The sequence below is a fragment of the Mercenaria mercenaria genome, chromosome 8, assembly GCF_021730395.1.
Source record: "Mercenaria mercenaria strain notata chromosome 8, MADL_Memer_1, whole genome shotgun sequence".
Taxonomy (NCBI): domain Eukaryota; kingdom Metazoa; phylum Mollusca; class Bivalvia; order Venerida; family Veneridae; genus Mercenaria; species Mercenaria mercenaria.
Window position 1 is genome coordinate 65,832,071 of NC_069368.1, and position 72,089 is coordinate 65,904,159.

Here is a 72,089-nt window from a genome sequence, read left to right on the forward strand (position 1 = left end):
TCTTAAATAAACTGAGCTGCAACCGACTTGCACATACATCTTTACCTACCATTAAATTTGTCAAATAACATACTTGTCAATGAATAACAAAATCAAAATGATCTTAAAATCATGTAAACATTAAATGAATCAATCTATTTTATTTAAAAAGGGCACTTAAATAAAATGTCAGAATTAACAAATATAAAAGCTTGGATCAGGTTGGTTTAAAACTTGCCAATTAACCAAGTTATGTAGACTGAACTGATACAATCCCAACTAAGTTTCCTGCTTTTTAAGTTGAGCCAGTTACCTCACCATCCGCTTACATATAACAATTTTACAGATACAAATATTGAAAAGAAAATAAATCCCATAACATATTTTTTCGCGAACAAAATTGCATTTCATCGTTCCAGTGATAGCCATTCATATGTGAAATGATTACCCTGAGGTGATAATCCATCATATCTCAACCTTAATCACCACTAGCCTTTTTCCTATGTTAATATACAATTTGATATTCATAAATATAATGCAAATGTTAAAAATACCAAATTTTCTGTTAAAAAAAACAACAATTATTTAAGTCTTAAAAACAATCTAATATAAATGAAACGGATTTAATCTAGTATGAAAGTCCCTCATTCTCTTTTTAAAGAATATATTTTACTTTGAATGTAAATGATACTGATTATCCGCTTTATTGCATTGAATGAACTATGTTAACACCAACATCTCAGAACACAAGACTAACATTAAAAATAACAATAAACTGTAATCAATTAACCGAAAAAAAAATACTTATATAAACTGTATCATACGATAATTTAGTTAAAACACACATTACAGCCTTTATACATATGATATCATTTCATTAATATTGTTTTATTGAACCAGATTACAGAAAATATCTAGGAAATCCTATTAATAAATTTCTTAAACATTTAAGCAAAACCGTTATTAACTATACTTGTCAACATATAGTTTGTTTTGACATGATATTTTAATAGACTTACTATTTGTTGCTGTTATTTTAGAATGCAGAAAGGAAATAAAGTCTGTTTTTTATATAATAAGTATTGATTGTTTCAACTATTAACTCTAAAATTATTTTTATTTTGTCGAACATAGAGATCATCTGAAACATTCATTAAACATTACTATGTACTTGTTTCATTTTAATTTAATGTTACTACCAATTAATTAAGAAAATTCATTTGATGTTTCATGACAACTGTAATAATAATGTTTTATTTTTCACTATTATTACTAAGTAGTCAATAAATTATGCAGACATTATTTACACACACTATACCCTGATAAAGGTAAACCATTGGGCTGTCTACATGAACATGGATTTGACTCTATATCTAAGCAGTCACACATTTGATAAATCGAGAATTTTGTTTAAGTTTCAACAAGACAGAATAATAGTGATATATTGATTCATAAATTACAATAATTACGTTTTGAAAAGTACACGCTTAGCCAAACTAACCAACAAAAAATGAAAAGATAACAGATATCTTAAATAGATCCTTAGACTTTTAACTCATAATCCTCAAATGATGTCAAAATGTCAACTATAATTTAAGTGGTAGAAAACTAAGATATGAAAAATATATGTCAACTTGATGAAATAGAATTAATAAATTACCATTAAATTAATAAACGATTTTTTTAGATCAAGAATCAGGTTCCATTCTTTCACAAAAAAAACTGCAGCAAAAGTCTTTACACACATTAACATGAACTTTTCCTCGAAACAAAACTGATTAGCGATATATATATTTATGCATCATAAGAAGTTAAAGTCCCGGAAAATCGTTTTTGTTCTTACAGTCTTGCAAAACTAAAACAAGTATATTTTAATACTGTTATCTTAAGCAAATCAAACTCTACAATATTACATGGCAACGGAAATTCCTAATGCAATGTGCGTTAGGAAGATATAGACTTGTATAAATGAACAGCCTGTGTTGAACCGGAAAATATGTGTGAAGTCAATTTTGTAGAAAAATCATTAATCTGTTTATAAATAATTCAATTATGATATTTATAAGTAAGCATGCTTGAGTTGCAGTAATGACATGAAAAAAAAGCTAATTACACTATGACGAAATAACCCGCTAAATGTCGTTTTACATAAAAACGTCACGCTCAGAATGCCTTCATACTTCTTAAAGCAACTGTAACGTTTGAAACATGAAGAATGTACTTCAAACTACCTCCTCTCTATCTCTATACAATGACAGTATTAACATTTCAAATTAATGACAAAAGGGAAGAATTTAAGTATAGTATTGTACATTTTCCAACATTCTGTCGTGACGATTATACATACATTTTGTTCCCTGAAATCAATTGATCTATGAATTAATGTGTGGAAATGTATGACTTAAACAGATTCCAGTAACACTCGTAAGTATACACACCTGTAAATTATTGAAAACTGTTGTTAAACGCCTTTAACGCCAAACAAACAAATCGAACTATCAACGTTTTTCTAAACACTGTCCTGCTTAAAATGTTTTAAAAAATTCAAAAACTTCGTTACTATAAGACTGTCTTTTTTTTTTGTGAGAACAAAAAATGTCCCAGTTATGGAAATTATCACGTTTAGTCTTCAACAAAGGTTTTATGACTTGACAAATAGCGCATTGAACCATGACGTAATACCGCATAAATGACGTATAATAAACGCACGTCTCAGAAGCCTTCAGGTAACCTTCTTAAAAGCAACTTAACTTTTGAAAACCGTGAAAATGTACTTTCAACGACCTCTCTATCTCTATACATGACAGTATGATACATTTCAAAGTTAATGACAATAAGGGATGAATTTAATGATAGTATTGTACATTTCCCAATCATTCCTTCGTGACGATTGATACATACTTTTTTGTCCTGACATCATATGATCTATAATTATGTGTGGACTATGTTTGTACTGAAACAGATCCAGTAACACTATTAGGTCTACAGCACGCTGTTATATTATTGAAATACTGTTGTGAACGGCCTTAAACGCCAAACAAACAATCGAACAATTCACAGTTTTTCTAACCACTGTCTGCTTAAAAGGTTTATAAAATTCATAAACTTCGTTTACTATAAGACATGTTCATTTGTTTTTGTGTGAACCAAAAAATGTTCACAGTTTGGAAATTATCACTTTTAAGTCTTTCACAAAGATTAAGTTTACAAGCATTTTATACGACCACGTAACAAGATACAAATGTGCTGCATGCTATTTTTAGACTTTCTAAATTGGGTGTTTGAATTCTTGAATCATGTCCATGGTCAAAAGACATATATTTCGGTTTTGGATATTAAACTCTCCATTGACTGAACAGAACCGTAAGCTGTTTTTTCTGTATGTTTACAAAGTGTATAATTGGTAAAACTTGGCATGTACATGTTATTATTCGACCGTAACGTCGTTCCATATGTATTCTATATAAATATTACTTAAGGCATTATTATCACATCATTATTAGACAGGGCATGGCATGGCGCGTAGAAGATTATGTTACTAAATGAGGTTTAAATTGCTCTATGTCGCTTTGACACTTTTAGTCCCATGCTTGGCAGTCTAAATGAAAAGCTATTAGTAATATATTAACTAGAAAATAAAAACCAAAACCATCTCAGACCATCGTATATGACTTAGCCTTCCATCTTCATCCATGCTAAGTATGAGTTTTGCCATTCCTTCTGAAAACAGCCTAAGCACGAACTTGTGATCGAAAATTGGGCGAAACGCTGCCATGCCTGTTTATACGCACTTACCTCCGCGCAGGATATCGTCAAACAAGCATCTGGCTAATATGAAAATAACACTTTGTTGAAGTTTGATAAATCCTGTATCAACTTAACGGTAACGCTGTTCAAGTGTGTAATGGAACCAGAAGTGCGAACGTTTGCGTAAAAACTGCTGTCACGCGCCTTTCATACACGATCCTTCGTAACAGTAATCAAATTACATATTTATGTTATGTTTCTTGTAACTCATATTGGAAAAACCCATGTCCGCCAATTTCGTAAAATTTTTCAAAATGTCGAGCACAAACTTATGCAAGTTTGCCTTAAGCCTAAACCATCATTATATTGACAATTACTTAAACATGTTTTGTACTGGTTCACACTTAGCAGTCACAATAAACGTTAACATTGCAAATATGCAAAACCCGAGTCGGCCGAACTAATTGGCGAACTAAAAGGACAGTTCGTACATTTTACAGCTTAATTTCTGTATTGGTTTCAATTTTTAACAGTACCTGTATTTATCATAATACAATGAAAGGTGATTTCATCAGAAATTGTATTTTGATAGTAATATTCTCTTTGATCGATGTCGCCAATACAACACCTATGGTACCGTAACGAATTGTAAACATAGTCTAGCATAAGATGATTACAATAAAAAATCGTTGAAATGCTTTGAATGTGTCAATTAAATCTTCATAAAATTCCAAGAATAGTTGCAAAACAAATAACTCTTAAAGCAGCTTCAAAGTAAAAATTAAAAGTTCGCATTTCAGTACTATGCTTCCGTAACGCTACTAATAAGAAAACTGACACCCAAATGTGAGACTGGAGTGGAACGTAAACACTGTACAAGATGGCTTCGAAACATAATCTGTCATAACGTAAGTTCATCTTTCTTTAGATAGAAGAAATAAAGAGTTTCTATATCTACCGTAACACCAAATTTTCCGTAACGTTATGTTCTCGTACAAATTAAAAAGCCTTGTTTAGCAATATAGTCAATCACATTTATAATACCATGGTGTTTTGTTCGTGATGTGCATAAAATGCTTTTTATTTTTTTTATTAAAAAACAGACATTTTGGAAGGGTTATGATGGTAAAAAGTATATTTGCAGATAATGGTGATACAAACTGAGATATACTATCCCTAATGGAAACAATGTGAAATAAAGTTTTCTGTTATTTACACAAAATCTCTATTGAAAAGTTCTGTTATAGTTCTAAATATTATGTATTTCTGACTTTTAAGATGCTATATAAAAAGTACTTTTCATATTTTCCGTAACAAATTGTCGGAAAAGTTTCTATGACAGTTATTTAGTAGTGACTTCCGACGCACTCATAAATGTGTCTATTAGAAATAATGATAAGCTGCGCGTCATGTCTTGGCTTAAACGACTTTCCAAATGCCTTCTTGTTCCCAGCAAATGCAGATGCATTTCCACTCTTGCATTGCTTCAACTGGGCAAATGATATACAAGACGAAAATTGCACATTGAATTCACATCGAGAATTTTTCAAATCCGTGACTTTGCAAGCATTGAAATTCACTGTCACCGTTGTTATGAAGACACTCTTGCCATACCTGGCCGTAACAGAATATAGTGAGTGTTCATTAATAGTTTTTCTTCTTTATAAAGACACCTGTCTCATTCTACTCAATGGAGTGTTCCTGTTGCATACAGGACTAAATATGTCGAGTTCAACCTCTATCTGTGTCATTTCGTTGTTTTGTATCATCAGTCTTGAAAAGAACATGATTTTTTAATCATTTTTTCCCCTATATGATCGACATAATAGGTAATGCAACGACAGGAAGAGCAAATCAAGTTTCGATCTCTCTGTCACTTTCCATGTCATTTAGCATTTCAACGCGGCTTGGAGCAAAAATTGACTGCAGGGATGTCTCTATCGCGAAACACGCTAAGTGAACCCTTACTTTCAATTTATTCACTGTGATTTTGTTTCTTCTGCATGAAGCGTTCTCTCGTTGATATTTGAGCAATGCTCCCTTATCACACAATTCCATACAGCTTTACAACATTGTCATTGTCAATCATCGATTTAAGTCAGTGTTTTGTAAAATATGAAGGTACGGAGACTCGGTCAAACAATCGAACGGTTGATAGACAGCTCTAATTACTTAGAAGACTTTTTTTTGATTCCGTTGCGAGGGTTTTTCTCCCGAAAAGAAAAGATTGTCCATAACCAAAACTCCGCTCTCAACGAAGAAAGTCAACTTGAAATTCTTCCTATTGCTCTTCCTCCAGACATGAACGAGCAAGTGGCGTTTTCTTCAAGTAACTATCTTTTGCCATGTTTCGAATGTTTGTGAAGGAAACTTAAGTACTGCTGATATAGACCTGTATTTGATTGGAAATATATCAAAAAAGCTAATAAAAATGACATCAATCGTCCAAACAATGAGAAAGTGTATCCTTGAATGCTACATATCTGCTATCGAAATATCAAAACGGGGCTCCATACACACAGCCCTCTCTGTTACAGTGTTCCCGTCCCGTTTTCCTGTTTGACACGATTGTCGTATATATATAAGGTATAGTCTAGTGTCGAAAAACGGGAAAACGGGACAGTAAATACTAAAGGAGAGGGTATGTGTATAGAGCCCCGTTTTTACAAAAAAGACTCACACGCCTACGTTCATACAGGAGTAACTGCTGTTTATTGGTCTTATAGTGGATTTCTTCGCATTATATGAACTTGTACTGTAACTGTTATACTTCAAGCATATAAACTGATCATTTGATCTCAGAACACACAGATGGACACATCTGGTATCTACTATAATATCAAATCATGTGAATTTAGTTATATCCTATACCGACTTGCTTTCATAGCAACCAATACTCATGATGGCAAAGTTCATCAATGAGAAAACTACATCTCTTAACGCTTCATCTTATCACAAGTGATGATCGTTTACTATGCATATCATTATGTTGTGAATCATTGAAGAATACTCTCTGATTTGCTTAGAAGATGAGGGATCAAAATTGAAAATACTTTGGGAACTACGTTGGCGGAACGGAGAATATTTACTACTCGTGGAAGAAGAAAAAGTGACTAAGAAACTACAAAGATTTACACCTGTCACATTTTCTTCTCAGATAGGATGAACCAGTGACATGGCTGCTACTGCTTTTCATAGTGAAAGCTAGATACTATTGTTTTTCTTTTCGGTCTCCATGTGAATAAGCTTGTGATACCCGAATCCGATAGTCAAACAAAAATACAAGTGTAACACAAAATTGTTTATGGAATGAGGGTGAAAAAAATGGACCCCTAAACATCACTTCAACAAGTACATCACACTATATTACTAGGTCAAAACATTTATTTGCCTATTCATTGCCCCACATTTAGCTGCAGAACATACTAAAAAGTAATACAACATTAGCTCAAAAAAACCTGTATCAATGGATCCTGAAACTGGTCATGTTATTCCCGCTAATCTATACTGAGAATGAGATAATCGACAAACCATTTTAAAACACTGGTGTTTAGAAGTTTGCCATATATCAGAAAGGCTGAGACAGTCACATCTTCAGTATAAACTGTTGACCAGTCTCTTTAACTTTAAGCTGTGGATTTGAAAATGGCAGGACCTAGAATGGGTGGTTTGCAAATATCAATGAATTATTTGAAATCTGGTGTAACTTTTTAGCACTTCCAGCAAATAAAATTGATGTAGTAGATTTTTATCAGAAGCTGATCATGCAATTGCCTACAGATAAGCCATTGGTTGTTTGCGTCGGCTTTAAGGAAGAAGAAACTGTTGAAAACACTGTCATTGTACTTAATTTGGATAAATTAAAGGCTAAACTCGAGGAAGCTGACACAAGAATCATTCTTTATGCTGTTCACTGTCGTAAACGATCAAATTATAGCACTGTTGTTGTTTTCGCCAACGATACTGACGTATTTGCTCTTACTATGCCACTTGCAGGAAATAAATGCAACGGTATGGATGATGGCTGGAACAGTGAAAAAACGAAAATACATTCAAGTCAACACAGAGTTAAAGAAATCCTCAATAACTGAAGAGCTGCGTAGAAATTTACTTGCTTTTCATGCACACACTGGCTGAGACACAACATCAAATTTCTGTTGAATCTCTAAATATTTGTATTTAAAGTGTTTACAGCCAGTGCAAAACTGATAGAAGGTCTTGGATATGGACAACTGTCTGATGAAGTAATGAAAAACTGTGAATATTTTATTTGCAAAATGTATGGCCAAGATGCTGTAAGTACTGACAGTGCTCAAAATGTTATGTTTGGCAGGTCTACAAGTCCTGAACACATACCCCAAACCAGTGATTGCTTGCTTATCAAGCCCTGGTATAGAACCAATCAGCTGATCTCAATGCAGACCTGCCTGCACCTTCCGACATGGGATGGAAGGTGGCAGATGACACACTTAAGCCAGTTCTTCTTACCCGTGATCCAATTCCTCAAGCTTGTATTGAGTTCATTGCTTGCTAGTGTACACCTGGATGTAGGACCCTCAGACGTTCATGTAAAAAGACTGGGCTCTTATGCACAGATATGAATTATGTATATGCGATAAAGTATTACCAGCTGTATGAACTCGAGTCAGTAAATTAACATGAAATAGAACTGTGATTTTAGCAAATATTTCAATCTATATCATTTTCAAAAAATTATATGATAAACAGTTTATGGATTTATCTTCTGTCCTGTAAATTGATTCCAAATATGTAATTAGTGTACTGTATTCAGCAAAAGCTTTGCAATTATAACCAAGGTGAATAATTTTTAACATAATCGTCTTTTTTGGCGAAATAATCAAGTTAGAGTGGGTTTTAAATGCTTTTTTCTCCTAACGGAACACACATTTGGATTAAAAATTATTTATCTTGGAAAAAAGTGTTGTTAATTTTATCTGTTACTATGTTACACATAACTTTGATAAAGAATCCCACTTATTTTTGGATAATTGTAATACTATTACATATTTATATAAGAAATATCTTAATTTGGTGACCATTTTGTTTTCCGCCATTTTGACCTACAAAAAATTATTTGTCAGATGGCCAACATATATTTTTTAATTCAACATACCCAAATTATACTAAAAAGGTATATGAGACCAAATACTAACAAAATGCCTGTACCATTCACATTTATTGAAATCTGGACTAGACTAATAGCCTTGTTTTGACTTCCCTTCCGCTAGCCAATAAAAGCCTTGCTGGCAACATTTTGTAAGTGAAAGTAGAAGTTTTAAAAATCTATATTTAGCCTGTGTTTTTCGTATTTACAATTGTTATGACGAACACATCGCGACTACGCCCTATGTGTTTTGAGAAAAATCAAATTTTACGGAACGGACTTGGTCACGTCAGGTGTCAGACAGCCGGTTAGCTTAGTCGATAGAGCACTTGCCCTGTAAGCGAGGGGTCCCGGGTTCGAGTATCGAACTGACTTCACATTTTTCTCATCCTGTGGCATTCGACCCTATTTTGATGGTTCAGCAAAATGCTTGTTGAAACGAATCGTCTGATTAGTTCAAATAGAAATAGATTTGCGAAAAAAATAGCAATTCCGGAAAGCCAAATATACAGAAAGATGAATGTGAATGGGTCATCATCAGATCTTCGTTTAGAATATCAAGTACTTTAGTCAGATTGCTGGCTACTGGACCAAAATGTTATGCGTATCAATTACAAAATCCTGATGAGACTGGGAAACAAACTCACTGTAAAATAAAAGGTATCCCTTTGAATTTTAATATCAAATGTAAATTGATTTTGAAACAATTTAGGGCATGATTATTGGTCCATCAAACCAAGTCCGTATGGATATTGTGTGTATATATATATATTGTAACGTATATTAAAATGTAATTTACACAAAAAGAGCAGTATTGTTTGCTATCATTTCATAATTTCCAATATCTAAAATGGAGGTCAATCATACGTCATTTCGTTCAAATGAGTCACATCCTGAAAATTGACTACACCCAATCCAAGATTACGACTTTATAGAGACAGAGAAGGGAATAAGCGGTCTAGAGTGCCATCCTCCACTACTCTTGTGTTCAGATTGCTGGGTCAGTGAACCATTAGTTAGCAATCAGTATCTATCATTCGAAGGTTCCCCTTGGCTACCAAAGTCGCCCTTTAACGTAGGTAGTCGACAAAAGTCCCCACCTGGAATGGATGAAATAATATATTTTCGGCAGAGCCCACGGCGGGCGTCATATCTACCTCCTCAGAATTCAGTCTCTAGGCCGATAGTGCTGGAAACAGTACCAATTTAAGTATGTCACCCAGCACTGAACACCAGTTGGTATATAAGTTATGTATAAATGTATGTGGAAACAAGTCTAGTACCGTGTATTAAATATGTAATTGTAATTTGAATTTGTGTGCCATTCTATAGCATATCTATACAATGCCCGTTTTGTTGCATGGTAGTTGATATTACATTCATACTAACTATTTTGTTACGTATTTGCATTGCATTCTGTTAATTTGTGGTTAGTTTATACTAATTTGTTTTAGCTCGATTGTGATGAAAGCTTCAAGCTTATTTGAACCACTCTCGAGTCCGCTTCCTGGAAAAACCAGTACTGGTGTCATATGAGAAGTCATGGTCGTGACCCCAGTGGGGCTCGAACCCACGAGCCCTGGATTGAGCGGCCGACTCCTTATCCACTAGACCACCGCTACCCTTAATTTGTGGTTGTAAATAATAGCTGCAGTTTATCATTTCCTTATCTATAATTTTTCATCATAATCTTCTCATATCTTTTTCATACTTTAACTTTAGAACTTTTAAGTAATTAATTTGAGAAATAATGACAGTAATAAGTTAGATATTGTAATCACATGACGTATGAACTAAGTAGCACATATATTTTGTATAAGTAGCACGTATTATTTATGGGAGCCCACGGAGGTATGGTGTACCAAAAGGAGCAGTTTTATGCCCTTATTTGTATTTGCTATACTTTTTACCTTCTTCCACCAGACGACATTTTACCTGGTGATATTAGAACACGGAAGTACTATACCCGAGGTTTGTTTGTCTGTACTCGCCTGGATGTGATTTTCCCAGCGTAGATACCTTTCTTCACATGGTTGTGTCTTAACCGCCAAAACGCTGATTTTTGTTGTCAACTGAGAGATCTCAGGGATACAAACACCCACGAACAATCAACATGGGGAGCCAAAAAGGAGTCAACGTTTTCGCGATTGAGCGGAACATTATTTTATTAAAGTTAAGTTTTTAGTGCTGCTTAAAGTTTTAAGAGAAAGTAACCATCTGTTTAATTAATAGGACTGAACATCATCTAGAAAACAGATACTGAGCTCAGATTTTTTTTCAGTTTTTTCCGTTCTTTTCTTCTTATCATTTTTTTTCTTCATTCTTCATTCATTGCAAACAATCATTTTCTGTAAATAAACTTGTGAATATTGTAATGAGCGTTAAGTTGTTCTGGTAGTTGCTGTCCCCGGTTCGTCCATCCTGTCACATTGGTGTCAGAAGTGGGATGGCCGACCAGACACAGTACCTATTCGAACATTATTAACATTCATCAAACTGCAGCAATAGTGTGTAAAGATTCCTCTTGTTTTGTTCTATTGTTGTTACACTTATAATAGTTTTATCCATTTTTCAGAGTGACGACTTACCTCAGACATAGAGAATATTAGGTTACTGTTTGATAAATTTAAATTCATTAGGCGAGTTGAAGAAAATATATTAGGCGAGGCTCTGCCGAGCCTTATATTTTTGGTAGAGCCTAATAAATTTAAATTTTTTTAGACAGTAATATAATATTCTATTTATCCTACCTGTTCAGAAAATTGGGAAAAAGTCGTTGGAAAGAGCAACAGCATGCAGACTTGACGTCATATAATATGACGTTTGCTAGTGTAATTCAGTTTGTGGAAAATTGAAAAAATGCAATAACTTTCTTGTTTCTGGATAAAAACTTTTGATTTTACCATTTATTTTCTTAGTTAGAACATTTCCAATACAATGATAACAGTTTTAATGAAAAATTCGGAAAAAAAAAGTTTTCAAAATTTCCGACTGAAGTGCTGTAAAAGTGAAAAATAGCAATAACTTCTTGTTTCAGGATAAAAACCTTCGATTTGACCACTCATTTTCTAAGTTGAGACATTTCCAATACAATGGTGATGATTTAAATGCAAAATTTTGATAAAGTAAGTGATTTCAAAAGTTCCCGCAAAAGTGATAGCTTGACACTGACTAGATAAAGCAAAGTTTATTAGGCAGGCCGATAATGTGCTTTATCTTATATGAGGGTAGGATAAAATACAAGACAGGTCCATAGCTTCAGTTAACCAGCTTATGTGTCACTCTATGATAAGGCCACCATATAACTGTGCTGAGAGTGACCGCCCTTGACAAGAAGAGTTATCCTACTCACTCTTACTTGTGCGTCGCCCTACTTCTCCCAGAGACCCTTTTATGTATTAGTGTACTGTATACACACTAGATACAATATTTTAATTCGTGTGTGTTAGCAAGGTTGTTTACTTGCGAATACTTTTAACCTACTCTTACGTTTAATTGCTATTCAGTTGTGTTATACGTACACTTTGACATTAATATAGAGCTCTTGTGTATTTTAGTTTATTTATTATACTAAAGCGTAAACACTAGTTAAACTGGGCGATTTCTTGGAAAGGTTATAATATTGTTGCAGCCTACTGTCACTCTACATTGTTTATTGTTGCCTATACAACCTTGATTGACCATGAGTACTGTTGTGCAACTTATGTGTTATTATTTTAGTGATAAAGTTTGTGTAGTATATACTTTGTCAGTATAGTATTTTGCTTTGACTTAAGTTTGAACTGTAGCGCCCTTTTTTAGAGTAGTGTGTACTAGTATTTCCTTACGATTGTTTAGTGTATCAGGTTGTTAATACTGTTGTTTTACTGTAGTGTCTAGTTGTATTGTATGGACATAGTGTTATTATATAATCATGACTATTGTAGGGGATGCAACGAAGGTAGAACAGGCTATGAAGAAGAAGAGTTGCGTAACTTTGTTATGAAAAGCAGGTTAGAGAAAGTGAGGAACGACACAGTAGATTAGAAGCGGAGAAATTAAGATTAAAATCAGAGAAAGAAAGAGTGGAAGCAGATAGAGAAAAAATAGAATCTGAGAAAGAAAAGTCAGAGTTTGAAGCTATGTAACAGAAGGAAAAGATAGAATATGAACGTAAGTTAGCACATGATAAATTAGAAATGGAAAAGAAGAAGTCATTGTTAGATAGGGAGTGAGAAAAATAGAAAGAGGAAGTAGAATGTAGAAAGTTAGAGACATGACATAAGTTCAAGAGATTCTAGGAAACAATGAGTAAGAAAAAATGTAAAGTTGTCCCCCTTCGATGAGAAATTTGATTCCATGTTATTATATAAGTGACAAAGTTTGTGTAGTATATACTTTGTCAGTGTAGTATTTTGATTTGACTCTATTTTACTTGTGTTTGAAACTTACACTGTTGCGCAGGATTGGGACAAAGGGATATGGTCCCTAACTTACGTTCCTTCTGAAAGTTACGGCGATAGAGGTCTTCGAAAGGCTACCGTTAGAAGATAGGAAGGACTATGATAAATCAAAAGCCGCCTTGTTACGTCAGTTTAAGTTCAATAACGATTACTGTAATAAAACGTTTAGAACTGAAAGAACCCATGAAAATGAGACATTTGTGATGTTTTAGCTAGAATCTAGAATCAGTAGATACTTAGACGGTTAGCTTAGGTTGAGTAAAATAGAGAAAAGTTACGACGGGTTGTTAGATGTATGTCATAGAGAATTGTATTATAATTTAAATAGCAAGAGGATGGTTAAAGCTAGGGATATAGCGGAATATGCAGAGTTATCATTTCCTTATCTATAATTTTTCATCGTTATCTTCTCATATTATTTTCATACTTTAACTTTAGAACTTTGATGTAATAATTTGAGAAGGACCGAGGAGGTCCGACGTATGTTGTGAATCGAGCCAATAAGGACCTAGGCAATAAACCATATGAAATCCCTAGTAATCGAAATGCAGGCACTGCTAATAGAGGTAGTGGTAATGGTGCGAATAGAGGTAGAGGTTATCAAGTCTTTGGTGTACTGAAATGTACTAATTGTGGTCGTATACGGCACAGTTCATATTACTGTAGAAGGTCTTAGTCTGGTAAAAATCTAGTTCAGCTGCAGAGGTAGAGCAGGAGCAGGTGAGTATAAAGTAAAATAGTGATAGTTAAAAAAACAGAGATAGATATAGAGATATACAGAATTAGGAGAAGAGATAGAGGAAGAAATAGAGAAAGAGGTAAGAGTTAGTCTAATTGGTCGAGAGTGGAAAAAGCATAATAGCACTCAGTGATATTGAGTAGTTAGGAATACTTGGTGTAAGTTAATGTCCTAAAACAGTCGGTACTTGTAACGATAGGGATATGATCGCAATGAGAGATGTACATGTGTAATAGTGAAACGGGACTTAGTATAAACAGATCAGTTTTCTGCGAAAACCCGTACATGAAAGTACAGGAAGTGAGTGAACACAGGTTAGATGTAAATATTGACTGCCCATATTTCAAGGGTATAGTTGACTGTAGATAATACTACAAATGATGATATAAGTTGTAATGTAGAGGGTGTCGTAGATCCTCAGTGTAGTAGCTTAGCGTCAGCAGTAGAAACTAGGGCACATGTCAAAGTTAAGAAGCAAGTTAAACTTAATGTTCCATCACAGATTCTACATATCTCCAGAAAGTAATATCTAGAAAAGCAACATAAAGATAACACTTAGATTTTTGTAGAAAGGAGGCTGAAGAAGGTACGATTAAGCAGTGTGGTGGTAAGTATTAAGTGAAGTTTTAGGTTAGAAATAAGATGTTGTATAGACAGTAAACCGCCCATAATGCAGAAAAAAAGTTGATTGTACTTAAATGTCCTAGGTGCTGAAAGTTGCGCATGATTCGTTTATTTAGGAGTTAAAAAAGCTAGTGATAAAGTATCAGGTGAACCGACTAGGAGTAATGGCAATGGCAGCGGTAAGTAATAGAAAGAGCATTGAAACTCGAAGGTGAACGATTTGTACGAGGGGGCGTAGCCCCCGAGTATAAATCGTTTACCCCAGAGTTTTTATGTTCTTTCTGTTTTGTATCATAGCCATCCATATATGGTAGTTCAGTAGGCGTTCCACATTGCCATATACAGCAGTTCAGTGAGTACTTAAAATCCTTGCTTTACAAATGTGTAAAGCCCAGGTAAAATAAACCAATGCGAGAGCAGAAAATCAATAAAATACACTTCGCTGTCTGCTGTTCCAGACACGCTGGCATACTTTCCTATCCATCAGTGTGGTAACTAGCGTGCGGGTATTTAATACTTGCACACTTTTAGTTACCGCACCCTGCACTCAGTGTATACGATTTACCAGCACCAAATTTGTTAAGAAAAATCAACGAGCTATGATACAAGGATATATTTTCAATCATGTAGTATTTGATAACGTACTATAGCTAAGGGAAGAGTTAGCAAAGTTCCTTTAGCAAAGATGCCAATGATTGATACTCTGTTTACGTGAGTTGCTGTCGACATTGTTTGCTCGATCAAACCTCTGATCAATAGGAAAAACAAATTCTTTGACTATGGTAGATTATGCTTTTAGATATCCGGAAGTAGAAGCACTACATAGTATTGAAACTGAAAGGGTAGCAGAGGTATTGGTAGATATGTATAATAGATAATTAGTTCTAGAGGAAATGCTTACCGACTGTGGGTCACAGTTTGCTTTAGACCTTATGGAGGAAGTTTATAGATTATTGTCACTTAGGCAGTTAACTACAACACCATATCACCCTATGTCTAACGGTTTGAAAAGTATGTGTAGTAAGAGACCTAGAGATTGGGATAGATATTTGAATGCTATGTTGTTTGTGTTTCGTTCCACAAGAGATATTTACTTTTTCTCTCCTTTCTGCTGTGTTATCGATTTTCACATAATAGAACTAAATCACACTCTGCACGTTTCTACCTAATTTAAAACAAAAAGAAAATGTGTAAGTCACCATAAAAGATTTGGCGTTTATAAAATTAGAACGAGATGGGGTGTGGCGTGCGTTTATAGAACGCAGGTTGGTAAGAAATACGTAATTAGTTTTTATTTCAAACAATGGTACATATTCTGCCAAAATCTTTGACAGTATTCTTTTTTTCTCCATAGCTTAGGGCAACAATAGCTAACAAGATAATCGAATGGCCCTAGGTTGCTCACCTGGGGAACGTATGGATTAAGCTCTGAATGAATTGTTTCTTTTTTTTTTTTTTTTTTTTTTTAAGGGAAGAAATAGGGAGGAATCATTCCGGCTGCTGAATACTTAACATTTTGCATATTGATCTTAAAAGCAATAATGTTTATCTACTCCATTTGGCCAATTACCAAACTAGTTCTTAACTCGCGTTTCTACAACAAACCAGTTGACATATTTATATAATGAATATTGTGAAGCAGTTGACTCTGGTAAAGAACTACGCGTTGTATTCTGTTCCAGAACACGCATGTACGGTACAGTAGAGGAATTAGGGACAACCAAAAGGCATGGTGTATATCGACCGGCCGAAAAAAAATACCGCGATCGCCTTTAAGACAGGTAGTAAGGTACAGGTAGAAAGGTACTTATATTGTTATCTATGAAACATAGTAAGTTGTTGTTACATTGGAAAGGCACTTTCGTAGTAGTAGACCAGAATACAGGATAGACGTAGATTGGAAAGTTGTATACAAAAATTTGTTTGTTTGTTTGTTTGCTTGTTTGTTTTGGGGTTAACGCCGTTATTCAACAGTATCTCAGTCATGTAACGGCGGGCAGTTAACCAAACCAGTATTCCTGGATTCTGTACCAGTACAAACCTGTTCTCCTCAAATAACTGCCAACTTCCCCATATGTATTATCAGTGGTAGAGGACGAATGACTTCAGTCACTATGTATTTTATCAAATCGTCACGGTGAAAATACGCCCCGCCTGGGGATCGAACTCACGACCCCGCGATCTGTAGACCGACGCTGTCCCTACTGAGCTAAGCGGGCGGTCACGCTGAAACAGTACTTTGGAGAAAATGGTGATAGTAACTCTATACTACCTGATAAAGGTGTATTAAGTAAGGTTGATATAGCTATTGTAGAGGAGGATCCATCAAAGAGATTATGATAGATTAGATTCGAATGAAAATAGTGATGCACTTTCAAGCTGAGTAGAAAAGCCGAGAAGACCGAAAAAAATGAAAGAAGTATCTTCATTCTTAGGTGTAGTCGAATTTTACAGGCAGTTTATCCCAAATTTTGCCCCCATTGCAGATTCGCTCAGAGATTTGACGAAAAAGGGTTAGCTAAATATTGAAAAGTGGGTTAGAAGTCAAGATAAGCCTTTCCAGACTTTAAAGACTAGCTTAATGGGTCCGCCTATTTCGAAATTGCCAGATTTTGACAAGACAGATGTTTCATATGTATGTTTGGGCTCTGTATAACTTTAGGTACGTGATCAACAGAAAATACCTGTAGCGTATGCTAGAACAAAATCACGTCCTTGAGTCAAAATTACTCAGTGATAGAGAAAGATTGTTAAGCGATAGTATGGGCAGTGGCTAAGTTGCACTTGTATATGTCCGTTAAGGACTTCGTCTTAGAAACAGATAATCAGCCGGTCACCTATTTGAACAAAAAGCTAAGTTAAGCAATTCCAGGTTAATGAAATTGGCCTTGGCATTGCAGCCGGATAGGACCAGTATCAAAGAATTTTTTGTAGGAAAATGTAGGCGCAGATTAGTTGAGTAGCGTGTACACATTGGCTTTATTATATTGTATACAAACAGTGACTATTTTTGTTCTATATAGTATAGTCATTTTGTTTTCACATAAGAAAATTATAAATCTTCTTTCGAAGGAGGGACGTGTGTCACAAACTGACATACGGGCCTTAATATATCTGTAGTATATTGCAGGAATTGCATCACCTTGTTTTATGATTTTTTGAGTTATTGAGGTAAATGTCAGATTTTACGCATAAATTACCTCTCGTGTTTTTTCAACATTTGATAATATAAATTTACATGTCAGTTTCATTCAGTTCGATTCAGTAATAAAGAAGTTGATATATTTTAATGGGCCTTGAATTGTCTATTTTACTTCCACGCCATAACAGTCTGAGTTCACGCCTATGTCGTAATATCCGTGCAAATTCCAATATTTGGCGGGGCGTAACTATTCAAATACACAAGACCAGATATGCTTAGCGCACCCCACATTACAGTTTGATGACACTACGTCACTCTTCTATTGTTTGTATGTATAAATTAACTTTTGCTCGATCAAGTTAAGAAGTATGTTAGTTTAATTTTCATATGATTTTTGAATCATGAATTTATCTAGTGAATTCTTGTTCATTCTACAGAATTATGTAAAATGTTTACTTTTCGGCAAGATATTAGTTATTCGATATGTTAGACTAATATTTTAAATGTTTCTGATTTTTGTAAATTATTTATTCCGAAAGAGGAGTCCAAGATGACCATTTATATAAGTTGTAAAATTTATATTGAAAGCTGTGTTATGTTATAATTAGCAAGTGATTGTCTAATAAATCGTATTTGGTACTTTTTTCGTTGTAAATTATGTAACGCCGGTATACATGTGTATTTGGTACTTTTTTCGTTGTAAATTATGTAACGCCGGTATACATGTATGGGTTTCCTAGTATAGTACCTTATATTTAATTCTTAAGTGCAATTCAAAATTATTGTCTTGCCAGTGTATAGCATACTATAAAATGTCCGTTTGTTACATGGTAGTCGACAGTACAGAGTTATCTTTCATACTAGCTATTGTGTTATGTTTAATGTAATAGTGCGTTAAATCATTTTAAAGCTTTGCTGACATTTGTAATCGACTGAGAAAGAAGATATGTCAAAATGGGGTCAACTTCTTCGTGCTTTGATGAGACAATTTATTAAATAATGAGCCAAACCTTTGGGTTTTTTTGTTTGTTTTTTTTTTCCTTCTATTTAGTTTTTTTATTTGTTCATTGTAAATATTCATTTTTTCTGTAAATAAATTTGTAAATATTAGAATGAGTACTAATGTGCTGGTATAGTTTCTGTCCCCGGTTCGACTATCCTTTTACATATGGCAACAACGATATGTCATTGGCAACTTTTGCCCATGATTGTTCAGTCCTTGGAGTCAGTTAAAAATGGAAAACCTCAAAATCTTTTTTCCAAGCCTGAAATATACTTTTTACTATTGAAAGATCGGGGCGTATTATGTGAACACTCATTGCGGGCGGGCGGCGGGCTAGCCTTCGGTCGGCGTCTGAAAGAATGTCCGCCCTATTAGTCAAACAGTTATCCTCCGATCTTCATCAAACTTGGTGACAATGTTTGTGGGTAAAATATCTCGGCCAAGTTTTATAACCAGCAAAATACCCTTAGGAACTCTTAAGTTATGGCCCTTGAATTACTCAAAATCTGCAAATTTAACCTTGTCTGCTCTATATGTCAAGAAATTTTATCAAACTTGCTGACAATCTTTATGTGGATAATATCTCGGCCAAGTTCGATAACCAGCGAAATCCCTCCAGGCACTCTTGGATTATTGCCCTTGAATTACTCTGAAAAAAGGCGAATTAAGTCTTGTCCGCTCTTTAAGTCGAGCAATTTTCAACCGATCTTCATCAAAGTTGCTGACAATGTTAGTGGGCATCATATCTCGGCCAAGTTTTATAACTAGCGTAATCGCCTCAGGTACTCTTGGATTATGGCCCTCCAATTAATAAAAAAACGGCGAATTTAGCATTGTCTGCTCTCTAAGTTGAGCAATCCGATGCTTTTATATGATATTTTCATAAATGTATGTATTTTGAATCTTTATTATCCTGTAGAGAACGTGCATATATCTTATATATTGTGTATTCTTAAAATCTCGAACAGTACGGGCCTTAATATAAACCACTTTTTGATTCTCTCGAATTTTCTTATTTGTCAGTCCAAAATTCATGTTTTGGCATTGTCATTTCCTCCTCGTAGAGGACATACAATAAATAATAAAATCTGTAAAAAGTTAACCTTGATTTAAAATTACAAGTGTCTTTTTTATTGTTGTGTTCTTATCATAAATATTGTGCTTTTTTAATATCGCACAAAGCGAATGTTCTTTCTTAAAATACCAAACATTATGTTCTGATAATCTTTACCATAAAAGCCCAGTAAATCTTCAATACTCGTAGTGTATATGAATAAAAGTAACCATTGAATTACCAAATACTTTTTCATTTGTCTGTCGTTAAAGGATGTGCATCTCGTAAGGAGCATGCATAAAAATAACTTTTCTTTAATAAATATCATACGCTTTTTCATATATCTGTTCTTACAGTATACTGTTGATATAAAAAATGTGTATTTAAGTAAAATTTAGCATTATTTCAATTGTTTGGCCTTATTGTTAATAGTTTACATTTTCAGTGTCTAGTTCCCTAGTGAAGCATGTCCGTTGAAGTAAACAATCTCAATTAAGGTCCATCGCATCACTTCCTATGTTTTTGTTTTCTTATAAATTGTAGTGCACATCATCAATACCTAAAAGAGCAATTGCATTAATGCAACGTAGTAATTATTTTAAATACTCATATAATGTTATCTGTTTATATCTGTTTGCCTCTAGTATGTATATCGTGCATCTTCAATACTTCGCAGAGCGCGTGCATTAAAATAGGTATTCCTTTTAAATGCCTCACTTTATTCTTTTGCTTATCCTGATAATATATATATATATATATTGAAGATTTTCAATACTTTGTAGATCACTTGCTTTAAAGCCACAATGAAGGTCTGGAATAACATATTATATTTAAAAAAATCCACACAGATGTCGGTAAATACAAATCTTCAAAGCTAAAATGATTACTGCAAAAAATAGTTTGAATAAAAGTATGAATAAAGACATTTTAATGTCAATTTATTTAACCAGTTGTTTCTTGCCCCTGCAATATTCTTTTAATCCTTTATAACTTTGTCCTATTTCTTATATTTCATTTTCTTCAAAATCATGTAGAGCGTTCATTAAAATAAGCATTATTTCTTTTTAGTTATTCACTGATTTCAGTCATTATCATAGTTTTAAACATTTTCAATAGTACACAGAATAATGAGTTTTAAGAATGCTTCGCATCATTATTATATATATAGTTAGCATCTGAAATTATATGTAAATTAGACAAATTGCAGTATTCTAAATGTTGTTACTTCTGTTAAAAACAATTTCCCCGATGATATTTTCATCCAGGTTTCACCAGTCGGCTCTAGGTTTGGCGGATAGGCGAGTAAAGGGCAGTAGGTCAATCAGCTGATCATGACCTGATGACCGACATATAGATCTATGTCACATATGAATCAAGTGACGAACTTACTGTATGCAAGCATCACTAGCAATAATTTCAGCTTAATGCTTCTCTACATGAAAACTAGGCAGCCCAAAACTAAGCCGAAACAGAGTTGTTTTGATACATGTATACTGTATCAACACCAAATGAGCTTAAGCATGAACACAATAATTTGGGCAACCCTATTTTAAGAACAGTCGAACCAACTATATAAAAACTTTACCCCCAGGAATTTGCTGATACTCATTTTCAGATGGGTCAGTTGAGGAAACCGAGAAAACCGAGAAAAAGTGCCTTGCCAAAGGACACGCCACTATGGGAGTAGACAGGAATTGAACCTGGTGGCCTCACTTCCATAAGAATTCAAAGTGTATTAACCATCTCGACCAATGCGTGACATCATGCCACATGTATGCATAATTCACTTGGGCTCCCGCATGAAATAATTCCGCATTTCACCTCTTTGTATTATTTTGATATAGTTGAACGATGTTCTGCCATCATTTCTTAATATTAAACATGTTACATGGATCCAGTTGATTGTCAGTTTAATGAATATTCTCAAGCTTTGCATAATTTGAACTAAACATATCATATGCCAGGAACAGTTTGAGAACATTGTGGTTTTCTTTATGAAGTCATATTGACTCAGTTAGTACATCCACAGCATTAGTCCTTGTATAAAAGAAGTCAAGCACTATTTTTATCTAAATGAAATTTAAAACATATGTTGATGAACCTGTAATAATGAAAATTATAAATGCCTGTTTGTTGATTTGCGGTTGATTTGTGGTTTATAGAACAGATGCTTAAATAATTGATCATCTGTTTATGATGGGGTTTAGTTCAAGCACAAGTCTGAGCCATGATCAGACCCTGAACCAGAGCTTGGCCGAGCCCAATGTTGGCTGAGAAGTGACCTATATTCACCAATGATGTATCCTTCTATTTGGGCAAGGTAATATTTTTTTTCTCCAAATTTCGAACCAATAATGCAGCAGAGGCCATCATTTCATGCCTGTATATTAAATTTTTGCAGGAGGAGAGGCCCTTGTGTCCTAAAATGAGGGAGTACATACTACAGTAAATGTAAAAGAGGCCACCATTCTGTACCAGTAATTAAATAAGGGTTCAAAGGGGAGACCCCTGTCCCCTCACTAACATAAGCAAAATGCCCCTCCAATACCTACCCGATCTCAGTGCTCGCTGAGCGCCTCTGCAGTGACTTCTTCTATCTAGACTGGTGCCCCCCAACCCACCCACCCACACACACACACCAGTCGAAAATCTCTTTCCGGTTATAGATCATGTAACAAACCACTCAAAGGCCAAAATGATATTTTTGGAAATATCCATTATGCTGTCCTTCCAATGTTACATTTCATTTAGTGCTGAATAATATGCATTATGATAAAGTTTGGTAAATATCTGTAAATAGATATTTCTTTTCCCGTAAAGCGTACATTGTGCAAGTCTGCAATTTTATTCTGCCAGTGCTGAAAGTAGAACTACATTTCGACCACTCCTCTTGAATTTGTCAGTCATGGATGTTCACTAAAGTTGACTTTAAATGGACTGTGTAAGTATTTTGAGATAGCAAGAAATGGTGATTATAAAGTAATCTGACTTGGCTATGAGAGCCAGTTTTGAAAAAACTACATGCTTAACAAATGATTGTGTTAATAATAATTTGGGTCAAAATCCAGATCTTTGCTTAAAGTGATATTTTTATATATTAACTTTTGTCAAGTAATGAACATAAGAAATTGTTTTGTTTTTAACCAGGTTTTCAACGAAAACCTGAGTTATTAGATTGGGGTATGTCGTTGGACGGGCGGTCGGGCGGGCGGATGGCGGCGTCAAACTGGTGTTTCCGGTCAATAAATTTTGTTTCGGTAAAGATATTTGAATAAAACTTGGTATGTATGTAGCTTATATCAAGACAAAGGCTGGGATTGATTTTGGGGTTTCTGGGGTCAAGGTCAAGGTCACTGTTACTTAAAATAGAAAAAGGGTTTCCGGTCAATAACTTAACTTAGGAATGAGCTATCATGATGAAACTTGGGGTATAGAAAACTTATATAAAGTTGTAGCTTGGGATTGATTTTGGAGTTTCTGGGATCAAGGTCAAGGTCATTGTTACTAAAAATAGGGTTAGGGTTAGGTAAGGGTTAGGGTTAGCATATCTTCTACATGCATGGAGGGATTTTGATGAAAGTTGGCACAATTGTTCACCATCCTGAGACGGAGTGTCATGCGTAAGAACCAGGTCCCTAGGTCTAAGATCAAGGTCACACTTAGAGGTCAAAGGATACAAGAATGAAAACTTTGTCCGGAGCATATCTTCTTCATGCATAGAGGGATTTTGATGTAACTTGGCACAGTTATACACCATCATGAGACGAAGTGTCTTGCGCAGTTCCCTTCTTTAGAATTACTTCCCTTTGTTGTTACTATAAATAGCTTATATTGTAACTTTTTCATTACTAGACGTAGGGAAAAATTGAGACCACTTTTCTGTAGTACAACATGCATGTTACATCCAATTTTGAGGTGTATTTTGACCAATCTCTACCTGGTAAGGATTTCTGTTTGGACTTACAATTTTTTTTTTTTTTTTTTTTTTTTTTTTTTTTAAAGATTAACTTTCCTTAGTTAATACTATAAATAACTTATATTGTAACTTTTTTTATAATTGACCGAAGGGAAAAACCAAGACCACTTTTCGGTGGTACAACATAGCTGTTACTTTCTAATTTTAGGTGTATTTTAAGGTATCTCTACCTGGTAAGGAGTTTTTTTGTGGACTTAGAAAAACAAAAGAATTACAATGATTACTTAACAACCACAAAATTAAAATTACATCTGCAAATACAGGTGCTAGAGTAAAGAAATTTGCTGTGACGGGCGTATATTGTTCTGGCACTCTTGTTTATTCTTATGAAAAGTGTTGAAAACCTGGTTTCGTGGCATTGCCGCGTTTCTTGTTAAACTCTTAAAAATGCCAAATGAAGTGAAAACATGTGCCAGCGGGGAATCAAAACCTTGATTGTTGTGGCAATAATTTGCCTGCATTCTTGACCAGCATTCCACGGAATGACACACAATGGATGTAGAATGTAAAGCTATATATAATGAAGGCAGTTCCTGTACCCCACTATGAAAGCCTTACATTTGCAAGAGGAAATAATTATAATTTGTATGTGTTTCTACAACATTTTATCTGTCAGTAACTGAGTTTCAAAGCCTTCATTTTGTCGTTGTTTGACCTTGAGGTCAGTGCTTTTAAACATTAGCTTTGTTTTCAAATTGCTAATTTAAACAGTTACATTTCATTTAGAGCCTCAGATATAAATGGACATCAATTAACATCTTTCATAGATATTTATAAATAGATATTTTTTTCCAGTGAACCAGTCATTATACCTGATTGCAGTTTGTGGATACCAGAGCTGATAGTAATGATACATTTTGATCATTCTTCTTGAATCACTAAGTCATGGATGTTCGCTGAAGTTGATTCAGTATTTGACTGTGTAAGTGTTTCTAACATTCCAGAGCTATTATCATTTTATATTCATACTAATATGTGAATGCTTTTTACAATATTAATATCTGTAACAGACACAAGTTAGTATTAAGAGTAACTTCTGTTCTTGAACTTCTGTAGCTGATGCAAGTTTAAACCTGTAAATGGATTGAACCACTTTATTTGTAGCACACAACATGTGTCATGTGTCATATTTCCATATCCAGCGTCAAGTATAGGCATATGCTTTGAGAAAGTACCAAGTGAATGGGGCCATTGCATTTACAATACGGAAAAAAGTGTCACTAAATGCCTACATGGAGAATTGTTAAGTGATGATCTCTGGTCATGCAATTCAATATTGTGCATTAAGTTAGCAAATTATCTTTTTTCAAATGTTTACGTTTTCATGGGTACAGTCTTATTTGAAAAAGTTGAAGAAGGCAAAAGAAAATTAACGGTGGTAATATTATGATTGAAGTCGGAGAAAATACATACTAATAGTATATCATAATTTGCCATTGGGCCTAATTTTGCGCTAAATTGGCCATGAAAAAAACTGACATGCTTTGAGTTATCATTATCTAATGTGAGCGATATATGAAAACCATCTTTTAGAATATTAATATATACTGAATAGCAAAAGAAACTATCCAGTTTTATAACTGGGGCATTTTCTATTAAAACCTTCAATTTATAAATCACTTTTGTCCTTCATATCATATTACACTTGCAGAACTTCACGTGTAATTTTTTTTTTAAATTAATCAACTGTGAAGTCAGTAGTCCCACAATAGCCGTTTTGCACGAATTTTACGTACGCATGTGATTAACAATTTTCTTTGGGAAATGATATTGTCATTGGAAATACTTATAATTGACTAACTCGGAAAACATCATAAAGTTTAAATGACATTGTTGGTTACACCGCAAGACTGAATCAAATTCAGCGCGAACGCCCAATTGAGATGTTACAATGCAACTGACGTGCAAAAGATATAGCCTTTCAAACGGCTATTAGACCTTTATCACGGACACGGACATGGGAATGTAAATGTAAACGTACTCTGTACTTCTTTCAAATTTGGGGGGTTTTCTCAAACATGTTTTGGAACTTGTGAGAATATGTCTGGTTATAAATTAAAGCGCATTTTTTTTTTAAAACAAATATGTAGAGATTAAGGTTTAACCCAGTAAAGTTGCATGTTGTGTAAGCTTACAGAAAACTGTCAATGAAAAGAAACACAAGGAACTGAGGGTCGGTGTAGAATTATATCGTGTATGTGTGTGTGTGTGTGTGTGTGGAGGGGGTGGCTTGAGGGAGGGGAGAGGGGTTAAAGGTCTGGATGTTTTGGAGAATAAAATTCTATTTATTTTGTTATCATGTTTTGGTGGTCTAGGTGTAAGTGTCACTGGGTTGGAGGAAAATGGATACTTAGAAACAGAATGAGCTATAACACGGCCTGTAAACACTGACTCCATCTGCTTTTGGTAGCAAATGAGGTGAGTGAAAGAAAGAGCTAATAATACTTCATAGGTGGCACTAAGTTGTAAAGAAAGGCTACTTTTTGTAACAATTTGTAAACGCATTTCTATTAAACGGGCAATACAAAGTTATAGTCATAAATGACTGTAACTTACATGTATGTAGAGCGATTTGCATAGATTTACTGTCTTAAGTTAGCACTTTTGACTTGACAAGTTTTGAGAGTAGCGAAATAGAGCCGGTTCAAAAATGAAAGTTGAAAAAGTTTGGGAAGCATTATTCACTACAAAATAAATTAGGTAGTTTACTAATTGTTTTGACTTGTCTATATACATTTTTGAGATACGAGACGAAGCCAGTGCCGCTTGTATAGACGTTAAATAGTTGGAGCCTAGGACCGTAGTTAAGCAGGTATTGAGAAGCTTGACATAAATATTTAACCAACATTATTACAATATATGAGGTTTGATAATTATAGGGGCAGTTGATAGTGAAGTTTAGAATGTGGACAACTTTAACAAAATCGACACCAACATTGGTGATAACTATACAACGCTCTTTATTCGCTTAAATTGTTTGAACCACTTTACTGTAAATAAGAATGAGATATTACGATAACACTTTGTTTATAGGTAGTATATAAGATGGAAAGTCCTGGATGTATTGGCAGCTGCAGCTAACTTCAACTTGTTTGTTACTGAAAATAGAGACAAAGGTTTTCGTTTTTGTTTTTGTTGTTTTGGATTTGGAATGACATATTTTCACAAAACATGCTTATAAAAACTCTAGCTTAAGATTGCATTTCAGGCTGCTTGAATTGGGGTCAATGTTATTGTACCTAAACAAAGAAACAGCTACCGGCAAATGAATTTAGTTTTGATTGAGAAATATCTTACCAAACTTGGTTATTGCTAACGTATATCAGGACTTACCTTAAGAATGTATTTTCGGTCATTAGGATGAAAAAAATCTACTGTTTAAAATTTGTTTATACTGAACATGGTATTTATAAGATGTAGATATATGTGTTCGTCTGTGTTCTCTTTGTGGACAAAATATATTCCTAGCAGAGAATAACGCTTCCAAGAATTATAAAGATGTGCTCTGTCTTGATAATAAGATGAAAACATTTGAATTTGATGTCTTGAAAAATAAAACGAATCCCTGCGGTTATGTGTTTGAATTTTTATGTTTTGAGAAATCCCCCAGATTATGACCATAGTACACAGTACGTCTACATTGTCCGTGTCCGTTGTAAAGGTCTATTATGGGACTCCTGACTTCACGGTTGATTGATTTATAAAGATTTATCACGTCAAGTTCTTCAAGTGTAATTTAGGTATGAAGAAAAACTCCAAATTTGAATAATTTTTTATTTTATTTCAGAATATGCCAGTTATACTTCTGGATAGTTTCTTTCGCTGTTCAGTATATTTATCAATGCTAGCCTTGGATAAGTCAAGTGTTGCTATAAATCATGATTTAACTCATAGATTATGTTTTAACAGTTAGTGCTACAGAAGAAATGCCAACTATTATGTTTTATAAATGTTTGAAATGTATATATTCCCTATTCTAGTGAAGCAGTCATTCTGTTTGAAACTCGTTTTTGTCTGCCAGAGCTGAAAGCTATAAAAATATTGGTCTCATAGTCGTGGATGTTGGCAAAAGTTGATCTTTATTGGAATATGTAAGCATTTCTAACTTGCCAGAGTTATCATCAATCAATAATTTTACTATGATATGAAGCTATTTTTAGTACTGATATACTTTACATTGACATAATTAGTTTTGAAAACAGTTTGCTGAAAAGTTTACCGTAATTAAAATTTTTACCTTTACTTCAAAATGCACACTAACTTGTGTTCTAACTATTTATGAATAGATATGTTTGTTTACAGTGAATCAGTCATTGTGTTAGACTGCATTTTTTGGCTCCAAGAGCTGAAAGAATTAATACTTTTTGACAACATATAGTGGAATGTTTAGTCATGGATGTTCATCTTACTTGATATTCATTTGGATTGTGTAATTATTTTTATTTTGTGTGGATTAGTATTGACATTTTATTATTTAACTTCTGAATGCAATTTTTGAAACAATGATAATCAGAACTTTCAATGTATACTTTTTTACCTATGACATTAAAATCATGTTTTATTTCAAGTATATGCAGCTTGAGTAAAAGAAATTACATAAATGTCTGATTGTTAAAACTGATTGTCCTAGACATCCAGAATTACTTAAGAACAATCTTTATGTAAATGAGTCTACTATTTTAGCTACCAATATCTGGAAAGACAGTTAAGAACAGTGTACTAGTGTGAAAAAATATTTTATGAAGCTGAATTCATTTCACAAAAAGACATCCTGTATCATTTTGATAATGGTAACTCTTTATTTTCCAGCAGTATTTTTACTAGGATGAAGAGCAGATAAAGAAAAGCTGTGTAATCTATGTTAAACATTAAGTATTCCAAATTACGCATTAAAATGTTCCTGTTTTAAATTGACTGTATGAAGTGTATGGAGAACTATATCCTACTCGCCCGACATTGATTATAATTTTGATGCACTTTCACTTTATCTCTGATTGCTTCAGTTTTATGACAGTTGCTCATCATCATCCATATTATATGACATATATAGGAGCCATGACTCTTGCCACATTCTATAATCCCCCTTTTTTCACTTGGAATGTCAAGTTACATCACATGGTACTACATCGATAACTATGGCACCGCCTTTTAATGATTTTTATCCTCTTTTACCTAGGGATTAAGGTTATTTGGATGCATTTTCAATACATCATTTTCATTACTGCATGGATTTGTTTCAAACATGAAGTAATTCTTTCACATCACCAACAATGTCATTTGACATTGATACCATTCCTATAGCACCAATATTTCATTAATTAACCCTCCTTTTACCCTCTAAAAAATTCCTAGTCAAAGTTTTGCGTGCATGTACATACAGCTATTACTTAAAGGCATATATAATTAAAACCTACCTTTTCTTCTAGATCAGTTACCAACCTCACTCAGTCAAGTTTCATAGCTCTTACAGGTATACTGGACACAGTATGCCCCCTTTCAGACATAGAAAATTGTGGTAAAAGTTCTGCAGGCAAGTTACTATCTGTAGAACAAATGCAGAAACTTTACATGGGCTTTGGGATTATAAAACTTGTTTATTGCATCAACTCCCATAACTCTGACATGAATTTTAGTCGAATTATGTCCCCTTTTGAACATAAAACTTCTGGTTAAAGTTTCGCATGCATGTAACTATTTCAAAACAAATGCAGATTCTGGATTGAAACTCTATAGATTTTCAAACATTTAGGGTAGCATTTTCCTGCTTCTGGGACAATAAATCAAATAGTCGAGCATTGGCTGTCTTACGGACAGCTCTTGTTTAGGTTAAAATTGTGAATTTCCTGAAAGTTAAACAATTTGCTTAACATTATTACCTTGTGAGTTGTTTCCTCATAGTAACTGTCTAACTTAATTAAAGTAGTTCTTTACATGTGAAACAAATATGGTAGGGTGTGAAGTATATACTAAAAATAAAGAAGATTTAATCCTGTGAATATTGTTTGTTAGACTGAACTGAAAATGGTTTTGGTACAAAATGTTATGCTATCACTTCTTGTTTTGCAAACATGCATTACTACCCTAAGTGGAAACAAGCTAATGATACTTAATTTAAGAAATGACATATAGCAAAAGAGTGCATTAACACTATTTATGCACAATGAACAGTTATATGTTTAGCGTAATAATTTCAAGAGGGTGCAGCCTGAAAGAAATTATTTGTACGACGTATTAACGCCCAAGTGTATAAATAGTAAAAAACATGGTTTTGCTATAAATTATTTCAATTCTAATATGCCGTTTATCTAAGGCAGTAGATAAAATATAACAGTGCTCTTTCTTGGTGGCAACAATAACTTTGACGTCATCGCATATTAATGTGATGTCATTCTAGCATAAGTGTGTTTTTTTTTAATAGAATCAATCATAATAGAATATTCTTTCTGACATGTTTATAATACATTTACAGATGTATTTAATTAGCTAATATTTTAACATTTCTGTTTCAGAATGATACCAAATCGATTTCTTTGTTTTAATTGAGTTTGGCAATTGTTTGTACACGTTATGGTTATGGTTGAACCAGTTATCACCAAAGAATGGTTTATTATTGATTTTACTGCAAAATGATACAAGATCAGAGGTAAGATATTTTTAAATTACTATTTCTGGATAGTAATTGTTGATAGATGTATTTGTTAATCATTATTAGCCAAATCCCTAAAGTATATACTTTTTCTGGCTCAGGCTGTCTATATGTTTACTATGTACATGTATTTGTATCAGGTGCTACAACTTGTAAATCACAAAAAATGCTTGACTGCAGTTTGAAGTGTTTAATTACATAAACTCTTTTTTTTTTCAATATATCAGTAACATGTTTTGTTTTACATCTTAAGCAATTTGTGTACACTTTTGTACATGATTAGTTTCAAGGCAATATTTGAAAGGATTTATTATGCCTTTGATTAAAGACATATTATGGCAACACCTATGGCAGGTAGTCTTGAAAAGTCCACTAAGATGTCTGTTCTCTACCTTGAGATGTTCTTCTCTGATGATTTCATAACGTGGCCAGAATATGTATGGGCATAATGTCTGGACATAGTTTGATAACCAGATGGATTGTCCCAGTTAAAAATTGAACTGCTGTCTTGACAAGTTTAAAACCAGCCTCATACTTTCAACTTGGTCAGAATTTTCATGGGCATAAGGCCTTGACCAAGTTTGAAAACCGTCAAGATTGTCACACATGTTTTATAATCATGGTCCTTGAAGTTCCTAAAAATTCGAAAATTAGATTTCCCGCCCTCTTACTTGAGCATTTTTCATCCAATGTTCACAAAACTTTGGCACAATGATTATGTGATGTAATATCTCGGACACATTCAGTAGCCTGCTATGAACTCAGAGATACTCCATAGTTAGGGCATTTTTAAACAACAGTATAAAAGGGGTATGAAACACACAACTGATAGACCCATTTTCATCAGTTCAGAACATAAAACAAAAAGTTCAACATCGTCTGAAATAAAAAAAGGATAAAGGAAGTCTGATTTCTTAGACTGAAATTCTAGATGTCTAGGAATGATTTGTTTTTAGTTCTCCTGAGCACGAAATGCTCTAGATGAAGTCTTGTGATCGCCCTGTGTCCTTTGTTAGCTCACCTGAGCATTGCTCAGGTGAGTTTTTCTGATCGCTCGATGTCCGGCGTCCGTCGTCTGTCGTCTGTCGTCCGTCAACATTTAGCTTGTGTATGCGATAGAGGCTGTATTTTTCAACTGATCTTCATGAAATTTGGTCAGATTGAATACCTAGATGAAATCTAGGCCGAGTTTGAAAAAAAAGGTCATCTGGGTCAAAAACTAGGGCACTAGGTCAAATCAAGGAAAAATATTGTGTATGCGATAGAGGCTGTGTTTTTCAACTGATCTTCATGCATTTTTTTCATAATGATTGCCTTGATAAAATCTATGCCGAGTTGGAAAATGGTTCATCTGGAGTCAAAAACTAGGTCACTAGGTCAAATCAAGGAAAAAACTTATGTATGCGATAGAGGCTGTATTTTTCAATTGATCTTCGTGAATTTTGGTCAGAATGATAACCTTGATAAAATCTAGGTCAAGTTCGAAAATGGTCATCTGGGTTCAAAAACTAGGTCACAAGGTCAAATGAAAGTAAAACCTTGTGTATGCGATAGAGGCTGTATTTAACAACTGATCTTCATGAATTTTGGTCAGAATGGTTGCTTTGATAAAATCTAGGGCAGGTTGGAATATGGGTCTTCTGGGGTCAAAAATATGTCACTAGGTCAAATCAAAGAAAAACCTTTTGTATGTGATAGAGGCTGTATTTTTCGATTGATCTTCATGAAATTTGGTCAGAATGATTGCATTGATAAAATCTAGATCAAGTTAGATGATGGGTTGTCTAGGGTCAAAAACTAGGTCACTAGGTCAAATCAAAGAAATATATTGTGTATGTGATAGAGGTAGTATTTTTCAATTGAACTTCATGAAGTTTGGTGAGTATGATTGCCTTGATAAAATGAAGGTCAAATTTGAATATGGGTCATCTGTAGTAAAACACTAGGTCACTAGGTCAACTCAAAGTAAAACCCTATGTATGCGATAGAAGCTGTATTTTTCAATTAATCTTCATAAAATTTGGTCAGAATGATTGCCTTGATGAAATCTAAGTCAAATTTGAATATGGGTAATATTGGGTTAAAAACTAGGTCACAAGGTCATATCAAATAAAATACTTGTTTAAACGCAGGAGACCACATTTTTGGTCCAATTCTAATGAAAATTGGCCAGAATATTTGTTTCCATGAAATCCCTAGGTCAAACATGTTAACACTGTTATGGTGTGTTTCTCAGGTGGGCGACCTAGGGCCATCTTGGCCCTCTTGTCAACAATTTGACTGTTAACACATTATAGGTCATATTTTGACCTAATCTTAATGAAACTTGGTCAGAATGTTATCCTCAATCTCTTGCACAAGTTCCATATTGGGCCATCTGTGGTCAAAAACTAAATCACAAGGTCAAATTGGGTCTTCTAGGTTAAAAAACTAGGTCTCCAGGTCAAATTGAAGGAAAAGCTTGTTATTACTTGAAAGGCCACATTTATGCTAATATCTCTTTGAAACTTATTGGGTCATCTGTGGTTAAAAACTAGGTTACGAGGTCAAGGAAAAGCTTAACACTCTAAAGAGACCTAATTTTAAGTTTGAAATGAGAATTAAGCAGAATGTTTGTCTTGATGATAAATATTGGTCATGTGGGGTAAAAAATATATCACCAGTTCAAATCAAAGGTTTAGGGTTTACACTTCAGATGTCACATTTATGGCTATATCTGCATGAAACTTGGTCAGAATATTATTCTTTCTGATCTTTAGGTCAAATCAGAATCTGGATTATGTTGGTAGAAAACTAGGTCACAAAGTCAAATCTGAAGAAAAGCTAGTTAACACTCTAGAGTCCATATTTATGACTCTATCTTCACGAAAATTGGTCTGTCTGAATGTTATTATTGAAGATCATTATGTCATGTTTGATTCTAGGTCATATGGGGTCAAAATCTTTGTCACTAGGTTCAAATCAAATGAAAAGCTAGTTAACACTCTAGAGCTTTCATTTATGACCGCATCTTTGTGAAACTTGGTCAGAATATTATAACTAATTATCTATAGGTCAAGCTTGAATCTGGGTCATGTGGGGTGAAAAGCAAGGTCTCCAGGTCAGTAAGTCTCCAGGTAAAATCAATGGAAAAGCTTGTTAACTCTCTAGAGTCCATATTTATGATCATATCTTCATGGAACTTGTTCAGAATGTTTATCTCAGTGATATTTAGGTCATCTTGGTCATGTGGTGTTAAAAACTAGGTCTCCATGTCAAATCAAAGGAAAAGCTTGTTTACGCTCTAAGAGTCCATATTTATGACCCTATTATCATGAACCTTGAACAGAATGTTGATCTTGATGATCTTAAGGTCAGGTTTTAATTTAGATCAAGTGAGGTCAAAAACTAGATATCCAGGTCAAATCTAAGTAAAGCTTGTAAACTCTATAGAGTCCATATTATTGAACTTGGTCAGAACTTTTTGTCTTGATGATGTTTACACCAAATTCGAATTTGGGTTGTACTTTTCCAATTTAAAACAGCACCCTGCTTTTTGGAGCGCTAGAATAACACTCGTATAAAACTCAAGAAGAAGTCACATTAACTACTGTACCTTCATGAAACTTCGTCAAAATTTTCGTCTCTATGAAATCAATACCAGCTTTGATTCTAACATATCAGGTGTTAGAATTAGGTCAGGTGAGCGATACAGGTCCTTCAGGGCCCACTTGTTTATTAACACACACTTAAATAAAACACATTTCTGCAAGTATCACTATTGACATTGCCTTGGAGTAAATAAGTATAAAAGGAATTTTAAACACTGGTTATGAAAATAAATAAGCCTATTAAAATTTAAATACTTATAATTTATAGATATTTTTAACTGAAAATTGACTTTATCTGAACAGATGTTAATATCACTGGGTCAGTGTTAATAAATCAAAGAAAGTATATGTAAACCATTTTAAGAACTTGTCATTATGTCACCTCTTATTGAGGGAGACATACTGGTTTATGTTAATGTTATCTGTCTATCCATTCACCCATCTCTCAAACCAATCATTCATGTATCTGTCTAACAACAAAATCTTGTCCTCTCCATCATTTTACATTGTGAAGGATTTGAATAAATTAGAAGTGTCTGCTGTTATAAGGCCATAATTTTTAATTCCCCGCCACAAGTGGTGGGGGAAGGGTTATAGAAATGGTCTCCGTCCGTCTTTCCGTTGGTCTGTCCGTAACACTTTGATGTCCGGTCCATTTCTCCTAAACCCCTTGAGGGATTTTCCTAAAACTTGGTTCAAACAATCATCTCATCAAGACGATGTGCAGAACGCATGAGTCAGCTATGTTGGCTCAAAGTCAAGGTCACAAGTCAAGGTCAATATTTTAAGCCTTCAATTTCGTGTCCGCCTTGTATCTCTTAAACTAAAGGAGTTTTATAAAGCTTCGGTTAAATGATCACCTCATCGAGAGGATGTGCAGAACTCATGAGTAAGCCATGTCGGCTCACGGTCAAGGCCACAACTTAGGGTTAAAGGCTTGAGCCTTCCATTTGTGTCCGCTCTGCTTCTCCAAAACCGCTTGAAGGATTTGCAAGAAACTTGGGTCAAATGATCACCTCTTCAAGATAATGTGCACAATTTATGAGTAAACAGTGTTGGCTCTAGTTCAAGGTCACAACTCAGGGTCCAAGGTTTTAGCCTTACACTTTGTGTCAGCTGTGTATCTCCTAAACACCTTGATGGATATTTAATGAAACTTGGGTCGAATGATAACTCATCAAGTTAATGTGCAGAACTCATGAGTCAGCCATGCCTGCTTAAGGTCAAGAACACAAAGGTCTGAGCCTTCTATTTTGTTTCCACTCTGTATCTCCTAAACCCCTTTAAGGATTTTCATTATACCCCCACAAAACGAAGTTGGGGGAGTGGGTATAAAGGAGTGAGCTGTTTGGTCGGTAGGTCTTTCTGTTGGTTTTCATTTCACTGTGACCCTGAACGGTTAAACGGTTTCTGGGAGATAATTTCAGAACGCTTGGGCCTAGGATGATAAATGTTGGCACACAGGTGTATCATCATTAAATACAGGTCAAGTTTGACTTTAGGTCAAAGGTCAAGGTCACAGTGACTCGGAAAAGTTAAATGGTTTCCAGATGATAACTTGAGAACACTTGGGTCTAGGATAATATTTTGTACATAAGTGAAACATGATAAAATACAGGTCAAGTTTGACGTTGAGGTTAGTAGGACAAAGGTCAAGGTCCCAAAGACTCAAAACAGTTGAAACAGTTTCCGGAGGATAACTTGAGATCACATAGGCCTAGGATCATGAAAATTAATAGAGAGTCTGGTTATGACCAGCGGATAACCCTTAATGTCGTTGAGGTCATTAAGTCACAGGTCAAGGTCACAGTGACACTGGATATTTAAAACGGTTTTCGTACAATAACTTCAGAACTCTTTGGACTAGGATAACGAATCTTATAAAGGAGGTTGGTCATGACCAGCAGATTACCCCTTTGATTTAGAGTTCCAAAGTTCAAAGGTCAAAGTGACCCAGAACATTGAAAACTTTTCCGGACAAAAACTTTAGAACACTTAGGCCCAGGATCATGAAACTTCATAGGGATGTTGATCATGTCTAAAAGATGACCTGTCTTGATTTTGAGGACAAGGTCAAGCTAGTTCGGCTTTGACATTGGCTTGGTTCTGTGACAAGGCCATATTGTGGGGGTATAATTCGTCACTCCTATGACAACTCTAGTTAAACTTGGGTCGATGATTACCACATCAAGAACTTATGATTCATCTTTAGACCAAGGTCACAAACCAAGGTCAAAGGTTTGAGCTCTCCTAAACCCCTTCACGTATTTTCATGAAACTTGGGTCTAATGATGACCTCATCAAGGTGATGTGCAGAATTTATGAGTCAGTCATGTCTGTTCAAGGACAAGGTCGCACCGTAAGGTCAAAGGTTTACCCTTTCCCTATCCATAACAGTGGGGCCGGATTTAGCTGTCTTTCAGACTGCCTTGTTATTCATGTTAGGTCATGGTTTCAGACACAAGGTCTTTCATCAACCCGCCCGAGGATCGAACTTCGACCCCGTGATCCGTAGACCAACGCTCTACCTACTGAGCTAAGCGGGCGGGCTCGATTTCAAAGAAACTTGGCACAAAAGTTCAACACACCAAGACCATGTGCAGAGCGCATGTTTTGGATGACTGTCTTCAAGGTCAAGGTCACACTAAGGGGTTAAATGTCATATATGACTTTGTGTACATTACTTTGTATTGCGGTGCTCTTGATTTTATTTGGCAAATCCCTTTTTAGCTCACCTGAGCCAAATGGCTTAGGTCGTCCCTCCGTCTGCACTTTCCTTTAAACAACTTCTCCCAAACAATCAAGCCAATTTTGATGAAACTTCACAGGAATGATCCGTGGATGGTCTTCTTTAAAAAATATTCAATGACTTGAATTCCATACAGAACTCTGGTTGCCATGACTTCTAAAATGGTCTTTTCAAAAACCACAAGGCCTAGGGCTTTGATATTTAGTATGTAGCATCATCTTGTGGGCCTCTACAATTTGTTTTTTTCAAATTATCCCCCAAGGATATAATATGGGGGTCTTTGTTTTTATAAATATACATAGAGAAAAACTTTGAAAATCTTGTCTACCCCCAACCCCTCCCCCCACCCAACCCCCACAGTTGAAAAAGGTCCCACCCAGGGGGTCCCATAGGAAACTTTAAAAATATTCTTGCCTGTAACTACAATGCCTACGCTTATGATATTTGGGGTATTTTTCATTGCCTAGTGGTCTATTACCAAAATTGTTCAAATTATGCCCCTGGTCTGAATTTCAAAATGTCGCACTTTTCACACACAGTTTTAATATGTTGTCTAAACTGTTACATAAATGGGCACGGAGCAGTCTTTTCTATCTAAACTACTTAAAGAATAGTGCAGCTATTCTACTCACATCACATCTTGGTTAGATTTCATGAAATATAGCTATCATTTAAAGGCAAACAGCTTGAAACTTTAACCAATAACCAACCTCAGAGGATCAAGTTCCTATCTCAGAAACTGATGCAGGTATTGAATTGAAATCTCAGTTGTGTCTTCGAGGTTATAAAACTAGGTGATAGCATCAAGGCCCATAACTTTGACATGACTTGGCCCCTTTTGGACTTACAATCTTGGTAAAAGTTTTGGGTGTAAGTTACTACCTACAAAACTGGATTGAAAGATATGTATGTCTCAACATAGATATGAATATCTCACTCATACATGGGTGAGACATATTGTTTTTATCATTGCTGTCCATCTGTCCGTCCGTCTATCTGTCCATCCATGAGCATTAAGTTTTTTTCCGCTTTGTGCTACACGATATATATAGAAGTGCACGATTTAGAAGTAAATACTAACCGGTTACTTTTCAAAAACGGTCTTTTCATATGGAAACTGTAACTATATAGCTGTAAGTTAAGTGTTGTATATTAACGTATTTTCAAGGATCTTTCGCATCATCGATGGTGATAACTGGTTTCAAGGTATTGGCGTGTACTGACAATATTTATAGATAACCGTTTTAAAGAATTACTTCATTTCTTCAGGTATGTCAAAGTCAATCAGTTGTTGCCTATGCCAAAAGAGGTGTAAACCTAACAGCAGGAGGCGATTTATTGAAGAAAAATTAAAACCATACGCCAGTAAATGTCTCACAAGACCCATTGGAGACGGAGTATATTTGTGGCGCCTGTTTTAGTCTTTATGCTAAAATGAAGACAGGGCAACCTATTCAAAGAACAGGGAATAAGCATGTGGAAAATCCTATGAACAGCCCGAAAAAGCATTTTATTGAAATTACCGGTTTCAGCCCGTTCACACAAGACCTGCATAGTCTGTAAGTAGAATGCTACTTCAAAAAATAAAGTCATTAAAATTCCATCTTCAGCTATTGCTCAAGCTTTAGTGGAAAAAATCATGTTTGTAGACTTAAAAAACAGGTGCTGTGCCTCACATATCGAAAATACCATTTCACAAATGAATCCCTAAAAGAAAATGAATTGGCTGATCGACTTTCAAGGACTGACATTCTACATCTTCTAAAAAATGTACGGACATTTATGTTGCAGTCAAAATTCCTCAACTTTGATTGCACATATAACATGTTAGATGATGCCTTCCACACATTGACTGGAATTTCAAAAGGCCAATTTGAAGATTTAGTAAAATCTGTTGATAAACTTCGTGATACAGAAGTTCGTACTCAAGAAATTGCATCGGTATAAGTTGAGAACAGGCTTGTCAAACAAGCTTCTATCAGTTCTCTTCGGATTTACATCTGCTCAAATACAAAGGTCTATTACATCTGCAAGTTTAGATCTAATGGAGTCCTTTTTCCAGAAAACATTGGTTTTGAGCATATCTCACATTCCCAATTTTGTGAAAATCATATTACACCTATTGTAAAGGAACTTTTCAAAAATACAGATGATCAAGCAGTACTTGTTATGGACGGAACTTATGTTTATATTCAAAAAAGCTCAAATTATGAGTTTTAAAAGTTGGTGCAAGGGTAGTAGGGTGTTGCGCACATGTTGCGAGTGTCATTTGGTACCTGGGCTATTTTCAATTCAGAAGTTTAGAAATTCCCGGTAGAAATTATTCTCTTCTTGATGCTGGTAATATGCCTGAAGATGAGTCTGAATAAGATATATCAAGCGAAGAAGAAACAGGATCGAAGAAAAAGGACTGAAGAACAAGAAATTCTTATCGCCTAGCTAACTGGAGAAATTATATATTTACACGCATCTAATCTAGGATATTTCTAAAAAACGTAAGATGGAGTTCTAAAGACTACTTCAAACAGGTCATTACTTCTTCTGTCTTGAGAAGAATTAGCTTTTTACATTGTACTTTTAGGTCTGATTAATACAATATGGTTATTACAACAGTAACTCGATCTGGGATGCTGTATTCGACTCGAGTGGATTTTGCCAGATCGGATCTCACGAGGCGCGCATTCGCCGAATGTGATCCGTTCTTGCAAAATCCACGAGAGCCGGCCGAATACAAAATCCCAGATCGAGCTACTGTTGTAATGACCCTTTTATTATATACCTCCATCTTTTTGTTTTTTTATTTGTAATCGAACGAAATCTTAAATGTTTGTTGATGTCGAAATGAAATGAGTGACGTTTTTGTGTGCGCTATTTACATAACTGTGTCAGCTCATGCATATTATTAAAAGTAGTCCGGCAACATGCAATACGGAAGGTACAGGACTGGATTTTGGAAGGTATCATACGGGATTTTTATAAGACTGTTCGTATTTCCTTGCAGTGTGCAAGCTGTATTTTTGACAGAATTTATATAGGTATATGATTAAAATATCCATCTTTAAGCATAATGCTTATTGTGCATTATTTTCGTTGTTACTGCTTTTCATCAAAATATCTTTGTAATATTGTATAAATATTGTGTAAATTAACTGTTTCCTTTGTATTTGCTATGAACTATAAATATTTTAGCAGTTCACCTATTGTTATACGTTAGGTAAGAGACAATTCAACTGACTTGCCAAATGTCAGATGGTTCTACTACTGCAGTTTTAAAATGTGTATTGAAGATCACGTGCTAGGCTCGTCTAACAACATTGAAGCTGGATAGTCACAGTATCATCTAATATTTGTCAATGATACTTGCAGTCATTTCTGTGTGTGACTGCAATACATATTAGTGTGAAAATGTTGAAGTTTTCAGGTTTTTATGTGTGTCTACTACAGTTGCTTTTTGAGATGTCATACGGAGGTAACGTATTCTCTGTAGCCAGAACGAGTTTGATAAGCCACTCCTACAGGGACATTGATTATAAATATCATACTATTTGTGAACATAGTCATTGTCATATATACTAGTATTACATGCGAAACGCTAAATTTAATGTGAAGTAGCTTATGCATTTCATAAACAAATGCATGTAACTACCAGTCTGAATTGAAAACAATAATATGTTCAATCTTGTCTACAGTTTACTCAAAACAAAACAGTTATGTAACAAAGGACAAAGTTATGTAACAGAGGACAAGCATTCATCCCTTCGTATGTATAAGTATTTCCTTGACTAAGCACTTAGTAGTTAGAACTTGGCATATATATTGTTTCACAGCTCTCAATTAACTATTGGCATTTATCATTTGTGATTCGCCGTTTCGCAGTCAATATTTGTACATTAAGCATTTGGCAACAGCATTTTGCACTGTTTTAAAATTAAGCATTTGGCAATTAGAATGGATTTCCATAGATAATAGTCTGACACTGTAAATGTCAAATTATAAATGCAAAGACACTAGTTGCTTATTGCTAAGCTCTTACAATAATAAACACCTTAATGGTTCTATGATAAATTAATACTCTCAATAAAGGATACTATTGAATAATGATAAATGCTACTTTTATATTGCAAAATGCAAAACAATAAATGTCATAATGCTTAAAACCAAATATTTGCTAAAATAAATACCTGAAAAAATAATAGTCATTTAACTCCATAAAAAGCAAGTCCGTGAATATTTTTAATAAATAACTTTTGTCTCAAGTCTCCGTGACTTAGAAAATATTGGTGATTTTATTGGTGATTTATATTAATCTTACCCTGCTAAATTTCTATAATGCATTTGCCCATCTTTCAACTTGGACATAACCATTAACTGCTGAAAGTGGTGCATACCAGAAACATATTATATAAATGACGAACAGTGCAGATCATGGTCAGACTGCATGGATGTGCAGGCTGATCATGATCTACACTGATCGAAAAAGGCAGAATCAATCGCATCAGGCAAGGTTAATCTTGAAAAAATATGCCTTTTCAAATAGTTTAAAGATACATACATTAGTTAAAGATGTATAGATCAGGTAGTAGAAAAGAAAAATATATTGACGATTACCATTTAAGGTGGCTCCATATCTTAGACCAAAATAGGTCAAATATTAACGTACATTAAAGAACTTTGATGTAAATGTAGACTGAAGACTATATTTTTCAAAAATGCATATGTATTTTGCACAATTCCTGTCTAATGTGTTATGTGTAGCGGCACCTAGCGGTACCTACTTTTATCACGGAAAAGTTCGTTTTTCCGCCATTATTTAGTAGAAAATGATCCGAATTCATTTTTTTCCTGCCTGTTTACAGTTTTTCATATTGCAAGTGGCTAAATACTCAAGAACAAATTTTCTAGCTATATCTAAGCAATTATTGAAGGAAACCGCGCGTTCAGAGAGGCAAAATATGTACTAAAAACTGGACCTGAATTCGCGTATTTCGTCTTATATCATTTGTTTGGCGCGATGAAAGTTTTTTTTTATTTTCTGGCATTACATTTTTTAAGGTATGTTGATTAAATAAATGAAATAGAAAAGGTATGTGTTCACGCTTGATATTTCGCAAAATAACTTTGAAAATTGCCATACGCAAATAAAAATACGGGCATCGAAACGCAACGTCATGACGAGATGAAGTTATTGGGTTCCGTTTCGACATTGTATTTAATATAAAATTCAGCATATTCCTCATATTATGCGTATTTTACTTTGTTTTATATTTCTGCATCTTCTTTTCTCTGCAATCTTTCAAACACGACCATTGACGTCGATTTTTTTATGATTTCAGGTCCGCTAGACTGTTTTCGTAAATCGCTCTATTCATTCAACAAGTATCGATTTGCTTGTTACTCATCATATTTTCATTTAAAATGTCTTTAAAAATATGTATTATTTGTAGAGATCATTTTAACGTGAAAGTTAATATTTACGTTACAGTGATGTAAGAGCGACTAATACGACGTTAAGTTTTGAATAAAATGTTTGTTTAAATCCTGTCTCATGTAAACCCAAACGATAGAATTTGACCAAAAACAAACATATTGTTGAAAAGTTCATTTTCTGTCGATTGCAAAAATAATAAAATATAATTATAGGGTCACCGAATTCATTTTCGCCTAAAATCAACCTACGCTACCCCTAGCCCCAAATCAAAAGATAACGCAACTGAATATTTTCCCGCATCTCCAATTTTTAAGGTAAACTCCACATTTTTATTTTTCTTAGTATAATTAAATCAAAACAGCCTTTAAAATTCTGCTACCTTTGGCGAAAATATGTCATTGTAGAACTTATATTCATTATATGAGAATGCACTCCATTACCTTTGCACTAAACTACATTACTATTCCCCACCCCAGATAAAAGATATTTGTAATTCAATGTTTCTTATGTATCGTGATCAAGACAAACTCATTTTAACATATTTTAAGTAGAATTTAATCAAAAGAGTCATTTACAACTGTGCAATGATTTCATTCACCGTTAAGACTGAAATGATTTATCTCGCAAGTTAATGGTAATACATGAAAACTCATGAATTGATGCACATTACATTGTAAACATAACAAAAATAAATAAGAAAAAGACAGAATATAATGAAAATCCTGTATTTGAATTATCTCAACCTTTTAATTTTAACAAGTGCCTGTATTTATAAATAAAAATGGTTACATAAAGAACTTGTATTTTATGCACCTAATAGCATTGAGGCAAACAAATATAGGCCTACATATATGCCATAAATATTTTATTAGTTAATATAGGTATTCTTAAGGATCCGAACGACAATTAATCTTAATAACACTGGGGTATACAAAACCTAGACAACCTGGGCACAGTACGGAAGAAGTAAAAAGGAGGTGAACATGAGAAATATTCATTTTACCAGAACACATAACTCGGAAAAAAAATATTGATGTGTTTGAAGAATAGTCGGACACCCCGATTTTGAATATAGTGCGTCTTCTGTGAATAACCCTGGGGGAACAGAGTATATTTGTTGTATGGAGGCAGTTGGTCTGAAAAGGTTCATTATTTAGCAACTTGGCTAGATAGAAACAATATCCTTTGCAAAGAGGTTTTAGCTCTCCAGGGATGTGTGAAAAGAAAGTTTATCGTTGAATTCATAGATACATAATAGAAACATATTCCATATATAATATTTTTCTAACATTAGAAACCTATCAAACATCACAAATACGAGTAAGCACTTTGCTAAAACAGTTAAGTATTCGAAAGACTTTTTGTTTATTTTTGGGATTAACGCTATTTTCTATATTACGGTTTGCAGTTAAGCTAGCCCGTGTTCCTGAATTCTGTATTCTCAATAAGTAACACCACAAAAATCAAAGGTGGAGGACGGATGATTTCGGCCACGTATCTTCAATCCCCTACCCGGGGATCAAACTTATGATTCATAGATCTGCGCTCGTTCTACTGAGCTAAGCCGGGGAGAAAAAAGAAAATAAATGAAAGAAAATAGCGGTTGTGATTGAGACTTACGAGTTGTCTAATTTATTATAGTCTGAATTATCAAAGTTGTAATGTAAAAAAGAAAAAATATAAAACGGTTCAAACCACTCTACATGTCTTAATTTCGAAAAATAATCAAAGAAAACCAAGTTTTCCATTACAAACGGCTAATTTGAGTAAGGAAGAGTTATATCCCTTAATTTCTGCACTATTTCAAATATTATACGGCAGTTTTCTAATTTTATAAAGATTGTACACTACTGTTAAACTTATTTATTGTGAAAAGTTTGAATTTAGGTAAATAAAATCTCCACTTTTTATTTTCTTTACGTATACCCCCTAATTAAGGAAATATTAACAAACACAAAGGCACGTATAGATAAATTATTATTTTATGAATTTAATGGAGGATTTGAGAAATTTGGCAACTGAAATGAGAAAATACATACATTTGCCAAGTTATTGATACATATTTTAACAAAATTTGAATGGGGGGCCATAACACCCCTTATCATACATGGTCCTTTGTATTAAAAAATAGCTTAGAAAAAAAAACATTTCTTTAAGAAACTTCTTTTCTTTGTTGCTCAGGAGAATATGCTTAGCAATCGCAACACCATGGCGGACGTCAAAGAGTTGCTTGTGTTCTTCAGATATTTTTACGAAAAACAAAGGTAGCGGCTCGATCTTAACGTTATTATTTGTAGTAAGTAATTTCCGAGAAATTACTGTAATAAATGACATCAAAAATTATGTGTGAAACTTTGGTGCCTGCAGATATTTGCCGTTTAAAGTAGATTTTTCCTGGATTTCTGCAGAGAGTCAAAATTGCAGTCAGACATTTCAGTGATTTTCGTAAAAGATGGTTAAAGGTGTTTCTGTTCAAGCTGTTGAACAATTAGAATATGAAGTTTACACGACTTCTGGTTTCAAGGCTAAACTTAGACATGTCTCTGAACTTTAAGAGTTTTAACTTTTTTACACACACCCTTTGCATTAGGTTTAAGTGATAGCATTTATCAAAAGGGAATGTCAGAATACGAGTTATATGACCCAGGGAAGTGCCTACGCCTTTAGTATCTTGAACAATGAATTTGGTTCAATCGCTAAGGTGACTATGTATTTGACTAGCTGACAAACGATGTAGAATGTCCTTTGTTAAAACGTATAACTGGTGAGACCAAATATCTCATATATAAATTTTCCTCTGGCTACCTTGCCTAAATGATTCGTGTACCAATGATTCTTAAATGATTTCAATTATGAGCTCGATAATTTCAGGGATCAAGCTAATCACTAAATGTTTCAAACTATCAATCTTCAATTAACAATAATTTGCTCAAACTCCTATGGGCTGGAGACTCTATACTTGACTGGTCTTTTTGTTGAAGTTCCCGTCAGACAATGTCTTTGAATCAACAACATACGAGTCCTATCGAATAGATGCTCGGCCTCTGTCCTCTTAATTGAAGTTACAGCTCTATACGAATACTCTGACTCCTGGAATGCTCAGCGCCTATATGCTATCATATGCAGCACTCAAGTATCATATAGGTATATCCCCGATGCCTTGGCTGTACTTCGCCAATAATACTGAACCGTTTATAAGCTGGAACTCTACTACTATCTCAGTAGATTACCAAACTCTGGGTCTCTGTCTCAGCTTTCCGATGCTCTGCCTATATTTGCTATCGTCTATGGCATTCAACTAACATAAAGGTAAAACTCCTATGCGCTGGCCCTATAGCTCGAAACCTTGTTGAAATTCTGCAATTCTTCTTTAGTCTATGAACTTCAAACGTTTTTTTTTCTTTTTTTAATAATTTATTCATTTATCCGCCCTGACAGTGTTGTTGCAATAACTTCCTTATCAAGGTACTGGAATAAATTATTAGTTGAATTCTCGATGTGTATTTTTCGATCGCTGGATACCGAATGAACTCTCTGTCATTCATTTATTGATGCTATTTATAGAACATGTTTCTGATTGGTCCAAATTTATACATAGTATTTTACAACGAGTACTTGCTCTAAAATCTGGTTTCATTTAACTGTTGTATATGACATAAATAACAATTCATCAATAGTTATAGCAATGGCACCATGAAAAAAGAGTCAAGCACTATCTGTGCTTATATGTTACGTTATCAATATATCGGATATACAAATTTTTCTGACAGGGAAATATCTCAAAAGATTCCGGAATTTAAATTTTCTCTTTCAATTCCCAAAGATGATGTAAAACTCTATCTCATGGTGTTCGATAAAATGGGAATATCAAACATAAATTTCGCAAAAGATTGACAGTCGAATATTGCAATATAAACCCTCTGGTAGGCATACTATGTTATCATATTTAACCTCATTACTTGTTTCCTCGTTGAGGCAAATTGATTAAGAAGCTGATAATATATATATACGGACACATCCATTTTGCGAAGCTTCATCTTTGATTCAAAGTTATACGCAACATTTTCTTAGACCTCATATTGATTCTGAATCCGATCATAAACACAATTGTCTGAAATTATCTTTCGTAAATGAAGGAATCGAGTTTATTGATTTACCTAGTTTCAGAGACCAATCTGTAGTTAACTCCATTCCTTTTTCAAGAATTCGGAAAAACCTATTATCCGTTACAAATATAATAAACCAGTTAGAAATATTATATTTAATTACGATAAAATTGTCTCAGATTTAAACATAGGGCTTGATGTCACAGACAGCGGTAACTATAAAGAATCTAGATACTGTTATCAAACAGTCGGCCATATCAAAACGGTTAATTTTAAGATTTGTGATGATAAAAGAATCAGAAATATTTTCTCGAAATGCCCGAAAAATAAAATTCCTTCGTATATAAACTTTTAAAAATGTCTCTCTGAAATAACTCGGTCTATTGATGACTATGCTAAAAATGGCGTCGGACAGAAAATGCAAACCCGAAAGCTCTTACTGAATGGAAAAAAATAATCTTTTTAAAATCATAAAAACTCGAATACACTTTTATGAATCAAACCCTTCATTCTTACCTCCTAAACCCAAGTTTTAGCATCGAAATTTAAAGAAAGTTTTTACTAAATTACAGACGAAATTTGTTTTAACTCCTTCAGGCAAAGCTTCCAATAATAGTAATATTATATGACGCATTTGACTACACAGATGTATAACGAAATGAACTGAAACATACGAAAACTTATCAGTTATTGCTACAACATGAGAATAATTTTATAGAAAGATCAATGCATAAATTTTAATGTTCACTTGACGACGATTAAATGAAGCTACCTATTCTTTATTGGATCACTAAACTTCACAAATCTCTATATAACGCTCGATTAATTGCAAACTCAATCTTATGCACTATAAAAATATTTCTCTACTATTGACTTCTTGTCTTACTGCAAAAAAAAATCAACGTACAGAAGTATTGCTCCAGGGTATTTGAAAACTCGGGGGTTAATCTGTTTTTGTCCACCAAGAACTCTAAAGATGCTATCAAATAGCTAATAAACAAATGTTCGACCATAAGAACTTAAGACTTTTCTACTCTTTATACTTATTTAGCACATAATCTTATTAAAGAAAAAACTGGTAGCTTTAATTTAGAAAACATTTGCAAGAGAAAACATTAATAATCTGGCATGCATTAAAATAAGAGTATTATGTTCTTACAGTAAATTTAAGAGGTACATCCTATGGAGTTGTGATTAGGTTTGTGAAGCTCTAATGTTTCTATTAGATAAGATATTTATTAAATTTGGCAATAGAACGTACAGACAAGTAATCGGTATCCCGATGAGAACAAAGTGCGCCCCACTCATTGCTGATTTATTCTTATACTGTTATCAACGAGATTTCATTCTAAGTTTTTCCACTAAGACACAATTTGAAATTACTGAAGCTTTTAATGGAACCTGGAGATATATTGATGATATTTTAAATATGGACAATCTAATTTTTCAGAGATGCTGAAACACATAAAGAGGTACAGCTTAACAAGACTAATACTTCAAATTTAGAAGCGTCATTTTGGACTGAAGTTTAACAATTGTAAATAATAATCTAGAAACGAAAATATATGATAAAACAGACGATTTTATTTTTTGAAATTGTCAACTTCCTCCACCTTGATGGAGATGTCCCTCGAGCAACGTCATGAGGTGTCTACATTTCACAACTTATTTGTTTTGCAAGAACTAGCTCAAAGTTAAAGGATTTTAATGATAGAAACCTTCATATCACCAAAACATTATTGCAGCAGGGTTACTATTATCATAAGCTACGGTAAACTTTCATCACATTTTACTACAGATCGTCCTAACTGTTAAAGAATTATAATACTTACTTTAAAACACTCTACAAAATTGGTCTTTCCCTCCCGGAATACTATGGAGATGCAGTTTATAAAATTTGGAAAATCAAACATAGTCCTTATTTTAATCAGATATTTGTAAAATGTGTTAAAATGTTTATCAAAAGATGATACAATGCGAAGATAGTGAAGCACCCCTCTACAGTTAATCGCTACGCTTTCCTATTTCATGGTACTGTGACTTATAAATTGTAAGGCTCATTGATGCTTTTCTCCTAAATCCTACATCAAAAGGACTTAGGGAGTGGAATTTTGTCTTGCAGCTTTTCTTAGTCGAGCCCTTAAAAGATAGGCTCTTGGTGATCTGACTTCAGGCAAGTTGTTGAATACATTGGTGTAATCATACTTTCGATATACCATGATTTTTTGTTTTACATAATATGATCTGGTATTACTAATGTTAGAGCCTGTGTTGTCTAACTTTTTGAAATAGGGTAAGTGAGAGGTTCGCATACCCTAAACATGTTTAAACCCCCAGTTTCCTTTAAATAGGTTACTGACTGTTCCAATGCGGTGTCCCGGTTTTCTACATGTCCGTCTTGTATATTTTTGTTGCGTATGTTGTCTTGTTTGTTGTTATTAGCGTTTCCTTCCTCTTTCTCCCTATCGCCCCCTCCCATTGCATTTGCACACTCTTGCTTTGGCATCCTTCCCCCCCCCCCCCCCCCCCACCCCCGCTTTATTTTTGGCTGTCGAAATCCTTACGCGGTGCTTATTGTATTTTTTTCTCCTGCTTTTGTGTTTGCGTCTGTGTGTTTTTGCGTCCGTGTGTCTTAGACCTTGTACTATATTGTTGTTATACCATACTTGTCTGTTTATCTATATAAGTGTGTTGTGTGCTTGTGCGTTCGTGCGTGTGCCTGTGCGTTATTATTTTATACGTGAGTGTCTGGGCTGCAGTAGTTTACGTTGTAGGGTAATTGTAATTAAGGAACGTAGCATTCCCTTTTGAATATTCATCCTTGTTCCAGTTTCCCCCTCTACCCCCTATTTCTTCCTCTCTCCCTTTATCTATATTTTACATCATTTTTGGAAGCAACCCGTCTATAATATTTTTCCGTTACAGCTTCTTTTTGTAGTGGGCCTACATTGCAAATGCGTGGTTCTGTGTTTGTGGTGTTTTTTGCTTCCGAGAATTCTACACTTACTTATTATCTTATGCAGCTGAATCTGCTTAGTTAAATGAAAAACATGTTTGTGAATGACAACATTTCTTTTGCAACATTTTGTACTTCATGTCGTTGAAGCAAACATGCAGAATGGATTTCAGCATGACAAGGATAAATGGTTAACACCGGTTAACCAATGCATATATGCATAGGAAATTTTAATTTTAATGCAGTACAATAATTCGAATTTACTGAAATAAACGTAGATTTCAAGTACTTTTTCGCTTTGAAGTATAATTTATATTGCATCATTGTGTTACATTTAGATTGAACTAATATTTGAATAACTAGAGGTAAAAGGAAACATTTCTCTATTCGTATTTCAAAGTTCAATTTATGATTTTTGTTCTAGTAGGAACATTATGAAAAAGGTGGAACTACAAATCGAAATATAGTGAGAGGAAAACACTATAACTGACTCAGCAGGTTATTTCCAAATATCCATGAGTACAAATTTGAAGAGCGGTGATTGTCAAAATGCATCGTTTACTTATAGTTCACCCAGAAAGAACGATATTTTAAAAACTATTATTTCACTCTCTTTCTCAAATGTTAAGTCAATTTTAATAACTACATTTATAAGACAAGTGGTAATGAAATATTTTGGCACACCTTTCTAGCCTGTAAGAGATATATTTCAGAGACTTAAATTATGTATGTCAACCAACGTTTTTTTTTATCTTTCAGCTGTTATAAGTATAAGCAGGTTCAGGGAATTGCACTGAGTCAGTTGTGAGTTTCAATTCTTAAGCGCTTCATGCAGCGGAAGTTTCGTGATCTAAGAAAGTAAGATTTTCCGTGAATTTGAGCATTCAATATGCTACATATTGTATTTCATGAATTAGAAAATTTGATATAACCCTGCAATAATTCTAAATAAGGGTATATCCAATTATGCTCAGGTTAGAGCAAGTATTTAATTGATAACTTTTATCTTTATGTTTTTCAGTAATAATTTTGTCATTAAATAATTATAGTTCTAAGAATCGCACCGAGTCGTTCGCGAGCTTTACCTCTAAAAAACTTCATGCAAAACAGCGAACAATTTATCTTGGAAACACACACTATTGTTCTTCCAATTGCTCACTATATGGATAATGAAAGTATGTTTTGATTAAAGTAAGAAAGTGTACAAATGCCGTGTGGCTCTACGAACGTTAAAAGTCATTGAACACTGGGTCTGAGTAGCATTCTTATGCTTTTACGGTTATTCAAAAGAACAGCGACATAGTTAGCAGTATATTGTGTTATTAAACACACCTTTCAATTTCAATTTTATTTTTTGAAATACATCCTGAAATACTTTATATTATCTGCAAAACATATGTGGGCTTCTATTCCTAACTTTTACTACCCTGGCAGTAAATATTTGTAGGAGGTCTTTCAAATAAAAACCAACTGCACTAGGCTGTGTGTCAGCTAAAATACTTTGCTTGAATGGTTCACAAGGATATTGGATTTGATTCTTCTATCACTTCTGATAGGCAATTTATTAAGATAATCTAGCAACCAAATGAAGAAATTATAAACAATTTCAGTCTGGGGTGTAGAACAATATGCATACATTAGTAAGTGTTGCTGTCTCATGGTCTTAAAATAATCAGCTGTTAGCTGTTATAACTATATATGTTTGTCTCGATGTCTGAAGTTTATTGTCCACATCTTGATTTAAGACTTATTATAAGTAATATAGAATATAAATGGACATCATATTTAATTTCTTTTCCTTCAAAGCTTTAATTCTACTCATTTATACATGAAGCTTGCTGCTGTTTCAAACACAATCACGTGTGAACTGGTTAAATTCGCTATTTCTCAAGGATTTCTCAAGACCTCATGAAATCATATTGTGAAACTATAGTTTACATTTTTTAGTTTCAAAGCTAAATTACACCAATTGACAAAGAATGTTTAAATGCATCTTTTTGCATGCTTTTATAATTTATTATTCAGTATTAGATTCAAAATGTTCAAAAGGGCTCTTTTATGTTGAACATGTATAATATATTTAAGAACCTGCCGTATATTATATGTCACAAAGGCCGTATTACTCCATTTTTACCATCGTTCTATGCTCTTTGCTTACCACCGTAATAACATACAATATTACTTATCAACATTATTCATTTTAGCTTGTATAAAATATGTCACTTATAAAGGTTACAATAGCATTAAACGTTCCAATGAAATCGATGGAATACTGTGTTTTTCATATGTCAGTACTTTTGTCCAGATGATAGTCATTACAAATTTTCTAAATATAACACACTACGATATATTAAGGAAATTTAAACTGCAAACATATATATAATATACAAATTAAATTGACAAAAGAGGGAAACGCTCGTCTAACATTTACCTTCAAAACTGAACATAGCATGCTTATAATTGACATGTATTTTAAGTTGGTTTTTGCCTAAAACTAGAATATCTATAAACATTTTCAAATTTAAATTCAATTTGCTTGGTTATTTAAGTGCCAGTTTTAAATGAATATTTGCATTATTCTTATACTAAGATTAAAAAAGAGATTATTTTCAATTTCAGCACCCCATTTAAAAATAAAAAAACTCACCAAGTTACACCAGTCTGTTAACATTGTTTAAATGACAAAGACTTTTGCAATACCAGTGTATGTATAGGGGAAAGTTATATGCATGGTTTCAAAACCCAGACAATATCAATGGAACTATTTGTCACATAAATCTAGGAATACTGTTGCGCATTTTGTGTATCACTTATGGCGTAAAGACACATATCAGACATGACAGATTAAAAAGAAAAATATTCGATAACGAAAAAATTAACTACATGAAATAGACATTTATTTCAACGGAGCCTTGTACCAGCGTACTTGCCTTTATCAATTTCATCACATCATATAATATATTCGACAGTTTTAGCAGTGATACACTGTAATAGTATTATAATCTATCATTCAAATCGTGTCCGGTAAAAAACATTTGGTAAAACACATTATAACCGCATCCAGATACATGAAATACTATTTGTTGGTAATTATGAATGTAACTAATTTACATATATGTTAAATTGTCAAAAATATAAGACATTTACGTTAAACTTAAACACGCAGATCAAGTAATTTCCGTGTTTACATGAAATGAAAAGAATAACATCATAGATAAAAAAAAATTACGTTGTTGTTAGGCTATTAAGCTCTAGTGATACTGCCTTGGCGACAAGTGCAATGCCTTGGTCTGAACTGTCCGCTATTCAGTCACTAAATTTTCAAAGAATACCCCTTTGAATAGTAAGTGGTACTTCTAAACTGAATGAGGGACCAGTTCATTTAAGGATAAAGGTTAACGTGTATGATGCTAATAAATTGTTAATAAATTGTTTGGCAGGACCATATGTATGGAAAAAATAATGTTTCCATGATAATACCCTTTTGAACTATAAATAAATAATTTCAGAGCTTTCATGACAACCGTTCGGTATAGGAAATGATAACCCTGTAAATGTTAGTCCATTTTGCAAATCTTGGTCGGTTTTGTTGATAAAACAATAAAAATGGCGAAAAAGACCTGCAGCACTGGTCTTTTATTACCATTGTTCTTATACTAATTAATCAATATAAATGTATAGATCAATTTCAAATTGGTCTTAAAAGTATTTTCTGCAATAGTGTTTTGTTATCCTGGAGGTAAATTTTAACTCTACACTAGGTATGTTATGCAAAGCAAATTTTCATAAATTGACCAGTGCCCTTAACAACGTTGCAGGAAACAATATATCACTAAATCTGAATAAAATCATGTAATATATTCTTGTCATTAAATTGATAATAATGCGAGATATTTGTTTGAAACTGATAGAGTAACCACTAAAAAGAAGGGTACCATATACATGTTATGCTACCATTTAAATAATCTTGTTTTCTTAACAAGGCTACCGTTATTATAAATCACGTACATACATGTACTATGCTAAACTTTATTAACGTAATTAAGATTTGGTTTAAACACTGTGTGGAACCCACGTGACCAGAAGACTGATTTGTAAACAAACGCTTCATGTAACATTTTGGTCGTTGCTTTGTTGATACTCGATGAAATTCTATCACGAAGTAAAGATGCCTTCTTCTTTAAAACCAAACACTCATTGCTTGTAAGAAGCCAGATATATTTGGTATTTTGTTGAAAAAATGAAAGCCAACGGTTTATTTCGTTGGTCACATAATGGTGTGCTAAGGCACGATGCATTTCACTTAAAATGGTCTAAAAGATTTGCAAATCATTTTCAGGCTACAATGTATTAGTTTATAAGTAGCAATCCAGATTATAAAGTGACTAATTAATATTTTCCGGATAGTTACAGTGATTCCTCCTGTGACTTGCAGAAAACAAAAACACTATGGTCCAGAGCACTTCTGAAATATGCTCTTGCGCGGAGCAATATTTCAGCACATTACCTTTTTTGGAGAACTTCTGCTTTTCTGAAAATCTAAATACCACAAGAAAATTTATATGAAGAAATTAGGAGATTGGACACATCTATTCTTTTTTCCACCTACAAAGAAAACCTAATTCAAAGGTTGGCAAATTTATACTTTGTATAGAGTTGTATGTATACCTGTATTAAAAAGAATCTATGCACATATTACAGAAATGGTGAATACATTTGATGTATATGGCTCTAAATCTAGCAGGACATTTAACCCGACGTTGCATCTAATGAATGCACAAAAAACAGGGAAAATATTTACTAACTCGATTTTTAGTCGCAAGTGATAAAAGAACAGTTAGATCAACCTCCATTAATAGTGCCATTAATCGTTTAGTGGCTGGTAATATACAATATAGAACTGTCCGAGAGTGTTAGCAACCATTCAATTACATATTCATCCAAATAAGAGAATCATTAAGTAAGAGATCGACAACTGCGCATATGTCCTGAAATATAATGTTCCCGAATCTCTCAATATTTATACCACATCTCATTTATAATTTTCTAAATCTGCTTCGCTTTATAAGCCTTTTAAGTTTTCGGCACTTCAACAGTTATTGCGATGATACCTTTAGCTATATAGCTGAGGACTACCGATTTTTAACAGTAAACCATCATTATCTATTTTTCTAAACTGATATAATTATCTATGTGATCAATGCATTTTATGAGGTCTTAAAATTCCATCGTGTACATAATTGGAAACAAGTTTAGTTTATTACGTTTTGAGTCATCTGTTGGCGGCGTCATAGGAATTGATATGTTGGCGACCTTCAGCTCCTCATCGTAAACTTAACCTAAAAATGAAAACAACAGACATAATACATTTGCCAAGTTGCAGGACTTTGAAAACTAATAATGACATGTAGTAGGTAAAAACACTAGACATATCTTCAAAAATGTGACGTGCTGAAACAGTGCTCTGCTCTGCGCCAGAGCATCTTCAAGAAGTGGTTCGGACCATAGCGCTTTGTTTTAAGCAAGACATTGCGAAAAGCACTGATGTTATCCGGAAGAAAATCGTTCATCAGTCTAAAATTTGGAAGGACTGCGTAGAAAGTAGCGAATTGTAGCCTGAAGACGATTTGCAAATCATTTAGACTATCTTTAATGAAATGCTCCGTGCCTTGGCAAAACATTTTGTGACCAACGAAATAGGCCGTTGCACTTGATGCAAAAAATTTCAAATTAATTTGACTTCGTGCCAGCACCAAGTGTTTGTCTTTTAAAGAGGAAGGCGTTCGTCTTTATTTAATGAAATTCCATCCAGAATTAACAAGGTAACGACCAAATATGTAACCTAAAACAAGTCTTTTCGTTTACAAGTTTGGATCCGTACCGTACCTTCCGGTCACGTGTGTTCCCCACAATAGTAATGTAAAGACATTGTTGCGATCAGGTATATAAAAACCCGATTTTTATGGGGATGTGGTTTACAAACTTCATAAGATTTTAGGTCATGGCAATTTTCCAGTTGTATTTAGCAAAATTATAAAACGTTTCAGTAAAAGATGTTATGACCCAATTGGTTTGAGGCACACCGTATGTTTGGTGTTCAGCCCTTTTACCATTGAACGCTACGCTTTCCTCTTTGATTTTGTCTGACGGAACAGGTGGAGGACTCTGTGATAGGTTGCTCTTAAATCCCACTGGGACTTAGCTAATTTGATCTTTGTCTTCTGCTCTGTTTTGTAGGACCGTTAAGGGTGTATCACTTGCTATGCTTTATAAAAAGACAATAAGTACTTTTAAGTTCTTTTATAAGTATACAAGAGCGTTGTTTGTATTTAAATACCATGCCTTCTGTTGGCATTGCGTAAGTTTGGTTTTCATCTGACGGGGATGACATTTATGTTATTTATTGGCTTTGGAACATAATGGGGGTAAGAGTACGGTTAGATGCACCATTAACCAGTTTATACTGGAAGGTAGTGATGTTCCCGCTTACCGTTCCAAGGCGGTGCCCAACTGTGTGCCCTTATTTGTTCGTTTTGTCCTTATGTTATTGCTTACTGTGAGAGAGTGTTTGTGTTGGTAGTGTACTGGGTTAACGTTTTCGGAGGCAGCATTTTTAAATGTAGCCATCCCTGATGGACATTTGACGTTGTGTTTTATTGAATCAATTATTCAGAAATTGTTCTAGAAACATAATTATTGTCACATTAATGTATACTTTAAGAATACAGTTTATTTCTTTCTTTGTCGGTGTGTGAGATCTTTTTTCCCGTGAGGCACATATAATAAAATACGTTACCACTACCATTGTTTCTGTCTAAAGGATGTGTAACGTTAAAGCTACAATTATCAATATAGTTTATCTACACTGTAAGGGATAAATTTTCAGTTAACTTTGACGTGTAATATATATTATAAATTTTATGTTTCACTGTCATTTTAAATTTCATTCCCTTGTAGAAAAATACAAAAACAAACTCGCAAATACTTTAAATCGGTACCCAACTGTAAAGAATCTCTTGTCTATATCTGATTTTTTTTTTTCATTTTATCAGAATAGAGAGTTATACAGAAATATAATATTATATAAAAGCCCAACGAGCAAAGATCTATGAATCTATGAGTTTTGAGTCCAGATACCGAGCGAAGCCAATGTTTCCATACTGATTTGATAAGGACAATGTGTCGAAGTAATTAGATCTCCATCTTTCATTAACAAGGAGAAAGTGTCAGATTAATTGGCAGAGAGCAGATCTGATAATGATTATACAATTCCAGGAACATTGGTAAGATTTACGTCATTACGTTGCTGCGGAAAAGGCTGTGCTATACTTTAACTAACAAACAAAAGAAAATATACAGGCCCCCAATTTACGAAAAAACTTAAGTATACTTAGTTAAAGTCTGTTATATTAAAATCCTTGCTATTGCTTAAGCTATTGTTATTTAATGTTGATTTTTTCGTTACTGATGTATTTATAGCTAAAAATGAACTTTGGTTAGTAATCTTTGTCTGCGTACTTTATTTAAGTCACGCACATACAAATTCTATTTAAGCACGAGATAACAAACTTAAGTATTTGCTTAAGTATAATTCTTCCTTTTAATACTAAATTCTCTATAAAATTTCAGAATTCTTTGTGTTGACTATGAAATAGTCAGTAAGGTCTAATATAGATGAAAATGTCAACCTTGAAGACGCATAAAGCAAAAACAACAGTTTAAATAACAGACTTAGCTAAGCAATTACTTAAGATTTTTCGTGAAATTGGGCCAGGTGTTTAAATTAGATGTGAAGAGTTAAAACAGACTGTCAAAACTGTGATATTTTTAGTTTATTAAAGAAAGGATCAATAATAAATACCAAGTAGAAAGCATCGTTTCCAACAACGCAACCTCCTTCCCCAGAAGATCGGGATTCCACAGCACGTTGACGTGCCCACGACCAACAGAACTGAACTCACATAAAACACATACGTGGACAACACGAATTAATAAAGAAAACCAGTTGGGCTACTGTCTTAGAACTGTTGCAAAAAGACAACAGGGTAAGCTTCACCCCGTTGGCGCATCTACCTCACCCTTACCCTCGATTGTGTTCCAAAATTATAAGAACAGTGTAAATAAAAATATTCCTGCCACATGAATCCCTAACACATGCATTTTCAAACAGAAAATATTGTAAACACAAAAAAGCACTTGCTATTCATAAAAGCAATCAATCAGAAACAAAACGCAGGTCCTCAATGCCTACTATATCCTACAAAAACGGTCGATGGATGGATGACTACACGATCATACAAAAGAATTAATTGCGAAAATATATATCACATAATATGTTTTGACTGGCGTATCAAATGGGAAGCATGTTACCATTCTTAAAAAATAATCAACCCGTCTTGTCATAAAACGTAGGTAGGTATAATACTTTAATAAAATAGAGAGATGTATCTCTAAAAGTGAAGAAGCAGTGTACAAAATTGTTCACCAAACTTATTGATCGGATTTTGATAAGCCTATGATCTTAAAATCGTCCTTTTCTCAAATGTGTGAAGTTAATATTTTTCAAATGTTAGCATGATTTTAGCTAATGACATCTAATGTAAAAAATGTTTTCAACAGCAACTCCCTAGTTAAGTTCAGAAGGCATTTCAGTAACTTTCTGAAAGTTTGACAGAGTCAGAATTTTTGTTTAATGATTTAGTATGATGTATATCATGTAAATTTAGAAAATATTATTTGGTGCAATTGAAAATTATGAATTATTTTTTGTCGACAAATGGTTTTAATACAGCGCATAACTACTTTTGTTTTGTGGTGCAATGCTCAATGATATTTTACAATATTTTCACATATTTCTAAAGATTTAATAAAATTATTAATTTAAATTATTTTATTTAATCCATCAACTTGACAATGCATTTATATTGATTTACTATACCACTTACTACATTCATCATTCTTGGTAGCATGTGCTATCCATGAGATTTAATTCAGATTATATGTATATAACCATCTTTTGATTTATTATTTTTGTAAGTGCGTCTTTAAATTAGTAAATATTTATAGCTAGCATTAACTATATCTTTTTTTATGTATGTGTGTAGAAACACAAAAATACTTTTATTATTGCATTATGATTGCATGTATGATTGCATCGATGTGTGCATTATTCCATGTTCCAAGAAAGCACTCCCATCTATACTTTTTTGTTTGAATGTTTATGAACTTGTTCCATAGAACATTCCTAGAATTTAAATGAAGTGTTAACACTATAAGACTGTACTTACATACAAAATAGCGCATATATCATCATTTAAAATTGATAACAGTATATCTTTAATGTTATCCATTTAAGCAACCATCTTGTTTCCTGAGATGTTACTTTTTAAGCTCCGGCTCATTTATGGAAATAGGTTCTGAATATATGTAAGTGCAATCATTACATCAGAGTAGCAAATAACTAATTTGAAAAAGACTGACGTACATTAAAATGAGAATTAAAATCATTCTCTATATATAGAAATAGAATATAAAACTTAACTTTAAAGCTGTTTAAACCAATTTTTTTTTTTGAATAATATTTTCATTAATATGCATGACTATCAAATTTCCTTAAAATTACGTAGAATAGGCGAAGCGACCGGATTATGATGGCCAGATATAATGGATTATCATCTACAGGTTGTCATTTCTAAATTTGAACGCTATCACAAAAGTATGAAATCGTATATAGTTCAAATAAAGGCTTTTCATGGGATCTTTTTCACACAGTTGTTACTGTCAAAAATTTGTATTATGTAAAGACGTCCAGGGGGTGCATGTAGACATTACATGCCTACAACCTAAAAAGGCCGAAGCAGTCTATTCCGGTATCAATTAACTCAAGATATATACCTTGTTTTAGGAAATCATGTCAATAGTGGTGGACAAGATCAGATCATTTGTATAATTTAAAAGTAAGTGAGCTTAAATATAGGCTACTGTTAAAGTGTATTGGCCCAGAAAACCGGCTCGATCTGTTCTATAATTAACGACGCGGCCTTACCTGTTTGTTCTTGTTCAGTGAATCACCACCTTACAATGTTTTTATAATAATTTCTGACATCATTACTGAATCAAAGGAATAAATATGTAAAACTTCATTTTCAGTATCAGTGACGAATTATAAACAAAATCCACTACTAACAGTTTCGTAAATAAAAAAGATTGAAAATTTCTTTCTTTGATCTGTGCAATAACATAACTGTCAACATAATTTTCTAATAAAATGTATTGTTTCACAAAAGCAAAACAACGTGCATCATAAAAACATAATTATATTTAAAAAATGCTTCACCGATAGCTAAACAGTGCCAGTATATGGTAAAATATTAAACAGAGGATTATGTGGCTCTATATTGCACACCGGAGTTTCACAGCGTTGCTTGAACAGTTTTGGCAAGAGGTTAATCGCGAAGAAAAATATAGGTGAAATTGTTTCAACTTAGTAATTAGTAATGACCATTGCACACCACATTTCCTACGAAACAGAATTAGTTGAAGGAAAACTGGTACAAGGGTGCCTCTGAATATTGGCTGTGAAATTAATACAAAATTGTTTGCAGGCAGTGTACGGTGGAGATGGTTTTATTATTTATTTCTTTCGGCGCTATGATAATTAAAACTCTGCATGATGACCTTGGTTTGAGTGAATCTGAAAGATCACACGATTACCATGTCAAGAAACTTGCTTTTACGTTTTGATTGAAATTGGCTTGTTGTTAGAAAGAGCCGTTCTTTAAAAGAATTGGTCAGGATACGATTTGAAGACCAGGCGACGGACTTTCCAACGATCAAAAAACCTGCCCATGCTCCGATCTAATATGAAGCGAGGAGGTGGGCATACAAATGAGGCATACTAAATGGTGAGGGACGTTATAATTTTAATACATAATGCATAAATGGGACGGCAATGCAACTAGTTGAAATAAGGCACAGTCTAGGAACAGGTTTATAAATGGCTTTGGGGGGGGAACTCTTCAACGTGAGTAGCGAGAGAGTAATAATGAAATAAATCCCCGCTAGATAACTTTTTTACATAAAATGGCCGCTATCGGATTGTACAATAAACATTAACATAAATAGGGCAAAATAAGGTAACTGTACACATATTTCTTAAATGCCATTTGGGAAGTCAGAGCAACATAAGCATAACTTTTTCTTACAATTCAGAAAAGTCAGATAAAACTCTAACTCCGAGATATAAAAAATACGGAAACTCAGTATGTTTTGTATCGCAATATTTGGAAACAAACCCCTTAAGAAATCTTTCGAAAATGTAATCTTATTTGTTGTTACTAATAAATTGTCGAATCTGCGGATAGAATGTTTGTCCCTCCAAAGATGTAAGAAATTGATATTTGGCGATGACAAAAATGACAACATTATTTTCCTTAATATCAGGATTTAAAAATATACATTATGTGTGAATAAAATATCAATGCTTTCAAGCAACGAATAATCCATTTGTAAGTGGTGTATATATTGGCAATAAATTAATAAACAGTATTTAATGTAAATAACACCATGTAGCAAGTAAGTAACATTGTAATTAAATATTTCAGTATTTCCTTTCATTAACGCCAACTGCGATATAAATCTAGACTTCTTAATTCTACAGAAGAACAATATCTAAAGCTACCTACATGTCTATACGTTACAACGAGGACAAACAATTACGACCCTCTTGTAGTATTAACTTTTAAAGGATAAGCTTTTCATTATCCAATAACATCAGAATAGAATAAGGTCATAAATTTTAACAAAAATACCATTAATTTATTGTTTCCTAGTTAACCTTTTAAATCACCTGCATTTCCACGATATGGTGATTGATACGTTCATGATGCAGAAAATGTCCCAAATTCCCGAATTACTAGAAACTTATTATTACTATCATCCAGAAAAATATTAACAATATGACATAGGAGTGTTGCTGCTGAACGATTTATCACATATTTCGCGTAATGACGTTTCTTCTTATAATATAAATTAAAGTCAATACAATATAAAAGAGATTGGTCTAAAATGATATAAAGCATACCAAAAAAGATATAACATAATAGTCAATTGAAATTACCAAAAAGTCGCGCTTTGTTTCACAGGCTGATGTAAGATTCGTAGGACTGCATTTTAATATAGAGAGAAATATAAATGTATGATAATAGTAGTGCGTCCGATATGTTCGTATCGAATGACACTAGGTTATTGATTACGTAAAATGTATTATCTGTTACTTTTCTTTTATTAATACTTTACCTATTTTTAAACATAGAGGAACGATGTGACTCCTGTAACAACCCATACAGAGATAAAACATTCGAACAATGCAAAACCTCTACAGGAGATATATGCTATTCAATTTTAATATAATAAAATATCTTTTCAGGGCAATCAAAGTGCAATGAAGATCAAATTTCAACCTATAACAAGACTTTATCAAAGAGGACAAAACAATAAATACCACTTTCTGTAGTATTACTTTGAAGTAACAGGTTTCATTACCATATCATCAGAAAGAATAAAGAATTTGAAAAAAAGAAGATCTATTTGAGTTAGTCTTTCAAAGGTTACATTTAAAATATGTGCATTTCCTAGATATGATATATGAATAACATGATAAATGTTGTTTATCTGGAAATGTGTTATTACTCATTGTCGTCTAGAAAAATACTGACATCGAATAGTTGACTGCTGAGACGTTTATTACAGATTTATCCACCACTAGTAATTTCATCAAGATTGTTATAAGATTACTAATTCTTATATTCTTATGAGCAAATATGATATTTCGCCAAGCAAATTGATTATTGACAAGGAGCGTAAAAATGTGATACAGCTGTTTCTCTAAAAACTGACCAATTAATGTTTTCCAATCAAAAACGGTGGGTTCCAGTATTTCCTTTTTTATTATAGAGTCAAAGTAAGCTGAACTGTATCCCATTTTGACTTAAGTAGATAAAGGAATTTTAAAAAGGAGCATACGTAACTGTCGCTACTTAAATTATTCCACCTTGAGAACTAGCTAACATTGAAAACACACCAAGGATTATCATTTGTAATGCTTTTAATTTAAATAAATCATATTTGTTTAACATTCAAGCGCGACAGTATAATTTGTTTATTTTTAACTGTGAATATCCTCAATACAATGTCGACAAACTACAGTAAGACATGATGCCTTATGCAGCCCCTTCACTGTTAAAGAATCATAGATTAGAAATTGTTAGTTAGCAATTGTTCAAAGAGGGTCGCTTTCCAACAATATTTACATACTAACTAATAATAAACTGAAGATTTGGTACAGTATTTTCGTAGTGCTGAATATTTTTCGACTTCATCCAAAAGAAAGACAGAACATGGGGATATCTTAGGAATCAAACTCTTAACTAGGTCTTAAAAACACCAATTCATCATATCTCGTATATTATTCTGTCTGACAAATGCATATATCATGCTAACTGCATTGCAAAGAACCTACTCCAGTCATTTTATACAGCATTAAAAAGATGAAACATACTTATGAAGCATAACGTTATCGAAGATAACTAAGGACCTTTAAGTAACTCTAAAGCTAGGAGAGTGTATGGTTTAGTTGCTCTGTAGTGGCTATTACCATTTTTCAATGCGTTTGTGTTTTCATATTAAATGGATGATAAGATTGTATTCCTTTGTTAAAAATATAGGTTTTATATCAATTATGTATTTTCAGGTGCTTATGTAATTCTGATGTAAATAAACATTGCAAATTTTTTGTTCTTAATCAATCAAGGTACAGCATGGTATGGAAACAAATGTTAATTTTTAGGAAAAAAAAAACAGTTTTCTTATTCAAATTTCCATTCTCATTTGACTGTAGTCATTTTTAGATAATCAATTAATGTGGAACGGATTACTGACCAATTTCCTAACGATAAGCATTTAGGAGGTTCCTTGTTTTATACTGTGATAGTATATATTAGTCAATTCCAAGTTTTAGGTTCTAAATAATCAATAAGCGTCTTTTAAAATGTTTATAAGTACAAAAAAACTAATCCATATCTAAAGAAGATGTTCCTTTTAAGTATAAATGCTACGTAATGTTTATCATAGTATGGAGCTGTGTTTAAAACATTAATCTTTAGCTAATTAGTAACGTAAATGTTTTCAGAACTACATAAACAAACACATTATAACATCAATGACAATATAATTATGACAGAAATACACCCAGACATTATATATTTTAATGAGATGCGCGGAATGAACAACAAATAAATGAAATACACTTCCAAAATTTGATACATTTGATACATGAAATTTGGCGAAAAGTCATCACCTTTTAGAGACAGGATAAGTTCATCATACTTGCAGAGATCGGACTGCACATGCTTAACGAGTGTGCCTTATGTGTTTGAGCACATCCATAAGCATGATGTTTTATGACATATTTGTAAGAAATTATTGTTTTCATTAAAAGATTTATTTTTGTGGTAAAAGGAGGAAGCTCTTTTATATTGATACTACATCTAAAGAGAATGAGACATACTTACTTTAAACATCAATTACAACTCTACCAATTAATAACAGTACCATAGTATTACTCATAAATCAAAAATTACATACAGATACGGATACGCGACATAGTTCTCTGCATTTCCAGGAAATGCCTCAGTTTATAGTTGTGAAACTGTACAACCTATTCATAATGTCAAGCAAATGCTTGACTGTATAGCATTATGATAGTCCTGGCACTAATAAATAGGCCTCGCATGGAAATTGGTTTTGTTGAAGATAACAGAAGGGATTTTGCATTGTGATATATTTGGAACTTTTTTTGTTCAAAACAAATTGGGCTAAAACGTTTCCATACCCCACACCAAAAAAAAGTACAAGCATGTATGTGTAGAATAATCGGTGAGAAATTTGAAACTGTATATGCTCAACTGAATTGAGACTAAATGTTAACATATATGTAACAACCTAACAGGCAGCATTCTGATACACAAAAAAAATATTCGAACCCTCTGAAAACATTCAAAATCATATTTTAAATTTTAAAGACATAAAGCACCTTTTCTGTCATTATCTAAATTAAGAATTGCACTTGAAAATGGCGCCATTTGGATAAAAAAAATAGCTCATGAAAGTTTGACGTAGTTTCAAATGGAAATTATTTGACAAAAGAACAGACGACTACTCTACAACAATGACTAAATAAACACTATATCTTATCTGTATGTCTGTTTGTAAACTTTTTCTGGAGGTCATTATGAAATTAGGTATCTTTATCAGATTTATTGGAATAACAAGCTTCGACATTCCTTGAAATATAGCATATTCAATTAAATATCATTCCTATTTGTATAAATAATAATGAATATTTTAAACAGTTGTAGCTCATTTTGTGCTTGTGACCTATTTCGTTGGTCATTTTGTGAGCTGTAAAATCCACTGTAGAAAATTTGTATCATATCATGCGATATCTGCTTTATATATAGACTTTAAAGAGCAATACTCTGACACATTTAAAATATATTTGAGCTAATTAATTCAGTCATTTGGAAATTTGGGAAATGGCGATCAACTTAATTTTGAACGGTCTGTTAAACCAATAACGCTTTTTTATTGGGAATGGTTTATTTATTTTAAATCTCTGCCATGAAAAAGACCAAGCTAGCATAGAAGTGAATTACTTTTTTGTAGAAATCCCATATTGTATAATAATTTCGAATAATTGCAGTTTGAAAATTGAAATACTGTCATGTTTGAAAAATACTTACTGTGTACAGCTTCCCGTTTGATGTTCCAGTGTGGAAATTCCCTTGAAAATTATAAGTACAATGCTTTCATCATTTCTTTCTATCCCACTAGCAAGGAATAGGACTGTCAGTACAAATCGCCAGTTATAATACACAAACCTAGGGTAAGCTAGAAAGGTGCTGATTTCTTAGTTAATTATTCATTATTTTGTGTTCTTAATTGCAAACATGAGGTTAATTGTAATCATTTAGAAAGGATTTAAAAGTTCTTAAAGAGTTTCGGTGGTAGTTAATAACTACATGTGGTTGGGGTACATCATCACCAACGTTTGGCATTCTATTCGGTATGTAATGCATAAAATAGCATTTTGTGATAATCAAAATAATTATCAATTATTTCAGACCAAAAAGAATTGTCACAAAATGTTATTTAACATCAAAATAAACGTTAATCTGATAACAGGCTAAACTGCATTCATAAGACATCACCTTTGAAATCGAAATAAATATTTTTGACATGTTGCTCAGACCGACTCACGTCGTTTACCGTTTCCTGAAGGATGGGATAACATCCATGATATAGCCTCAACCATTGCGTAAGGTTCTGGATTACGACTTGTAATTTTTTGCTAAAACCTTGACCAACAATGTACCATAATTTGAAACCAACAAACACAGAGATAAAACATTCGTCCCATTGCAAAACCTCTATCAGCTGATAATATGCTTTTCAATGTTACTACCATGACGAAATAGCTATTTATGGAATCAAACTGTAGCATAAGAACACTTCCAAAACTACCTACATGACTAGACTTTACGGGTAGAAAGAGGACAAGAAATAGAGTGATGCCTCTTCTAGTATTACATTAACATCACAATATAATATATTTATTAAACAAAAAGTTTCAAATTACTTCAGGGCAAAATTTACTTCAGACAAGAAGAGATTGCACATTAATTTGATGTAAAATAGGTGAGCCTGGGACGGGAATCAGGTTTTACCCCAGAAGCAGGACTTGAACGAACGTGTAGAAAACCAAGACCCTATTCAAATGTTTCATTTTTGTTTCAAACGGTCAAACCATAACTAAGCATCAAAATGAAATGGAACACGTTTGAGAGAGGACCATCCATTGAAAACTAAATTTTATCTACTTCCATCCCACCAATGGTTTCAAAAGAGGGAGGATTCTAAGTAAAAGTGATGATGTATGCGCAGGACGAGGGAGGGCGGACGCCTACGACAAATATCCACTTTAACCTAAATTACTAAATAAGGAAAAAGTAATAAGACGTAGATAATTTAAATTCCATACTTTACGCAAAATGCTTAATTTTTCTTAAGACGAATCCTTGGAAGCACTGACAGTATTTTTTCAGGCAAATTTAAGTTATCAGGACCATGCAGAATTACGCGTCCCGATGTGGTGTTACATACCATTGAAATCTTGTCGCATTTCATATAGAATAAAGAAGACAGATATTTAGATTGTCATGCCTAAAAAATCGACGTTTAACAGTTTAAAAACAAAGCATTTAATCAGAAAACGGAATAACATTTTCAGTAACAAGTAACAAAATGTATTATATGTCCTAGAACGATAATCTTAAATTTTTACATTGAAATCCTAGCAAAAAACATTCGATTTTGTCAAAAAAACGGATGTTAAAATTCAGTTTAATGCAGCGTTTTTATGATAAAACTGGTAATGCTTTAATATTTTTCCCAAAAAGTGTATTTTTTCTATAATTTTGGCAAGATGCTGAGAAAACACCTACTATAAACAGGCTACAACACACTTATTGGAACATACAAGTCTTTGTGGAACACAGAAAAGCTTTCGAGTTTCTCCAGAAATGCTGTCAAGGGACTCGAATCAAGGGATTATCTTACTGAAATTGTAGGATTCGAGCATTTTCTGAAAAATAATTCTATCGAATATTCACGACTATCTATAAATTGCCCCCCCCCCCCCACTTTCACATGTAAAACCTGTAGGTATCTGTTATATAATACCATAGGTAACGTCAGTAACATTGTATGTATACTGATGAGCCAGAGCGCAACTAGTTTGTATTTTATAATGAAAAACTGTTGGAAAGGCATGTGACAGTCAGTTATATGCCCAACACCATTTGTTTAATGATGAAGAAACTATCGATTTCAACCAACTCATTTTTAATATTCACGGTAAGGTTCAGAGCCCAAAATCAATGGGTAAGGTTTCAATGCTAATCAAACACATCAATGTAGGAATTCAATCTTCTCGTTCATGGACAAAGCGGATTGACTTATTTGTAAGAGTACATCCAAGCAAAAAGCAGAGGACTTAAGGTGTTCAGATTTTCTTTTATTCTGATAACCACTTCATGGTAACCTGGCATTAGTTGTAATATTACGTTACATTTTATGGAAACCCTTACCCTTGTTGAATAGCTCGGGCGTATGATAAAAGTATTTACGTATTGGCGTTAAACAATATTCTAGTGTTTGCTTACCTCCATACAGTTTATAATCAAGCAATTGGTTCACAGTAAGAAACAAGACATTGAGACTGTTTTACATCTAAACACATCTGGCCATTATCAAAGGATTAAATCAGGGAATGTTTAACAAAGTGATAATGCATTGTTGGCAGTTGAATATTTTAGATAAGATAATGATCTTGTTAGACTTATCGGATTTTGCGTATATTCGCAGAGAATTTGCCATAAAATAATCTCCTCTAATAATCGGCATATTAAGCGTATACATTGCTAATAAGGTATTGCTGGCATTTTATAAAAACTCCAGCAAAACTTTTTTTCAAAAAACAAAACAATACAGAGTGAAACACTTTGTAATACGTTGCTATATGTTAGTTTATATATTTGCAAAATCATTACTGTGCAATATTATGTCATCACACATTCAAGCTGGCAGAAGTGTTAAAAAAGCCCACAAAAGGAACATGTGGTCAACACCTATTTTTGTGCTACGACAGTATGTTTTGAGGAAAAAACCCGGCAAGGAAACAACAAAACCTTTTTAATTAAATAACACAAATGCGTTTCGAAAATTAACAATTGAATTTGATTCAACATTATCTCCATTACCTCACGAATCGCTCCGAAACATTAGTGGAGGCATAGGGGTGTCGGAAACAAAGTCACAGGTTCACTTCCCGCCGCTTCAACCAAGCTTACACAGTCTACCAATAGCTCCTCTAAAGTTGCACTCAATATGAGAAATGACTTTTTTTTACTCTCAAAACTTGTCGCGTTATACCACCTGAAACAAATTGTGGGAGAAAAGTGTATCAAGTCATAGAACTAATTTAACAAGCGACCTAAATAAACAGTGTAATCTAGAGCCATTTTTATTGTTATTACTTAATAAATATGCATCTTTTTATATAATAATTGGTATAATGTTTGGTACATAGTGTGCATGCTTCGAATCAAAACCCAACTTCGCCCCTTTTTGTTTGCAAAAATTAAACGTCCACGCCCCGTTTACTCTTATTAAACTAATATCTCTCCTACTTTTCAATGAATTTGATAAAAACAAGCTAATGTATTGTTCGAGCTGTTTTATTTCATTTAAAAAGATGTCTAACTTTTCAAATGTTTTCAGTTGTGTGTGTTGGTTAGATGTGTAACATATCTTAAACAAGCTTTTTGTTGATATACAGAGTTTGCAAAATGTGCGTATTTTCTTAGCCATCATTTTGTCCGTGTAATATGTCCCTTCATTACTCATCTAAAGTCGAGAAATTAGAACACCTGAATGTGATTTGCTAGGAGAATGTCGTAAACATGTCCAACAATTTTAACAACTCACAATTACGATATGCCTAAGCGTTGTGACGTTTTGTAAATTAAGGATATAAAACATGTAAAACCTTCATAGATGGATTTTCGAAAACGAAAACTCAGTTTTTATGTATTAGTTTAAGCTTTGCATAGTAATTTAGATGTAAGTTTTGGACAAGTTTGATGACATACACCGGATCCATTTCTGTTAATATTAAAAGTAGACAATATTAACTGTCATATGCCGAAGCAGTTGGAATGAAGCAATACTAATAAATGTAAAATGCTTAACAATTTCTACAGAATTCCAATTTAATAAGTAGCTGTATTCCTAAGGAGATGTCACACGTGATCGCTAATGGGACGAACGTGTTTTTTGTTTAGCCGCTGGTCATTAGATGAATTAAAGTGGTCCTTTTCAATGAATCACAACTATGTTTTGGAGTTAAATTTAATCGTTAAGAAAAGTGGTGTATCTAAGTCAAGTAATACTTATTGCAACCGGCAATTGTGATTTACAAATAAAAAAACGGAAACCAGTAGTGAACAATAGCAATCAAAACGGATTTGAAACCCCGCGTCATGGCGGGAATCGCTAAGGTTAACGTGTAAATAACAGTGTTAGTTTGAGTGACGCACTGCACAAAGCCAATTTAGTGTTACAAGATGATGCTAATTTCTGTAATTCCTGAACAAGACCATTTTTGTATTTGAACATAGCGATATGGATTCTGCAAGCATCAGATACAGGTCCCCAAAGTGACACCGGTGCAGAGAGCCAGAACGTTCAAGAACAAGGGAGATAGTGATATTAATATACAGATTCTACGATGTTATCAATTTCAGAACGTATTGATCCCAAGATATGTCGAGTAAGATTAGAGGTGAATGCTCTGGACAATGTAGAGTAAAATTAACCAGTTTTGATGTCGAGCTAAAAAACTATGGATTCCGTATTGAAGAGCACACCAAAAACAGTAATTTCAAAATCTCATGAAGTTGACTGCAAGGTCGATAACCTCAAATTCCTCACTTCTCCAGGCACAGAGTGAAATCACCCAGTAACATGCAGAAAAAGTCCAAATTACGGACGATATTTCTATTTACAATCTCAAAGCATGAAGGACTAATTTGACTATGGTAACATAGCCTAAAGTTCGGAACGAATCTCCCCGTGCAAACTGAGGCAAAGTTACGCGAGTTTATGACTGATAAACTTAAAATGGCATCTGATCCTTGTAGATCAAATAAAATTTGAGCGGGTGTCATCGCATGAATCGTAACACGGTTAGAGTGATAAATCTCGTAGCCAGCATATTGTGGCTAAATTTACATTATCTATGGAAAGAAATCGTTCGGCGTTTGAAGAATGAACTGGAAGAAACCAACCTTCTATTTGCATAGCATATCCGCCCCGAGATTATGGAACGCAAAAAAAAGATGATACCAAAACTTTAAAAAAAGCCCGCCAAACGTGAAGGCAAATCAGCGTGGATCAGTTATGACACATTTATGTCAACTTGAGTTCCGGCCGGGATAGGCAGCAGATTAGGGGCGCGTTGAGGATGAACTCTCTATTTATTCTGAACATAACGGTCTGAATCGTTTTAAAACTTGAAGATGAGGATTTTTGAAATGTTTATCGAAACATATATTTATCTTTTTATACGAATCAATGGGGGAACTTTTCGGATTTTGATATTGATGTTCAAAGTTATAATTTCTATAGAAAGTACCAGAATAGGAGGGCTAAAAGGAACAGTGGAGGCCTAGTGTTATATATTAAAAATTCCATAGTAAAGGATTTAAAATCGTTAAAAATCACCAGATACTATAATTTGGTTGCGGCTGGATAAAAATTTCTTCAATACCGAAAAAGACATATTCTTAGCAGGAATTTTATATTTGGGTCAAAAATTCGCCACATACAACATGATAACAGACGATTTTTTGAACTGCTCCAATATGAACATTCATGAATTTTGAACCACGTGTTGAAGTCATGATAGTTGAGACTGGAAAGGCAATGGTCGAAATGGGGACAGAAGGGATTATATTGTTTATGATAGATCAGTGAAATTTCATTGACAATGATGACTATTGTCCGGATCTACCGATGGACCTATATCAATGCACTCTGCGCACAACAATAACGTATTAAGTTGCTTGATTTAGGTAAATCCTTGTTCGATGCGTATCGTAATGGTAGACTTGTAAAGACTTTTGTGTAGGCAATTATACTTATGCTGCCCTGCGGGGCTAGTGGTTATCGACTATTTGGTTTGTGCACGAACGATGTTTTGGGTACACTTGCGGAATTTTGCACTGAGCCTTTTTCCCCATTTGTCTGATCATGCAGCTATCAACTTTTCGTTAAAATTGGAACACAAATACATTGAATAATAATGAATAAGTATGAAAGAAAGAGTATAAAGTGGAATGACGAATAACGAATCAGTTTCGTAACGGAATCATTTCGAAGCTTGCAGATTTCATGCTAAAACATTAAATACTGATTTTAACAACATAGCTGCATACATACCTTGTGTTTCCGAATTTACGATTACTTTGCTTAGTGTAGCAGACCCCTTTTATTTACTAAAAATGTAACAGTGGTTACTAATAGGCCTAAAGTATCGAATAAATGGCTGAATTGGTTTCGCTAATGACTGTCCAGATGCAAAAACATAATTATTTGGCTGCAGTCAATCGATATAAATTCATAAAACTGAAGAAAATAGGCTATATGTGTATCATTAAAAAGGCATTATAAGCGTCTTGTAAAAACTGAAGAAAAAGGCGTTATGAGTTTCAACGCACTAAAAAAGATATAGAACGATTGGAGCATAGAAAACCAAAGATTTTTTGGAAATTTTTCAAAAGTAATAAGAAAATCATCAAATAACAATATTTCGCTTGAAATGAGTTTTTATAACTATTTTTTTCGACATTGAAATGATAATTTACCTAACTGTATTAATAATGACCGAAACCTTTGTATAATCACCGAGTTTAATGTTGATGATTGATTTTTCGAAGAGTTAGATGTTCCGATTACGGATCAGAAATAATGAAGGTCTTACTAACATCTTATAATAAAACCAAAATAAGTCCTTTGCTGGTGTTCAGTTACAAATTAGTATTTTATTGAGACATCAAATATTTTAGCATCACATCCTGGTTGATATTTTTAAAAACGGTATATT

The 72,089-nt window shown here is 33.7% G+C and overlaps 1 long non-coding RNA gene across 1 annotated transcript; it reads left to right on the top strand.

The window, feature by feature from the left end:
• The first annotated feature begins 28,062 nt into the window (after positions 1–28,062).
• Positions 28,063–43,033, top strand: LOC128559077 (uncharacterized). Its single transcript, XR_008372129.1, has 3 exons — positions 28,063–28,260; positions 30,341–30,474; positions 38,086–43,033. It is a non-coding gene; the product is annotated as an uncharacterized LOC128559077 (long non-coding RNA).
• The last annotated feature ends 29,056 nt before the right edge of the window (positions 43,034–72,089 follow it).